The following is a 66885-nucleotide window of genomic DNA, read 5'->3' as shown; positions in this document are numbered from 1 at the left end:
AATGGGATTAGTTTAAGTAATTTTAGAATTAAAACAAGAAATTAACCAATTGGAATTATTACTTTGATTTTGCATCATAGACTACATGCGATGTTTGGACTTAATCGCATTTTCAATTCTCAATCAAAATTTTAAAATAATACTACTACTAATGAAAAATGAGTGAACAATTTCTGGATGTACAAACATTGCAAATTGGCTTTTGGAATTTATTCTGATTCGCATTGTACCAAAGCATTAACAATAAAATAAATAAATAAGTAAACATTAATTAACTTTTGAAAAATAAGTCTCGAAATGATTTGGGCCGACTGGACTTAAGTTAAGCTCACAAACTCACTTGCTTTTTTCTGTCACACTCCGACCCTTCCGATGAAGTATAGATTTATAATAAGCAAAATATAAATTAAAATAGAGAAATTACATATTAATTATTTCACCATCCAAAATACTATAATTACAAAATCCATCATTACAAGACTTATTTACAAATACTCTAAATTCGTACATATAAATGACATCAAATATCATAAACATTTCAGATCTATATGCATATGTCTCCTTGTTCAAGTTATAATTTTATGATAAATCAGGCCCGGGGTTTCCATTGTATACAACCCAATGATCCCTTTTGATTATTTGACATTTTCATGAAAGTCTCACTTTGATTTGACAGTTTGAAATAACATTCTAGTCATTTGACTCAGGATGTTTATAGCTTGTAAATCCTTGATATATGACGTGTTAGAAATATTGGGATGAAATTCCCAAGTCATATACAGACGGTACTCTAACTATTACAATCGAAAGGAAAATGATACAATAAGTGGAATGAATTACAACGAAAATAATAAAACAAACCAAACTATAAGTCGAGTCGAGGAAACACTCTTTTCGCAAGATAAATTACGCCCCGGCTAGTGCTTGCGGAATGTCGTATTGTCCTCAAAGATAAAACGACTTCCTCCTAATGTGTAGAAGCACCTCAAACCCGCTAGACACCAACGAACTTGATGGAGTTCCGAAATTCAAGCTAGACAATGCTCATATAATGCATACTAGATGTAGAGAGCTAGAGAAGAATGTTTTTCGTTGTGTTGTTGGTGATTTTCATTCCTCTCCAAATCCATCCTTTTATAGGCACAAAAGGTGTACATGAAAGATCATGGCATTAAGACACCATAACCTATAACATTAAATTGGTGGTTACAAAAGATGAAAAGCCAAAATGCTCCCATTATCCCACACGTTTTCAACATGATGTGTATTGCTTGTAACTTGTATTATGATTACAACTTGTATCGCAGCTAGGCATGCACGCGGTTCAAAAGTTCATTAAACCTGAACCGACCTGCCAAGGTTCTAGGCGGTTCTGGTTCAAAAAACCAGCGGTTCATAGGGTGGTTCAAAACAGCCAATTTTTGGCAAAAACCATCGGTTCTAGGCCGGTTCGGTGGTTCAATTTTTTTTCTCGTTTTAGTGTTTATTTCAACGAGACTGCAAGTCAAAACTTATAAGTTACAATTTAGACTTAATGTTGGACTTGAGTTGAAAGATAGTGTATGATTCTCTTTTATAACTACATGTTCTTGGATGTGTTGCTCTTTCTTTCAATGTGGGATAAATGTCATTATTTATAACTACATTATAGATTTCCATCATCTTTATTTATATTATATATCTTGACTATCTTCTATTACTATAATTTAACAACAAATATTAGTATTACATAAAGTATTATTCTTTAATTCTTTATCATTATTGATTCATTTGTGTAGAAGTTTATGTATATGTTAACTAATAAATACCATTATACACATTTAGAGAATAATTATTACAAATTGTATTAATCTAGCGATAACTATTATATAATTATTTAGCTATATACAAATCATATTACTCAATAATTATTTAGTCTTCAAGAAGCTCTTCTCCCGACGTAGTTATCAAACCATCCGTTCTGCGCCTCTGATATCTCACGGCTACGACGACAAGGGAATCCCAACTTTTGTGAATTGGCGGAAGAAAGGTGTCGTCAACCTAGTAAAATATCAGGAGGGTTACAGTATCATACATTCAATTTCTTATGGATTATATTCTTTACCATTAATGTTATGTTTTATTCTTAATTTTGTTCTATATTGAATGTCAAACATGGTTGTGAAACTTCATGTTGGGCCTTCGCAATAGTTAGTGCTGTTGAATCAGATTATGATAGGTTGTCTCTTGAACATGTCCGTTTAGGAGCTTCTGGATTGCAACAGACTCCCAAGTTGCGCGTATGATGGAGGAGGAACAATGTATCATGCCTTGGTGTATATTACCAAGAGCGGAATTCACACAGAGGAGGATAATCCGTATCGGGTGTGTTCCGGGAATTGCATGATAAACAAGGTAAATTTGGTTTGAACTCTTTTTTCTTTCCTTCTCTTTTCTAATATATATATGTATATGTATTTTGATTTTGTAAAAAGCTAAAAGGACGCAAAGTTGTTAAAATTGGTGGCTTTCAAGGGCTACCCCTCACTAACGGATGCATCGATGAGATAGAGCTACAACGGGCTGTTGCGAAACAACCTATTTGTTGCATTCCGTCTGCAACATACTTGGAACACTATTAGGTTAGTGCTCAAAGTGTTTTCTTTTTCAATTATCTTTTTCAGTCTAATAATCTTTTATTCTAATATCTTTCACCTAATATCTTTCACTCACTTTGTATGATGGTTTATTCTATTGCCCTCAGTCAAGTGATGTAACATTCCAAAAATGGGCTTAAACGGAATTTTCTATTTCGATTAGAAAATTTGTGAATTAGAAATTTTTGACAAATAATTTGATCGAAGTTGATAATAGTTATAGTTATATATATCTTAAACTATTTTATAGGCAATAAGTGATTGAATGGAGATATGAATTAAGATGATGAGAATGTACTAGGGTTAGGTCAATACGGTATATTGTACCGAAAATATTGATAAGAAAAAATTTCATATCGTTACCGTATCAAAAGTTTTGGTATACCGAAATTTCGGTATGGATAATATCTATACCGTTATTGTATCAAAATTTCGGTATATCGTACCGAAAAATTTCGTTGTACCATTAATTTCGAACTGAACACCGTTAATTTTGGTTTTCGGTTAACCGATAACCGACCAATTTCAGTTCGGTTCTCGGTTAACCGAATAACCGTTTACCCACCCCTATAAATATGGTGTTATCTTGTGAAATTAGTTATATGATAGAATAATATGCCTATGTGAAGTCTCTTGGTATATGGGTTATATCATAAAATAAGCAAGAAATTGATTTTTTTTTAATTACAGAATTATGGCATTCTCTATTCGGTTTGTCATCAGCCGAGTAAGGGTGTTACAAGTGAACTGAATCATATGGTATTAATTGTGGGGTACGATACGTCTGAAGATGAATATGACTATTGGATCGTAAAGAATTCGTGGGGTCTGAAGATGGATATGACTATTGAATCGTATAGAACTCGTGGGGAACGAACTGGGGAATCGATGGATATACACATATAATACGGAATTCAGGGATCCCCAAAGGTGTATGTTTGATGAACTTGGAAGCATGCTACCATGTCTTATATTAACCCAATTCCTTCTTTGTCAAATGTCTCCCACCAATTCTCTACTACTTTGTTATATGATATGAGTCTCTAATTAATTCTCTACTACTTTGTTATAATGTGATAGACCATTGGTTTGAATCTTATACGTTGGTGTTTTTAATACTATGATATAAACGCAGTGCAAGAGAGAGTTTAAAAATAATATCAATTGGAAGATTGGATTCACTTACAGATTTGAAATATGATGATATGATTTGTTTTAAATATCTATATGTCAGGATTGGAACTTGTTCTAGGATTTAAAATAGGGATAACTTAGTAAGTAGTAATCTCTCCGTCCCAACTAAGTTGAGTCGTATTCCTTTTTGGAATGTCCCAACTAAGTTGAGTCATTTTCTTTTTTGACTAAAAACAAAACACCCAATCACTTTTACTTTATTTCATCACCTACTTAATTCTCTCTTTATTTTTTCCATTTTATTAATCTCTCCTACTTTTTAACACAATTTCTTAATCTCCATGCCCAAAAATTTTGACTCATCTTAGTTGGGACGGGGGGAGTAGTAAATAATAAAATTAGTCCAGCCCAAATAAAAGTTTAGGGCATTATGATTATACAATTTACTCCTTCTGTCTCCTAAATTTTGTCACAATTTGACCGAGCACGGATTTTAAGAAATGTAATGGACAGTGGGTTGAAAAGGTTGGTAGGATGTGGGTCCTACTTTTAAGGTATTAGTTTTATAATAAAATGTGAGTGAGAATAAGTTAGTGGAATGTGGGGTTTACTACTTAAAAATGGTAAAAAATGAAATGTGACAAATTTTGTGGGACAGACGAAAATGAAAAAATGTGACAAAGTTTCAGGGACGAATGGAGTATTTATGTACTTTAATAAATCTCTATTCAATTGAAAATATGTTGAAATAAAACCTAAGGAGCATAATCAAATAATTCACAATTTTTCTTATAAACCTAACTCACACTTTATTTTAATCATTTTACATGAACGAACACCGATACATTTTTCTCTTGTGGCTATAGATCGATCATGTTTTGAGAATGCTTGATGGACACTAGCTTTAAAACCCATCATGAATGGTAGGCATTTCGTCGACATGTTGCTTGCGGGAAGAAGATGGGCAGGAATTCCCAGCCTTGTACTTGGGAGGTGTTAAAGACCTAAATCCCTAACGATCCGATAAAATAGAAAATAACAAATACAGATAAATCCGGCGCCCGTGAGGGTCGGCGGAGATAAGGATCTGGGCGGCTGTGCACGGGTTCCAACCCGTCGGACAACGACTACAGATCAGATATACGTTTCGGCTGTGCGCGGAGGGATTCCGTCGGGCAGCAGGTAGCGTAGGGAATTATGGATTCAAAGCATAACGCGAGGCATTTGGCCAAAATAATATATTCATTGATTCATTGTTGGATGATTAAATATGATTACAAACTCTCCTATTTATAATACTAGAATACTACCCTAACTTATTGAATAAGAAAACTAAGATATGGAAAAGATATGATGAAACAAAAGATAACTAATTAATTGTGATTTCCCTAAGATATGGATCGTATCAACTCCCTCACGGTTAAAATCTGCCTTGTCCTCAAGGTGGTAACCACGAAGCAACGACGATAGTTGAAAGCAAAAGCTTTGGCGAGGCGTCTCCTCCTGGATCAAACACATACCGAATAGTTGAATGTATCACCTCCATAAAAATTCAACCAAGGAGACCTAATGTGGCCGGCAAAATTCTGTGCAAAAAAGAAAAGCTTGTTCACACCTCCAAGAATGCTCAAACGTGGCGTGTCATTGCGCGGAGGGATCAACCTTGCATCGGTGTCGAGCGATGTTGATCGATGAGTCATACTTGGAACATCACCGACATTCAAACTCATATAAACACAAGCAATTACGGGCAAACCGGTGTAAGCACCATCTTCTTTCTTGCCCCAACAATTTCCAACAACATTTTTGGATGACACTTGAACGTCATTAAATGAGGCGACGACTATCTTCATTTCATCCTTGGAATCAGTGGCGGACGCAGAAAAAATTATTGGCAGGGGTTATACTGTATACTCCCCGTTCCAAGAAAAATGACCCTTTCTTTGGACGGTATGAGATTTTATATGGTTTCATTTTTATTTTATATGTTAGATGGATAGAATAAAAGTATGAGAGAGGGAATAAAGTAGCAGATACATAAATTTTTATTTTTAGTAATAGGTTATCTTTGGTGGGACAAACTAAAAAGTAAAATGGGTCATCTTCGATAGAACGAAATGAGTATAATTTTAGATAATCCGGAGATAATTTTAAGTCTGATTTCCTGTTATCTAAAACCAAATAAAATGTGTTTTACTTTTGATATCTACGTTATTATTTACAACAAAATTACCAATTTTACAAGAAAGAGATAGGTTATAATAAAACATTTAATAACCCATTTAATATAAGAGAATAGCTAAATGAACTCCCCTATAAGGAAATAAATTTTAACTCCTTTACTAAATAACATTAAATTCGTAAATCTATAGGAATATAGGATTAAGAATTACAGATGCAACGTGTGTAACACGCGAGGAAAGCTGCGTGAGAAAAGCTGAAGACTTCACATTAAATAGCGTATTATTATAATATTATTTATCACTTTCTTCTTCTTTACCAAACGTCGTCAGCCTTCTTCCGCTATTGTTGATACTTTCTTCTTCTCTAGTTTCAAATTTCAGCCCCTTCCACCCAATCAAGTTTCAATAATTTAATATTTGAGGACATATATTGGGAAGGGCTGAACAAGAATTCCAAACAATTTCGAAAATTATAGAAGTAGAAAAAATGATAAAAATAATCTTTTGGCAGGGGCTTAAGCCCCTTGTGCCTTCTTACTGTGGCGAAGCCCCTTGTGCCTTCTTACTGTGTTCGCCACTGCGTGGAATTGTCCTCCTCTACATCATCTAACAATGTCACTTCGCGATGTATTGGCTCAATAAGATCACCAATCTTCTCATCATATACCTCGACGAGCACTTGCAGCGGCATATTGTTGGTCTTGACGATCTCTTCCAGGGACTCGTTGATTGGAACATCAACATCAATATTAGCGCCCCCATTGTGAGCGGCGTTGTTGGGAACATCCTCAAGTAGATTTTTGTCATCAATATTCTCCTCAAACCACGCATTCAACTCGGCGAGAAGGGTAGCTTGCTCCAATCTATAAATACGTAATTTTTCGTTGTAATCACTTACTGCAGCTAGTTGGGCTAGGCAATGAGAACAAACCTTGAGACTGGGAATATTGGACAGACCACGCTGTTTCCCCGAATCAATTAACGGCTGGACTGTTGAGGCGGGTGCGTGAAGCCAGACCGTGGCGAGGCAACAATAGGCAATGGAGTTGTGCGGTGACTCAGCGGTCGGTCAGACTGCGTAGGTTGCAAGGTCTGCGAGCAGCGATAGTCGGGCGGATCCGATAAAATAGAAAGCACCAGTTGTTAAAGACCTAAATCCCTAACGATCCGATAAAATAGAAAATAACAAATACAGATAAATCCGGCGCCAGTGAGGGTCGCGGAGATAAAAATCTGGGCGGCTGTGCGTGGTTCCAACCCGTCGGGCAACGGCTACAGATCAGATATACGTTTCAGCTGTGCGCGGAGAGATTCTGTCGAGCAGCAGGTAGCGTAGGGAATTATGGATTCAAAGCATAACGCGAGGCATTTTGCCAAAATAATATATTCATTGATTCATTGTTGGATAATTAAATATGATAACAAATTCTCCTATTTATAATAATAGAATACTATCCTAACTTATTGAATAAGAAATTAAGATATGAAAAAGATACGATGAAAAAAAGATAACTAATTAATTGTGATTTCCTTAAAATATGAATCATATCACGAGCAGATGCATGTTCGTTGGACCCAAACAATAGATTTTTAATAACTATCAACACACCAATTTACACCAACACAACATGTCTATAATTGACGCTTAGCCATTGATTATTTATACCACCAGGTGAGGTTTGATAATATACACTACATGAAGTGCCTCAAATTCACTCTTTGAGTTATGCCCCATTTGCTAAATTTACTTATTTTTTTAATATTGGATAATACCTTTTTAAAATACTCCCAGTAACAATAAAATTTTGAATCATTAAGGTGGTGAATGAATATATGGTTCAAGAATTTTCACATGTTATAATTATGTATACGTCATAAATCTTCATGATCCAATGACCAAAAAAGATTGTCACATTCATAAGAAAGATTGTTATTTGAATTTCTCTTCATATATAGGCGGGTATAATACAAATATTCGTAAGAACATAAAAAATGCAGAGAATAAGAAATATTATAAAAGTGAAATTTATATACTTCGTCATAATAATAATTAAATAATTGAAGCTAGAGCTTTAATCATACAAATTTTCATATCAAGATCTTATGAATCTAAATTAATATTAATTTTAATTAGATTAAGAATTCTATAATATATGTAATTTTGTTAGGGGCCAAATTCCAAATATTAAACAACTACCTAATATTATGCAACTTGGATTCTTGAAATGTGTTCATTATTTCATTTGTACAATTAATAAAAAAATATTTTAATAATAGTACTTAATTATATAAACTGAAAACTACATTAAAAATTCTTAAAAGATTGAAAACTACTCTGCTATTTGACACACTTCTTTTTGCAATTATGTTGAAAAAATGATATTCCATCCGTTCTACGAGATATACATTTTTTAATTTTAAAAATATTTTTTTTTCTTTAATTAAGTGGGTCTCATTCTCTATTAATAATATTTTAATTATTTTTTAAAACTCTCTCTTTTATTTAATAATTGTGCGTTGAGGCCCGCATGATGAATTTTATATAGACTTGAAATAGGTGGCCCATTATTCTGTGTAGAAGCCCAGCTCTGTAAACCGTTTCTCACACAATTGTGGCCAGATCATGTGGATATTTTATACTAATATATAATTTTATAATCTAAGATACTTATAATTTTCAACCTTAACCTTTTAATTGATAGTAACAAAAAAGAATTCACTCAATTAACAATTCTTTATCCCATTTCTATTCCCTACATACTACGGCCACAGGTGATATTTCAGGTAAGCAACGTTTCCTTCATTTTATTTATTTATTATCCAGCAACTTTTGCTTCACTTTAGGATTTTTACAATGGATATCCAATTTTCCAGTCTCCAAGGCAGCAACATTTTATTTTGTTCTTTCCATTGTTTTTCATGAATTACGGGTTTGTTTAATTTTCATGCTGATTTTCTTCAGTTAACAAAAACATGAGGAGAACACTTTTTGTCTTCAAAAAGCTCCTCTCCGGCGGCGGATATCCGATCTGTGACAACACTAATACCTGGCGATGGTGTCATGCCGCTTGCAACCGGTTTGTTGGATAAATGGTGTACCGAGTATGTAGTGTTTCCCATTTCATTTTGAACAAGAGAAATTGGCTTCTTACTCATTCCGTGAATGGATTATTGACACCAACACACTGGTAAATAGTTAGCATTTTCCTTACAATCATGCGATGGTAATTTTCTCAACATCTTATTGTGAATCTATGTTAGTAGAAAGATCTAGCTTGTGATCTAGTGAAATATATTGGCTGTTAGTGACTAATTTCGATTAGTGTGGATGATAATGGTTTGTATGTGTATGTGTCTATGTCATTTTATAGTCTTGACATGAAATGTTTGCTGCTAGGTATTGATCAGTCACTTTATGCCGAAGTTAGGTTAGTGTGGTCATTTCGTTCGACACAATGCATATAAAGTCAATCTTGCGGGGATTTGTGTGTGTTGCTCTGTTTGTTCTGCCTTCTGCCGGGATTGATAATTAGCTTCATTGTATATTCTTCTTCTTGGCACGACCATTGATGATGTCAGTATGCGTGTCTGTTTCTGACTTGTTTCTTATGTTTCTTGAGGTTTTAACATGAAATGTTTATTACAAGGAACTGGTGAATAACTGTAAGTTAGTTCTCAATGTAGTAATGTCTTCTTCATCAACTTGGACACAATGGGCCATAAATAATGTCAGTCTTGGGTGTGTGTATGTTTGTGCTTTGTTGCTTAACTATCTTGTGATCAGGTGGTTGTGGAGTTTGGTGTTTCATGGCTGAAGCCTATTCTGGCCGAGATAGCCGAGAAGACACCCCATGTTATATTCTTGAAGGTGGACGGTGATGAGCTAAGTGTATGTAACTGTACTTCCATTCATGTTGTTAGGTTAATCAAAATTGTATCTCTAACTTTATGCAATGGGTGCAAAGGGTTGCTAAGGAGTACAAAATCAACACGCTGCCCTCCTTTGTGTTCTTCAAAGAGGGGAAGGAGATTGACAGGGTTGTGATTAGGAAGGAAGATCTTGCAGCTAAAATCACCCTACATGGTGGTGTTGCTTCCACTGCTTTTGCTTGATCATCATCATCATCATCATCGCCACCATATATGTAGTTGTGGTGAGTGTGTATACGATTTAACTCTTGTCATCGACGTAATTTGAATCGTTTATGTTATGTAACGGATATTCTAATCTTAGATACTTACTATCTCTCTCTTATATTTCTCTTCTAATTTACGTGCCAATTTGCTATGTTGATTTGTCTAGTGCATGTAGTAATTACTTCCTCTGTCCCAGGCCCAGCATAAGTGAGGTTAATGTTTTGGCACATGAATACTAGTTGTGTTTAGTGAGCTATCATTTGTGGGAGAAAAAAGTAGATAAAAAAAGAGAATAAAATACCCCTTGTGTCTTGCTATTTACAACAAATATATATTCCATTTCTGGTTATCTGAAGCTACTTGCTACATTTCTTTTTTTGCCAAAACCTTATCCTATTTCTTCATATATTTCATCTGACTCTTACTTTATTTTATTCCCTATTTCATATTCTTTTTATTTAATCTTTAAACATCAATTTCTTAAACTTCGTGCTAAAAAATGTGTCAAGGTAGTTTGGACGAAAAGAGTAGTATAAAGTAAAAAAGTGAATAAAGTAAGATATTAAAGAAAATAAAGTAGGAAAAAGAGAGTCAATTATTGCTATAAAATCCAAACCATATGTCTAAAATTTCGAATAAAATTCTCGAATAATTCAAGCTGGTTTGAATATATTATGCCTAAATTCTGTGTGTGGAGAGAGGGACATGCATTTGTGATTTTGGGAAAAATATGTGTACGACTGATCTACAAGGGGTTGATGAACATGATATGTATCACATCATTCATAAAACTAAGTTTATTATAATTCATAATAAAGGTGGAAACAATTAGTACTAGTAGTGGAAGCAAATGCGGAAATAATGGTAGAGAAAGAGATGCTATTAAGTTTATTTAGGCGTAGAGGATAAAAATCAGTCGGTGCAGCAGCGGTACAAGACAAACTTGTCCATGGTCCTGCCACACTCGGAGCAGACGACGTGATCGGGCACGTAGCCAGCGTGGCCTGGCAGGATAAGGCGGTTGCAGTGGTGCTCCGGGTGCGTCCGCCGTATCTCCTCGTCCAGCACCGGCACGAACTTATCCGCGCGGTCCACCTTGTACTCCCACGCCGCATACCCTTCCATAACCGGCAGCACGACGTCGCCCTTCCCCTTGGTGATCTCGTGGTTGCCGCGGCTGAAAACCGCCCAGCCCTCCTCGCTGCTGTCGTATGTGAGGATGTCCATGATCTGCTGCATGATGTGGTCGCTCTCCACGCTCATCCCCACCTGCTTCTTCGAGTTCCACATGCTCCACAGCCGCACCCAGAAGTACCACACGTAGTCGTAGTAGTCCGTCGGGTGGAACACGTGGCTCAGCTTCTCCCTCTCTATCGTCTCATGGCACCTCCGCACCTTCTCCCGCGGGTTCCTCTTCCCCACGTACAGCATCTCCAGCGGCACGTGCATCGCGGCTGCCGCTGCCCTCGCCGCCAAAGTGAACTTCCGGATCCACTCCATGTCCTCCCCGCCGTACAGGCACACCACCCTGTCTCCCCTCATCTACACCGTTTCATTTGTTAGAAGCTCGAAACTGAAGTAGCTAGGTAGTACTAGTATATAGTTACCCATTCTTGAATGCGTGGATCGATGGAGTCAGCTAGGAGCTCGATGTTCCACGTCTTGTCTCTCCACAGCGCCCATTCCTGGTCCTTGGTGAAGGGGAAGGCATCGCTGCCCCAAATCCACATCATGGGCAGAGCATCGGTTTTGGAGGGCTTTCCATGGGGATCCAGAACGATCAGCATCGGCATGTGCACGAACTTGAGCTCCTCTCGGATGTACCTCACCGCCACCGGCTCGATCAGTGCCGGGTGATCCACCGAGTACCAAGGCATGCTGTTGTTGCGGAGGTCGTAGAACACCGTGTTCTCCACTCCAGTCATGGGCGTTGTTGGATTCACTATCGGAAGCCACAGAACCTCGTACTCGTGCCTCCTCGCCTGCTGGTTGTAGATCATGTGGAGCACGTTCAGCTCCTCGTGAGGGATGTCCAGGTCCGAGATCAGCAGCAGCACGTACTTGCTCCTCAACACCTCCAGCCGCTCCTGTAAATAAATACATGCATCTTGTGTACTAACATTGTTTGATTAATGATTAAACCACAAATTGCAGGCAGCACTCACGTTGATCCTCTTGGAGCCATCATAGAGCGGCCTTTGATCGTCTCTTGCGCGGATCATTGCGCGTAAAACTTTCATGTTCTCGATGTGGGTTGATTCGATCAGCTTCTTGAACGCAGTGTACGCGTCTTCGGCCTTCTTTCTCTCTGTCAAATTTACTTACTACATTAGCAATGCTTTTGGATTAATGAATCCAGGAACTAGTACACCACACACCTACTAAGCCCTTGCACACTGCCAGCTGGTCTCGGAGGTGCTCCAGTATGACCGACAGCTTATGAGCCAGGCTCAGTATCTCCCACGATTCAGCAGTTGAGGTAATGTACCTATAACAACAACATAGAGTACATTTTAATTAATACTGTACTACTACATTAAGAGGAGAAATAACTAAAAATCTAAAACATACTCGTGGCCGCTCCCAATGAGGTTGAGGAGAGTGGATGCACAAGCAAGGAGGCTCCTTATGATCCAGTACACAGCAGTTGGGATATGAGCGGTGGCAGCCACGACTTCTGGCGCGTCATGGCTGATGTAAACGGAAGGGAGCTCCTTGAACTCGATGAGGCAGTGGATCACGTTCAACACGGCGTTTAACAGGTCAAGAACTGCTTCAAACTTCTTCTCTAATTTCCCCGCGTGCTCCATCACGTAGGGCAGATCCTTGAGGGTGGCGATGTGCTTGGCGAGCATGTTCCTGGTGTGGTTCTGCTCCACTAGCCAGAACTCCCCGTAGTTGACAGCAAAGGCCGCGAAAATGATCACCACTTTGGCATCCCATGAGTAGTTGGACAGTGATTTGAGGAGGTCCATGGTGACAGAGTGTGCCTCCCCACCAGCAGAGCATTTGCAGATGATCTGTTTTACACACAATGTGAGTTTTGCATCAGGATAAAGAAGCAAGAATGGAGAGAAATGTACCTCACAAGAGATCTTGCTGATTGGAAAGGCCAGCAGTCTAACAATCTCCGAATCGTGTTCGTGATTGTAGAGGACTTTGGCGTCCTGATGGGGTGAGCTCTGTATGGCCTTGCTGCTATCCAAAGTGTCCAAATGTGGTTTAACTTGATTATTCACCTGAAAACAAAGCAAAATGTGTGAATTCGAGATTTAAAGTGCATTATGCTAGGTAGTATTAGCTATGTATGGAGCATGTATACAAGAGAGGTGTGATCAGTCGAGGAGGAAGGTTTGGAAAGACGAAGGATATCCTCAACGATGGAGAGGAGCGGCTTCACATTGAGGTCTTCTATGTCAGGGGCGTGAGTGGCGAGGATCTGCTTGGTGAGGGCAGTGTCGTCTGAGGAGAAGAAGCCGCGGTCACGCTGACGCCCACCTAGAGAAGGAGGGGGAATGGGGTGGCGGACCAGCCTCGAATCTGGCTCATGGCTTGGTCGAAAACTGTGATTGGCGCCTACCATTCCCAAATCATGGGCGGCAGCCGATGGAGGCTTGGCCTTACCGTTGGTCGGTCTGGTGGAAGGCACCGCGTCCCGGCTTGCCATTGCAGGAGGTTGGAGGGAAGGGTGTTGATTTGAGAGGGGAGATGATGTGTTGGTTGTGCATCTTCTGCTCAACTTGTGTAGGCCTTATATAGATACAAGCTCTGCATTCGACAAAAATAAAGATGCGAGGGACAAGAAATGGAATAAAGTATTACTGAATCATGTTCTTTACTTCCTATTGCTCCTAGATTAATTTGGAAGGTTTGGAATTCGTTTCCTATTTGCCCACAAATCCTTTTCTTCACAGTGAAAACATTGCCATTTTGCTTCTTCTTCAACAATATAATGTCCAATATATGAATTTGCATGGAAGCAATAATTCAGCATTATATAACTCATTTCTGAATTTGCAACATACACATGTATGTGATGACTGATGATGAAGATTTCCGAATTATATTTGCAACTCTTTACATTTTTAGGGAATATTTGGAACTAACTTTTTATGACGAAAAACTTTGCGTATTCATGCATGTATAGATCAATCAAACTGAAGAAAACAAAATAGGAGTAAGATTAAATGAGTTAAATTAAAATAAACAAATTCAATGCCTAGAGTTTCCTGTTAAATTGCGAGAATCATGTGAAACTTTACGTTATTCCAACGTCGGACTAAGACAAACCATAGCAAAGCAATTATAACAAGAATATTAGCCAAAGAAGAAAAAAGAGCTTGTCTGTAAGACAAGGACAAAATCCAGATATCGCCTTTATTTTGTATTGTCAGTATTAACGAGACAACAATATATTACCTTGTCAAGTTATGCTTGATTTACTTCCATTTATATCAGCTCTCTCTACTTTATACAACAGCAACTTAATTGATTAGGGGTGTTCGTCATGATTCGCTATGGTTGGTTTAGATGATTTTTATTACTATCTGTTGAAATATATTTTAGTGACCAAACTAAGTCAATAAATTAATTGTTGGATATTAGATGGAGGATGAATTATTTTTGCTTACAGAATGTGAAATTTTGATAGATAGCTTCCTTGTGTTGTGAGTGGCCAAGAGGGAAGGTCAAATAATGGGAGAGAAAATTTTAATGGCAGATCCCACTTTTTCTTTACAATTGCTAAAGTTGTTTATTTATTTTGTTAATTAAGATGACTTAGTATACCTTAAATTCGTAACCAATGGTCCAACTCTAACAAGTAGTACTACTACTTTAATATGGATACTGTGAATCAATGTCGTTCATCCAAATAATTCATTCTTATATTACTATAAATAGGACTTAAGTAAATAACAAGAACCCTCTAAAGCAAGTATCATCTTGTTATTCTTGTTTTAAATACTATATCTATATAAATTTTTAAGAAGTGTATCGAGAACTAAATTATACTCCAACCATCCCAAAAATATTATTATCTTTCTATTTTCATCTTTCTAAAAATTAATTACATACTCATAAAATGAAAAATTACTCTCATTTAATCACTTACTACTTTCTCACTCACACAATAGGAATCACATTTTGATATTTTGATCCGTCCATAATAAAACTCACATTCTATTTTTATCATAAATGATAAATAGGTCTCACATCCCACTAACTCACTTCACCCATTCTACTCATTCAATTATATACTATCAATATAAAAAATTAGACCTCATATTCCACTAACTTTTTCATCTCACTATTCTTTACATTTCGTAAAATTCGTGCCAACACCAAATGTGACTCCTATTATTTGACAGCCTTACTTTTTATCTTTATTTCTTTACTTTATCCACATTTTCTTTTTCCCTCTTTTATTTTCCTCATTTTTTCTCTTTTTCTTACATGCTTTATTAATTTTGCATTAAAACTCAGGCAGTCCTCTAATGAACTACTCCCTTCGGCCCTTAAATTTTATTATACTTTGACCGGGTACGGATTTTAAGAAATGTAACAAAAAGGGAGTTGAAAAAGTTAGTGGAGGGTGAATCCTACTTTTATTTATTAGTTTTATAATTAAAATGTGAGTATGAATGAGTTAGTGGAATGAGTCCGCAATTAAAAATGGTAAAAAGTGAAATGTGTCAAATTTTGTGGGACGGACGGAAATGGAAAAATGCGACAAAATTTAAGAGACGGAGGGAGTAGTATTTGAATGAATTGGGCTATATTTATAGAAATCAAACCCAGCTCAGCCGTTTCAATCGTGGGCCTAGGTCAGATCAGGCCTTAAGCGTGCTAGACGTCCCGACCCAGCCCAGTTGACTAGTCTTGCATCCGAATCCTGTTGAAACCCAAACCCGAAAGAGAAATCACCCGACCCGACACGACTGCCTCCCCTTTCTTCGTCCCCAAGCTCTCACATATACACTTGCACTCCTTTTCCTGAATCTACATAATTTCTAGTTTATTTTTATCCGAAAACGGTCTTAGTGTTGATCATTAGCAATTCGCAATGTCGAGATTCGAGGAATCGGCTCCTGCTAGGGGGGGATTTTCTTTCGATTTGTGCAAGAGAAACGAGATGCTTATGCAAAAGGGTTTGAAGCCATCCTCGTATCTGAAGACCGGAACTACGATTGTTGGGTTGGTTTTTCAGGTACATTTTGATTATGGACCGTCTTTGAATTTCGATTTGGGTATTAACGTTGTGCTTGCTCAATTGGGTTTTCTCTTTTGGCTTATTTTTCATGAATTTGTTTGTTGCCCTTCCCTTTTCCTTCGTGATTACTTGGAACACCGCGATTATGTATTGCTTTGGTTCCATTCAGTTTTTTATTGGAGGGCTTTGTAGTGAATTGAGATGGAAAATGTGGGAATGTGATGTTTTGTTGGAAAAATATGTCATAATGGTATCCTGAGCTTTTTTGTAGTCTAGATGAGATGTTTACCATTTATTCAGTAGACTTTTTCTTGAATACTCGGATTTAAACTTTCTGATCATTTGGGTGAGATGAAGTTGAAGTTTGTTCGACTTTCGAATGACATGATTCGCGGAATTTTATCGGTTGCAATAAAAGGAAATCGGAGTTAAACAGAATTATCACAGTCTTATTGTTTGAGGTAGAGTTGAAGTTCTAATGCTTTAGAACTGTGCTTCATCAAGTACAGGCTCATCGAGCTGAAATAGTCTAGTCAAGCTGACATGGAATTTATAAGATCACCTAGTGGTAATACATTTGTTTCAAATTTTGAGTTGTTTATGAAAATGTGCAAGCCCTACCCTATATTGTAGCCCATGGTATCTGACTTCAGTTAAACTAAGCAAACATCTTCTCAGTGGCCTTATTTACTTCCATGTATCGCGTAGGAGTGTATATGTACTCACTAGCTTATTAAGGTTAATGAATATGTTTGTTATATGCTTGAATATGTTTCCCTTGACAATATTTCTATGCTTTAGGATGGTGTCATTCTTGGAGCTGACACACGAGCCACTGAAGGCCCCATTGTTGCTGATAAGAATTGCGAGAAGATCCACTACATGGCTCCAAATATATATTGTTGTGGAGCTGGTACGGCCGCCGATACAGAAGCTGTTACAGGTATAAATGAATTAGTTCTCATCTCATGTTGTCTTCTTGTTTACTGAACTATCTGACTCTTTATAATGCCTTCTGTATATGGCCAACTTATACTGTCTGTTTGTATTGACCTTCACTAGACATGGTTAGCTCTCAGCTGAAGCTGCACCGGTTTCATACTGGCCGTGAATCCAGGGTTGTGACTGCTCTGACTCTTCTGAAGTCTCATCTTTTTAGGTGCAAACCCCAAAACTCTTTTATAGTGTCATTATCTCGTGTGTAAAATGGGTTACATGGGAAGTTCATTGGTTTATATCTGAATCAGTTATCAAGGACATGTATCAGCTGCCTTGGTGCTTGGTGGAGTGGATGTGACAGGTCCTCACCTGCATACTGTGAGTTACTTTGGCCTGAAGATGTTGCTTTGTTTTCCTTTTCTTTTATCCCTCGGGTCTAACATGTAAGGAGTCTATCCCAGATTTATCCACATGGTTCTACAGATACTCTACCATTTGCTACTATGGGTTCTGGATCACTTGCTGCAATGGCTATTTTTGAATCAAAATACCGTGAAGGGCTCACTGTAAGTTCCTTAGGTCTTTTGTAGAGCATTCAAACACTTATTGTGTGGATTCCTTGAGTTGAGACTGCAAAGCACTTTTGCAGAGGGATGAAGGAGTAAAACTAGTGGCTGAAGCAATTTGCTCTGGTATATTCAATGATCTGGGAAGTGGAAGCAATGTAGATGTCTGTGTCATAACAAAGGTCTGATTTAAAATTTATGATGTTTTCTTCCTATCCACTCATAGGTACTTGTTGCTTGTGATAAACTGGTTTCCATCTTACCCCTTTTGCCTTTTCTTTTAGGGGAAGCGAGAGTACTTGAGAAATTATATGTTGCCGAACCCTCGTACGTATGTGAGTGAGAAGGGATACTCTTTCTCCAAGAAGACTGGTGAGTATCATTAGGAAAATGGAGTATTAGTTTTAACAACTTAAAAATTGCATTATGTGTTTCATGTTACTTGATTGCTTCAGTTTTGATTTTATTTCTACTCATTTTCTTCTCTAATATATCTGCAGAGGTGTTGCTGACAAAGATCACACCATTGAGAGAGCTGGTGGAAGTGATTGAAGGGGGAGATGCTATGGAAGAATGAATGTGATTGAATATGTCATCGTTCTTGGAAACTTCCTGGTCTTCTCATTAACTAGCCTACTGTCTAGCCTCAATGCCTTCACTTTCATTTTCACCAACTTTGTCCATGTTGCAGTTTGTTGGAGATTATAATTTCTACGGTTTACAGTTATCCCCCCTATCTCTCCCTTTCTGTCCCAGTAAACATATGATGGATAAGATCACTATACCTAAATGGTATACAAAATATCATTGTTGCTTTTGCTTCCGAGCTAAGAATAATTAATTCACTGCACCAAACTCCTTCCAGAATTTGGAAAATTTTGAGTATGTGCAGGCTAAATAACCACAGTAGATGAATCAGTAAAATGCAGACAAATTAGGGTTGTGTATAATTGATATAGGTGCGCCTGTGGAGCAACAGTTAATTGTGATTATGTTGTGGAGTCTATGTCTATGTCAAAGCAAACATAAGTGCCATCGTTATGCATCTTAGATTCTGAGATAGCTTCCTATTTTGAACTGACATAACTGCATATTACCCTGAGTTTTCAAGGGTGCCCTAACTAGCCTTCTTGCATGCATAATGCAAGGTTTAGACTTTAGATAGTACTCCTATTATCTTTACGAAAACATATCCCACTATATCTTTTAGTTGATTTATAGTTAAGTTTGCATTCCTTGAATATTACTGTGGCGTGACGCTAAATTTCAACCTATTAATTCGACTTAAATGTAATTACCAATTAAGTTATATTTGATCATGTCACAAGTGAAAGACTTTGTGCGAAGTCCCAATCTGATAAGAGCAATTTTGTAGTTATGGTCCGAGCTAAATATTATTTAAATTAAATTTATAGAAAATTTTCCTCACATTCGTTGATTACTTCGCCATTTGTTTACTTTCAGTTAACTGCATCAGTACAATACAAAATGCGAGTATTACTTCACTTACTTTGGACAAAAAATGCACTTAAAAGTTTAAATTAATTAGATCTACCAACATTTAAAATTACTTTTAGACCATTTCATATCATTAGGGACCAAATAAAACCAAACTTGAAATGTAAACCAAAAATTTATTTTGGCTATCGTGTGCGGATTGATTTGAAATTTTACTCTCGAGTATTAAGTAAACAAATCGATTTGAATAAACGACTTTTGGTAATAAAAGTGTGAGTATTTAGTAAATAAATTGATTTGAATATTCGAGTTTTAGTAATAAAAGTGTGAGTATTTAGTAAACAAATTGATTTGAATATTCGAGTTTTAGTAATAAAAGTGTGAGTATTTAATTAACAAATCGATTTGAATATATATATAATATAATCTGAAATACCAACAATCAAAAGCTACAAATATTGTGATAATGAAATTTTGATTTCCTAATTTCTGTACGCCTGTGGACTCCCTCCAGTTGTCGGGTACGATCCCCCAATTCTCAAGTCATCATCTTCTCCAAATTCAGTCTATTTTATTTATCAATTAAGTGATCAATTTAATTTCTCATACAATTGCGCTCGATCGGCAAAACCAATCAAAAACCCCAATCCTTTTTTCTGCCCTATTTTGATTGATCCCATATCCGATTGTTGGATTCTGAGTTGGTTATTTTAGAGGGAGCTGGTGTAGTATTATGGCAACCTCCGGCGACGATGAAAACGACACCGTATTGAGCGATGTGGAGGCCGATGATCCAGTCCCTATTGTAATTCAGAACCCTGACGATGTGTCCGTCGAGAAGTTTAAGGAAATTCTGGCGGAGCTCGATCGTGAGAGAGCTGCCCGTGAGGCGGCTGAGAATGCGAAAAATGATATGCAAGTTTCGTTCAATAGGCTTAAAGCGCTGTGTCACGAGGCGATCAAGAAACGGGATGAGAGTTCGCGGCAGCGGGATGAGGCGTTGCGCGACAAGGAGGAAGCTCTGAAGAACTTGGAGAGGGTCGGTGGGGATTTGAGTGAGGAGGTTAAGTTAAAAGAAGAGATAAGCAGGCAAAAAGATGAGGTTTCGTTGCAGCTGGAGGAGGCGGGCAAGGCGAGGGATTCGATGCGGGTGGAAATGGAGAAAGGATCATCGATGCTGGTCAGTGGGATTGAGAAGATATCCAGGAAAGTGAGTAGCTACAAGGACTTTGGAGCAAACGGTTTGCCAAAGTCTAATAAGTACTCGGGATTGCCAGCAGTTGCCTATGGTGTGATTAAAAGGACCAATGAGATTGTGGAGGAGCTTCTGAGACAGGTTGAGTCGAGTATCAAGGGGAGGAATGAGGCCCGGGAGTTGGTTGAACAGAGGAATTATGAGATTGCCATTGAGGTTTCTCAACTTGAGGCAGCTATTAGTGGGTTAAGGGAAGATGTGGCAAAGAAAAGTGAGGAGATCGAGACTCTGAAAAAGTCCCTACTTGAGAAGGATGGAAAAGTTGCAGAATTAGAGAGAGAGTCTGCGGAAAAACAGGAAGAGATGGAAGGTGAACTTTCAAGGTTGAGGCTATTAATTTCTGACTATGAGTCGAAGATGGAGATGCAAAGGCCTTTGCTGATTGATCAACTGAATTATGTAACAAGACTGCATGAAGAAATGTGCAAAGCTATGGAGATTGTTGATGCTAACAAATCCTCAGAATTGTCAGAGTCCTTGTTCCTTGCTCAAGAAACAAATCTGGAGGAAAATATAAGGGCATCTTTAGAGGGGATGGAATCTGTGTATGAGTTGAGTAAAATTGTTGTTGAGAAAACCAAGGACCAGGTGGAGGAGAGAACTTGTGAGGTGAAAAAACTAAATGAAACTGTTTCACAGCTGATAAATGAGAAAGAGCATATTGGGTCTCTATTGAGAAGTACTTTGACTCAGAGGATGTCGGTGGATATGTCCTCCAAAACCAACAAATTATTTAAAGTAGCAGAAAATGGTTTAAAAGAGGCTGGGATCGACTATAAGTTCAGCAAATTTGATGCATCCAAAGGTAAAGCGGGTCCTGATGACACAGACGACAATGAAGTTTATGCTCTGGTATGCGAATTTTCTAGCATTAATTTCTGTGTGATTTACTAGCTTTGATCTATGCTTTATCAGCTCTCACTTGCATTATTCAGTTCAAACACTAGTTTCTGATGTCAACTCTGATTTTGCTCCTGGTGGTGACCACTACTCTTGATTGCAGGCCAGTGCACTGGAGAACATAATCAAGCAGTCTCAGATTGAGATCATAGAGCTAAAACATTCAGTGGAGGAACTGAGGTACTTGTTCTGCTATGAAATCATTAAAAAATCATAAGAGGATCCTCTACAATAGTTTTTTTTATTACTGATTGATCTAATGAAGTTACATGGCGCTAATGTTCCTGAGTACAAAGCGTTTGAAACATCATCATACATGCTTGGTTATAATATGCACCCCATTGTGTGTTATTTTCTGGTTCCTAGTGACCTTAATGGGCTTAAGTGCTTGAGGTTGCATAGGAGTTCCCTGTGCTACAGGGAACATTGAAGTTAATTTCGTTTGTTGGTTTGATGCTGGATCAAATCCTTCAACCAAACGCAATCCTAATGTTTAAAATTCTTTAGTCGAAGTGAGCATCATATAATCGTTGAACAATAACTTACATAACAGTTCTTTCTAGTTTTAATAGTCTAATATGGAGTGGCAAGAGTCCAGTTTGAACAACTGTTGTTGCTCACATCCAAGGCCCTCTCTTGGTTCAGTTTGGTGTTGTTTTATGTAAAACTAAGAAGTTATTCTTAAAATATATCATACTTTAAAAGCGTTAATCCACATATATATATTTGTCTCTTTGTCATTAGAGCTTTATTTTACTCTTTGGAGTGTGAGAAGAAGCATGTGATTGTGTGTCTTACTTCAATATACTGCTTCTCTTCTTTGCTAAAGGAAAATCATGTACCCAGCTGTAAAGACAAGCAAAATGAAATAAGTTTTTTAGAAGAAATCATTAAATTCAGTCTTTTTGGTTTTTGGAACAATGTAGCTGCTTCAGATCATGCATCAATGAAAAAGACTACATATCTGAAAATTGATTTCTTATATTCCATTAATGCATAACATCACGTAATTTTACTATTATAGCAATGAAAATTTTTCTTTACTGTCTTGGCTTATATTCAATGTTGCCAAAATGAAGGGCAGAGTCAAATTCATATAAGGAGTGTGTTGATGCCCAAGCTAAGGAACTGATTCAGTGGAAGCAACGTGTAGAAGAGCTTGAAGAGAAAGAAAGAGTGGCTAATGAAAATGTAGGTCGAGGTTTTTTTTAATTGGCTATACCAACCATCTAAAACTTCCAACTTTTTAGTTATCACTCTTCTCATGATGGCTGGGTCCACACATTTGTAATTTTCAATTTTCCATAAACAAGTCTTATTTGATCTGACACTTTATTTTTCTTCACAAGGTTGAGGGGCTTATGATGGATATTGCTGGAGCTGAAGAAGAAATCATGAGATGGAAGGTAGCAGCACAACAAGAAGCGGATGCAGGAAAAGCAGTTGAACAAGAGTATATATCACAAGTAAGTAAAATTTGAGAAGCCAAACAATTTTTTTCACTTATCATTTTCGTCTTCATTGATTGACTGGTTTTCCCGTCTGATGCCTTTTATTCTATGTATGCATCACAATGAAAATTTTACTAGAGCAAATGAAACGTATATAGATGAATCTAGGACCTTTATATGTTGTTTAGGCTTTATCTTTGTTCGGGAAGTAATATCATTGGAACTTTGTTTCTCTTTCGCAGATTTTTTTTTTTGCTCGTTAAACCACCGATAGATTGTTTGGCATTTATATAGTAGCTCTTATACCAGTAGATTGTTTGCCTGAAGAACTGTGCCATCTGTCCATGTCATAGGAGGTTTGCATATGAATTGACTATAGGGAAACGCTCTATTCGAACCACATGCTTCGTCATGGAGTTTGGCATTGTATGTTGCAACTAACTAAATTCCATTTCTCATTGTGGACATTTAAGTGTGTTTCCTTGAGACATATTGAATCGACCTTGTCTAGGGATGTCATTTTGCTGCTTCATCATTCTATTCCCTATTTTCCCTGCTGATGAATCTTGATGTTTATGTAAATAACCTGCCAGTGGAAAACTTCTGGTACTCTCGTTTTTCTCGTCTGCCAGTGTAAATAACCTACTCTTAGTTATTGTTTTTTTTGTCTTCCTACTCTTAGTTATTGTTTTTTTGTCTTTTTTCCCCCTTTCTAAAGCATTCTGAAGATTAATTCCTAAGATGATTACTTTAATAATGGCCAGTAGAATTAGTCCTCTATGGTTAACATTTGAGTTTATTGAATTTCAATTCTGTGATTCTGCAGCTGGCATCGGTGCACCAGGAACTTGAAGAAGCTAGGCAAGCTGTAATAGAGTCAAAGAAAAAGCTTAAATTTAAAGAAGAAACTGCAGAAGCCGCAATGGCAGCAAGAGATGCTGCTGAAAAGTCATTGAGATTGGCAGATACAAGGGCGTCCAGGCTGAGAGATCGTGTGGAAGAGCTCACTCGTCAACTTGATGAACTTGATACGCGGGAAGCCTCAAGAACCACCAGTCTGAATAGGCCGAGATATGTTTGCTGGCCATGGCAATGGCTTGGCTTGGATTACGTAGGATCCCATCGGTCTGAACCGCCGGAACAAACTGCCAACGAAATGGAACTTTCTGAACCTCTTATTTGATTGTTTTTTGCTTGCGACCTTTCTTGTTTACTTCTTTGTTATTATCGAGTATTGAACGACGGAAAATATATACTCCACTGTTAGTTGATAGCAAAACTTAATCTGGCAAAGTTGTTTGAAATCAGATGTACATTATGCTTACTATTCTTTCTTAGTATTTAATTGTTGAAGGATAAGCTTAACCAATTGATGGTTGTGTAAACATTTGTGTGTGCTATTCTGCCTTTTTGCAATTGCAACTTTTTTTTTTTTTGCAATTGCATTTCATTGGTGAAGGATTGTTACTTAAAGAGTAGAGTTTATAAATTTTAAATTTATAGTATCTTGATATTTGTCAAATGAAAATTGATGTGGCCTATGATGATAGTTTGGAAGTAAATTTAACGGTATTTCATATCAGTTTATTGTAGAATAGAGATACAGTGGAGAAGGATGGAAAGTAGAAAAGAATGAATCGATCAAAACTCACATTTAAATATTCAAGACTAAAACAATGGATAAATAAACCAGAAATGACAAGAAAAATAAGTGTGAAGGCAAGACATTCAAAATGGCCGCACTTGTTCACCTCTTAGTAACACACTTTTTCCTGAGCAAAACTCCGGTGGGAGGGCCGGTGACGACGAGTTGGCAATGCGCATACATCCAATAGGAGTAGTGGAAAATGCCTCCTAATTTAGACCTAGCTCTAAACAATCCTTTAATCTCAAGGTTCACTCTTCCTTCTTCTATCTGTTTCTGCAGCTGCATGCTATGCTTACTCGACAGCTTCACCTGGCTACCCACCATGTGCACGTCGGCAAACCTCGACTCGCCCCTCATCACTGCAAACGGCTTGATGTAACTCGTGGTGAGGTAGTTGTTGTCATAGTAGAGATCCAAGATCACGTAGCTGAAATCCACCTTCACCTTGCTGTTGGGGTTGCTGAAGTTGGCCAGCACCGTCACGTCCGCATTCAGCAGGTAGCCCATGTCTAGGTACGCCGCGTTGATGGTGGCAGTTGAGATGTCAAACCAAGGGCTGCGCGGCCGGAACACCAAGTACACGATGAGGACAATCAGGCCTCCCACAATCACCAATATCCAGAAGAGCATACAGAATGCTGCCACCAGCCAGGTTAACGGCCTGGTCCGTTGGGATGTTGGGGGGTGGATGAAACCAGGGTGGCGGCCGCCTCTTCCGTGCTGAGGACGCGTATGAGAATCAGAATGGGGTCTGGATTCTTGGTGCGGTACCTCAGCGACAAAGGGTGCCACGGGCTTAACATGGGCCGGATGGTGGGGCGATGTTCCGCCATGAGATGGTGGAGGGTGGCCATGAGGCGGTGGAGCACCGTGCGTAGGGGGGACATGAGGTGCAGTGTGCTGTGTAGGGTGGCCATGAGGCGGTGGAGCAACTTGCGTAGGGGGAGAACGAGGTGTGGGGTGGACATGAGGCGGCGCTTCAACCACAACCGGAGCATGGCCACGGTGGCGTGACGGCGGCCTGGAGCGAGGTGGTGGCGTGCGTGAGGGAAACTCGATGATCGAATCGCGTTGACGGGGGAGAAAGTGTGGATTTGTCTCATTGTGGTGGGACATTGTGGTGGCTGAGGATTGGTGCGAAAGTGAAGTGAAGAAGAAAATATGGTAGCTTACCAATCAAAGGCGGAGAAAAAGAATCAGACATAAGTTGAGGAAGCAAGGCAAGTAAACAAACTGATTCTAAGTGCAAAAGCAGAGTATCCTCCTGTTCACCTCAAAATACAAAAGAAACCCACATATAATAATACTCGATGCTGCCGGTTCCATTTCCACCCATTTTCGGTTCCAGTTCCGGTTCGGCCTAGAACTATGACCAACAGTTCCAAACTAATGGTCCACGGGTCAATTCCGGGCCAATATAGTAAAAAATTGACATCACTACTTCTCATGGCTTTTTGAGAATCTTTACGAAAATTAAAACGGCAAATGAAATTATTTAGTTGAACTAGTAGTTGAACATGGGTATACATCTCCAGTTCTATTGTATAAATCCATATTCATAAACTAAGAGAACAAGAATTCCTAGTTGGTAGCAAAAATGAAGCTTTTGACTCATTTAATCATAGCATGTTTGGCAACAAAATCAACATGCTAACACTATCATATACCTATATTACAACGTTAAGCATGAGCATTCTTACAGCTACACTATCAAACCTAATCCCCCACCCCCTCCCTCTCTTTTCTATTTAGGTTTGTCTAAACTTTCTATTGAGTAGTTATGCTTGAAGCTAAAATGAAAGGCATGGAACTCAGTATCGGCTGCTAGGAGCTAAAACATAAGACATGATTTACGTATCTGCCAATTGTGCAAATTATTTGCTCACCATATCTTCAGCAAGCTTCTCTTACATACGATTCATCCTCAACATTTTACCACATCAATGCTGGGACTATCACCTGAGCAGCAAACAAGCAAAAGAGATTATGATCCTTAACTGGAGGAAGAAGGACCAACATTATGTTCTCAATAAATCAGTATCTTAATATAAAACGTATCATACTTTTTGCCAGTAATTTTCTTTTTTCATTCCCCACCGAGGCTTTCCATGACTCCAGATAATGATGTTGGATGGAGATTCTTCAAGTTTGAACAATGTAACAAAATTCTACCCTCTATTAGAAACAGAGAGCTTGCCCCACATTAGCTAGAGATAATGCCCTCAGAAAAGATCCTGCAATTGCACAAACTTTCCATCAGTAGCAGACACAGGATATAGTAAGTTTGAGTGGAAAGGAGACATTGTTGAGAAACAAGGGTAATTGAGAATTAGGAACTTAACAAGATGAGCAGATATTGAGTAAATAACATTTACATGAATTGCATGCTCCAAATCAGTTGCTTCTAGGAACGTGATAGAGTAAATAACAAAGAAAGAAATAAAAAACAAGCATTTTTTGGTTCAGATGTAATTTGAATTATTACAAGGAGAATGCTTAAAAGTACAAGCTTAAAAGTACAAAGGATTCTGTTGAACTTGATAAAATGGCGACAAGTGGTTTTGCACAGGAGCAGCAAGGATCAATAGTGACATATTAGCATTCGAATGATAGAGGAACATTATTGACTTAAGCTATTTGTTTTGAATGCTAATAGATACCAATAAAAGATGGAGTACGACATAATACTTTTGTTGATGAACCATAGGCAGGCATTCTCCATTAATTTTAGAATTGTAAAAAATATGGCAACGCAATGCCCTAGAAAGCAAAAGGGGAGTATAAGAATGAGCATAAAATTATTAAATGCCTGAATCAGTTCACCTTAATTCAGAACATGGATGCAGATAGATTGTCCCCAACATCAGAACACAGCAGAATCTGTCCATACCCATCTCAGCAGTATCTAAGCAAGTACCAAGAGCCCTTAACGATCCAAAAGACCAGAACTTATGGTACCATTCCCTACTCAGCATAAATGAGTCAACTTGTACCCGCACTCAACACTGACCAATGGAAGCATTAAATCTGGAAACACATACATTCAAAAGAAAGCATTTGGCACCAGTCAGAAGGACAATTGTGATTTCACCAATGGATTCCCGGTATAATGTTTAGGAACATAATTTACAAACTCTTATATTTCTTTTGAGTTGATAGCACCTATTAGAGTCTCTGACAAATAACTATCAAGAGTAAAACCATTCTTCATCATATCATCCCAAACTTCACAAGCCAAAGAAATTTTCTTGTCCTTTATAAGGCCTCGAATGATCAGCTTGTAAGTCACTTCATCTGGATAGGCCCCCCTAGTTTGCATCTCCTTAAATAGACATAGGGCTTCGCTAACTTGATAGGTCTTGCAGTATCCACCAATAAGTGCATTGTAGGATATGACATCAGGCACAATTCTATGTTTTACCATATCATGAAAAATACCATGAGCCATGCTAACTCTACCAGTTTTGCATAGATGGTCAATAATTGTTGTATATAATGCAAGACTTGGAAATAGACCCATGTTTGTCATTTCATCAAGAAGGGCCTTAGCTACAACAGAGTTTCTTTCTTTCAGAAAAGAATCAATGAGAATTGTGAATGTCACCACATCAGGAGCAATTCCTTTCCTTCCCATCTCCTCAAAGAGCTTATAAGCCTTTCTCGTAACACCGGATTTGCAAAGAGCAGTAATAATTGTGTTATATGATACAACATCTGCATATCCCTTGACCTCCATCTTGGTAACTAACAAGACATATGCCTTATCTATTCTATTGGCTTTGCAGAAACCCTTTAAAAGCTCGTTATAGCTGTAACTATCGGGTTCCATCCCACTCCTCTGCATTTTCTCCAGCAATTTCTCTGCCTCATCCAACAATAGTGCATTACAACAATGATTCAACAACACATTGTGTGTAATTAAATCGGGCTCACAACCATTCTTCTTCATAAAATTCTTGAGTGTGAGTGCTTTATCAATCCTACCAACTCGGCAAAAACCACAAATAAGCACATTATAAATCACAGCATCGAAGCAGATCTTTCCCCTCATGTCCCCTACCGTGAGCTCATAAGCCAAATCAACTTTCCCAATGTCGCATAGCCCGAGCATAAGTGCCCTGCACGCCTTATTATCTGGTTTAACATCTCTCTTGATCATGATTTTCCACATGTCAACTGCTTCATCATGTCGTTTGACTCTACAAAACCCACTGATAACAATAGTATAGCTGACTACGTCTGGCTCGGGCCCTCTTTCTCTCATTAATCTCAGCAATATCAATGCATCATCAACTAAACTCTCACCACACAAAAGATTTAAATAAATATTAAACGCCCAAATGTCGGGCACAATCCCGAGCCTATCCATATCCTCAAAAAGCCTAGAAAGAAGGTAAAAATTTCTAACTTGACACAGCCCAGAAATAAATCTAGAGTAAGTAAACGAGCTCAAAGAAAACCCTTTGGAATTCAATGAATCATAATAGTATTCAGACAGCTCAAAACGCTGGTTCTTGATTAAAACACCAAGAAACCTGTTGTAGTCAACCGAAAAAATCCTGCAGTCTGATTGAGACATTTCGTCGAACACCTTGATCGCGTTATCAATGAGGCCGGATTTGACGTAGCTGGCTATGAGAGAACGATATATGAGTCGTTGCTTGCCAAGAGCCTTATACATTTATCAAAATCGCTTCCGCAGAAGCGTATGCATTTGAGCTCCAATTCCGACAAGGAAAAAAAATCTTGGGTGCAAGCAATGGGATAAAAGAAAAGTTATACAAAGTGGTTAAAAACAAGGGGTGAATGTCAGTGGCTCTACACTGTGTATGTGAGTGTTGGAAATCAGAATCAGCTGATTTCGGCGGAAGCGGTGGTGGCGCAAAACCAACTCCACAGACCACACTCTCCACCTTCAGACGAGTAAATTTTTGAGCTATGTATAATTGGGCTTTTCTTTTGGGCCTCACTCTTACTGTTATTTAATCTTTGAAATAATGTTTAACTTTGTTTGACTATATATGACAAGTAAGGAAATTATGAAGATTTTGGTGACACTTATGCTTCATTTATGATTACATTTCTCATACATTGCAATAATGCTCATTTTTATGATTCATACATAGATCCATAATACAGACGATTTCTAGTTAATTCAGTTGATTAAATTGTTTGTACCTCAACTTATATAGTATACATATATATATTCATCGAGAAATTTATGTACATAAGCATTATCGGTAAACACTATTATCAGTTAGTCCGTATTAATTATATATTTATTTTTATTAGGATTATTCAAAAATTCCTGTTGATATAATAATTAATTTTGCAAATTATATAAAAATCAAAGCTCGATTTGTCTAATTTTTTATAATTTGAAATAAATAAATAAAAGAAACTAATTGGGCGTTGATTTTTATTTAGTTCGTAATTTTGCAAATGTATAAAACTCGAAGCTTGATTTGTCTATTTTCTTTATAACTTCAAATAAATAAATAAAAGAACTTTTGAGCTTTAATTTTTTATTTAATTTGTAAAATGAATAATGTCAACAACAAATTTACAGGTATTAAACTCAAACTAAATATATAAATAAAACAGATACTAATGTGGACTAAATATGAAAGGTTGATGGGTTTGTTTACTTTCGGGTAGTTAGTTTGGATGTACGAAACAAATACAGGTTAATTTACCAGATACTTTACCAGGAAAAGGGAACCAAGTACGCAAATGAGTGAGATCCCCTTGGCACCTCAACTATCTAACAAGTTGAACTAGCTTAAGCTTCCTGCATAATTAAGTTATCAAACCAATGGCGATTTACACGGATTGACAAGGACGCACACACTGCCATCATTCTATCAAAAACCTAGCAATCGAGTTTCATTTAGTTTCGGTCTCACATGTATCCCTCTTCGACCTCAGCAAAGCCATCGTTTGACCAAGTCCGCTTCCTCTCAGAGCTTTATACGACCATGATTTACTGCCTATATTCTGCTTTCCCCAACTATTGTCCTGCAACATCTGTGGTTTCTTGTCCAAGTTACTTCCAGGTGATGCTTGCACCTTTTTCTCATTCTTCCCCCGACTATTCTCCTGAGAGACCACCACCTTCTTGGGGGTACTGTCCCAACCATTTACCTTGGATAGTTGCTCCTTTTTGGCTTTTAGAGCCTCGCTCAATTGGTCCCAGATGCCCCCGCCAATTTCTACAACAACGTTACCATTATTGAGTCGTTCGAATGTATCAAAATCAAAACTATATAATGCACTTACCTTCACTAGGCTGCTGTGTCTCTTTACCCTGGTCAGATTCTTGAGTATCTGCAGATGGTGGGTTATTTAGGAAGGAGATAACTTATTTGGGCTTTTTACTAGGAATTATAAGTTTGGTTCTTTGTGCTTCTCTGAATTGCAGTGAACATCATACCTGGGCTGGGTTCGGCTGTTGGTTTACCACTGGTGACAGGCAACGCTTTCTTCAGAGCATTTACATCCTTTGTAGATGCTTCATTCACACATGTCACAGCTTTGTTTCCTGGTTTTGATCCCCCACTGGTGAGGACACGGACGTCAACGAGTGCTGAAAAATCAATCTGCACGAGATGGATCACAGTGAAAACAGTAAGAAGCAAGGCAGCTTTTGTAAATAGTGAAAACAGTCAGGACACAAGGGAGACTTAGTAACCAAAAGTGAATCATGGTCTGCTGGCATACATCTCTGTGAAAGAAGATGATAAATAGGCTTACTTTACATGCCTACACTGCTTACCTCCAAAGAACCATCTTCTTTATAAAGCGAAGTATCAAGTTGTGCGGCTTCATCCTCATCGTCTTCCTCATAAACGATCGGATATTCTGGTACTGGCAGTAACATTGTTTGGTTGGATTCCGCATTGTACCAAGCCACGTTTCCAACCTATATAAAGAAGATGTCTCACAATCTTTCATTGTGGTCACATAAATAGGGAAAAGAAAAAACACTTCAACTATAGTTGAACTATACTCGATGGGCAGAAAGCTCAGGGGTCCATGTTGATGATAATTCCAGAACTCGATATGCAATGAGATCCCCTTCCTGCAAAAAATGAAAGGACAAATGATTGAAGTTTCTTCCTTGAAGAATATTGCGAGACTCAAATCGTACTCCCTGGAATCATTACTGTTAATGATGTAAGAAGAAATCAAGGAACAACCTTTGGCGAGCCAGGAAGAGGTGGAAGCTTATCAAAGTCGATTCGCTCATTTGGTTGTTTCTTTTTCTCTTTAGTCGGTGTTTCGAAATCCTCTTTGTTTGTTCTGTAGTCATTTATAGAAGTGAATCTACGGTTTTCCTTCCCCCACTGTTGGCCTTTCTTCTTGCTAGTAATTCCATTCCAATTAAAGATTTCCTAATGAAGAACCAGCATATTCATCATGAAGAAATATGTCAGCAGTTTGAACGAGAAAGAAACACCGACGGAAAGAACAAAACTAAGAATAATTGGTTTGCAAGAACAAACATCCATCGACAACTCAATAAAACCTTGAGCTGAACTTTTTCTTCCATACTATTATTAGAAGCTCATTACGTATTGTAAAATTGTTCTATGTTGACATCAGCAGAAATAAAAGGTCAGTTTCATTACATCTCCTTATCTCAAACCTGATGGATCACATATTGGTTGGCATTTGGCAAAAATAGCAAGTTCCCAAAAAAGTAGGCAGCTTAATTAAGAAAGTTAATATCCATGTTGACTAACATCCTATGCCTTGCATAGTGATAAGTCTGCCAGATGTGTCACGGGTTGCAGCCTATGCTTTGCATAGATGAGTCTGACCCATGTTCCACGGACTCACGGGTTGCATCCCTTGAGTCCAGGCCACCCCTAAAGGAACCCAAGGCGGATATATTAATTGCACAATCTCCTAAGTAGCATTTGCTCTGAAGTAATATCGTTTCATGAAAATGGTCCTAAAACTCAGGTACAGAGTTAAAATGATGAAAATATTGTTCAACTAACATCCAATGCATAACAAAAATTACCAGAGGTGCATGGTCTTGCTGCATAGCTTCTTCTGCATCAACAAAAATAATTTCATATGTGAGAAGTACGAAATAGTTCACTGTGTATCATATATATCCAAGTGCAGAATAGAAGATTTCGTTCCCAACTGTGAGGACAGGACATGGAATGATGGAGGGAGAAATTGTTGGAAATCAATTTATGAACAGTGGGATCAGCAAAATAACTTAATATTGCTTTAAATAGCATATTTCACAGATTAATGAATTTGATGATACACAATATAGGAGGTAATCAATTCTAGGCACAAAGCAAATTGGGCTTCTCAGACTGAGAAGTATTGAACTTAGTTCACTGTGTTTTTTTCGACAATAAGAACTGGTGACGAGAGAAGAAAACTAATGAATGCTAGTCCTATTAGGAACAAAAACTAGAAGGCTGAAAAATACGTTGTTGATAACATGATTAACATTATTGAGCAATAAGTCACCCGTTCACCTAGTTAGAAGGACCAAGTTAAATAACGTCATCACAACCATAATCCAAATAAATTGACCAAAGACAGAAAGCAGTACCTTCTTCCAAAGGTTCAAAGCGGATATGTCCTGGCCTTATTTCAATGGGAACAACTTCATCCTCCTCGATACTTTTGTGATTTGATTGCTTTGATGCATCACGTTTTTTATTTGTACATTCTTGTACAGATGGACTAATCTGACCTGATTGCTCATGCAAACTGTGGCTCGGCGGCTCTAATGTGTCACTCATTTGGGCCAGCTGATCATGTTTATCGTTGTTTTGATTTTGCAGCTTTTGTACATCACCATTTTGATTTTTCTGCTTGCATACATCGCCATTTTGTTTTGGAAGTTCAAGAAAGTCATTGTTGTGTTGGTAATGCTTTTTTCCCTTAACAACCCCTTTGCTTGGGGAAGATAGCTTGCACTGTAGCTGGACAGACAACTTAGGTCAATATCAAATGACAATCAGAGGCATCCAGAATAGGCACTAACTTTTTAAGCAAATGAGATAACTCACTAGTCCTTTCGGCTGACCATCTGATTTGTTCCTTTCAGCATCAGCTTGGTATTTTTTCCACTTCTGCTGTAAAACTGAGGTATTCAGTTTTTCAAATTAATCGCAGGAATAAGAAATTAAAACACTAACCTGTCCATTCCATTGGTCATCCGTCTTTTTTCTGTCAGCTTTAGCTTGATCCTCTTTCCAGTTTCGCTGCAAAATTAAGTGACTCAGACTTCAGATTACTGGCACTGGAGGAGTCTTAATAGTCAATACATATATATCTAATAACTCACAAGACCCTCTGATTCACAGGTTGCATTTTTCTTCTGAATGTTTGCCATTTCACGCAACCAACGTCTTTTTTTAGTCTTCCGCCGAGCACTTCTACTTGGAGCCTGCAAATAATCAGAGACATTACCAAATCCAGGATGACTACCAGGGAGAGCGAGAAAGGAGCATTTAGTACAGTCACGGAAAATAGCTTACAAAATTGATTGAATCATATAATTCGAAAAGGTAACCATATATCAAAATTGATATCGCGCATCCACAACAGACCAACTCAGAGTTTGACATCAACCAAGGGATACCAGTATCATATAGTGCCAAAAGTGTAATTTCATGAAACAGCACAATATTGAAATGCTACACATATCCACAGCTTGCAAGATCAATACAATCCATTAAAATGATAGAAAAGACACCTTTTTTGTTTCCTTGGGGGAAATTTTGGCATCATCAGTCTCATTGTCGTTCTCTTGAACATCAACAGTTCTGCATGTGTAGCAACAGTTAGTTAGAATGAATGGATGTGTGATCATTCGAAAAGTTAACAGAAACACATAAGTAAAATATATTCATTGAATGTCTAAAAAGAAAGGAGAAAAACAAAGAAAAGCAAATAAAACTGTATGTGCTACTTACTAGTCTAAGACCGAAGAGTGAAGGATTTTCTTTTTAGTGGCATTAATAGAGATTAAGGTCTTATTTGTTAGTTTCCAGACCTTTAATATACTTGCATGGGTAACTCAAGCCCTTTTGTATATGTTTAGCAACCTTCTACATTAATAAAAAAAAAATTCACATCAAGAAAAGATGTAGTGGCCACTGGCACTGGACCAGTTATATATCTTTGAGATTTTTTAATATCCCAACCTGAAAGACACTATATACCGAGCTAATAAATATTTTAACACATCCCCTGTTCACTTCTTTTCAGCAAAGAAATTGCACAGCAAAAGGAAGGCAGTGGAAATTATACTCCTCATCTACAAACTTGCTTGCCATATCTGCATCCATGATCGGAACTGTATCTTTTTTAATAATAGTAATATTTTTCTCTGCCTGTATTACGAGTATACAGCAACTTACCTCTAGCTCCATACAGCCATGTTAGTTGTTCAAAGATACACTAGCTTTCTCATCACTATCTTGGCAACAATTATGGAGCCTTAAATTATTTGTCTATAATCATTTTAGAGATATACTAAACTAATTAGCACTCCCTAGGCTCAATCATCTGCGGGTAGAAGTTCTACTTGATTGACCAAACTATTATTCACTTAGCAAAAGCTTAAAAGGAATGTCATATTATTCCAAATACTTATAAAATAGACTGGTCAGGCCAGTAGGAAATTTGTAGCTTTATATCCTGTAATTTGTTTGATTGAAGATTATTGACTTCAAATTAGGTTTTCCGGATACAATATACTTTTGGACTTTGTACTTTGATTAGAAGAAAAACAATTCACAGTCAGTGAAAGTAAAATATCCAGAAATAGATCATTTCTAGTACGCATACCTCTCCTCACCAGGCTCCGCCACATCATTATTTTTATCACTACGCTTAGCAGGCCCATCTTTGTTTTCCACGTTATCTCCAGCCACAGAAGCATCTTTTTTCTCTTTACAAACATCACTAGAAGCATTTCCCGTAACCACAGAACACTGTTTCTTCTCCCTAAGAAATAGAGGATTAAGAGCAGAGCGTGTAAGCATGAAAATAGGTAGATTTGAGTAGATCAAGCAAGGAAGTAGCAGGGCACAACATACTTATTGCCTTCTAGCCTCTCCACTGATTTTCTTTTACAGTTTTTCTTTCTTGAATTTCGACATGCAGAATCTTCTACAATTTCCAATGGGACTTCATCATCTTCAGATTCCGCAACTTTTCTTTTGCGGTTTTTCTTTTTTGACTTACAACCTGAAGAATTTTCAACCACATCCAACAGGAATTTATCATCATCTTCAGATACTTTTTTTGATTCATCACTTTCATAACCACCTTTTTCTTTCTCAAACTCCTCATTTGCTAAAAGCAAGACACCACCATCTACAGGTTGCTTCTCCTGAGGTTTCAATTTCTGAACATCATTAGCAGCATCGTTTCCTTCTATTGACAAAATGTGTTTCCTTTTCTTCACACTTCACTCACAAAGCAAAAGTTAAAATGCTAATATATCATTTCCACATACATGCCAGAAAGACAAGCCCCATATGTTGTTTTCAGAATTAATAATCTTTTTTACTAACCTGATAATCTCATTATCTTTTAAAATGCTGGTAGATATAAACGGCGGTAAGGCAAAGCCAGATATCTGCCGGAAAGATTCCGAAACAATACAAAATTAAGCATTTGTAGCACGGGATAGAATGCCAAAACAATGATTCCTAATTTTCATATCTCATCAGCAAATCAATTAAAACAATAACAAAACTAAAGCATGAGTGAATTCGTTTGCTTTCTTTTCTGATCCTCCAAAGTAGCAAGGGCAGCAATTCCTAAAAGTCTAAAACCCTACCCAACTTTTGCACAGAACAAGTTAGCAATAAGCTTCAACTCTTTCCAATGTTTTCTAAAAGATAATCATAGACTCACAAAAATGAGAAGACAGCCAACCAAGAAGCTACAAAAACATAAATTATGAAACATAGAAAATGAAAAATGAGGATCATAATTCATTAAAAATCGAGAGCAGAGTAATTGTACAGTGTGCAATGTGCATGAGCTTTTAGGATCAAGAGATAAATTAGTCTTCTCAGAAGAAGAATTTGCTTCTATCTAGACAAGACAGAAGGGCGGGCAAAAGTGAGAAGCGCATGGATTGATGAAAAGCAATAGAGTTTTGAAGAGGAATAGGTAGGTTGGGAGGTCCATACGGAGAGGAGGAGGCCGTTGGGGCAGGATTGGTGGAGACGGAAAGCGTGGAGCAGATGGGAGGCGAGGTCGGAAACGGCGTGGAGGCGGCGGGGTTGGAGCAGAATCCAGCTGCGGGTCAAGCCCTCCAATTTCTGGGTATCGCTCAAAATGTCGTCATCTTTGAATACCACTCGGATTCTCTTGCACGAGTCCATCACTCATGCAAGCTTCCCCTAATTCTCGCTCGCTGTGAAGGTGTGGACTGTGGAGGGAGAGAGCAGGGCAGGCTGTCACTCTCTATGCTCAAATTATATAGCCTTCCATTTCCAAAGGCCCAAATATGAATTTCACTTAAATTTTTGTAATTGCTTTTTAGTTATTACAAATGATGGCCGTTTATTCCACATATTCTTTTCTTAAGTGATTGATTTCTTTTGACGATTGTATATTTATTTAAGTTAAATGAAAAAGAATAAACAAGAAAGAGAGGTAAATAGAATATAAAGTGAAAGAGTTAATAAGTTATATTTTGCTAAAAAATTGAAATTGATTACTTATAATTATACAGCCAAAAATGAAATATATAAATCTTAATGATATTCAAATATCACACAACAACGTAAGATACATTGTTTATTCGATAAAAATATATAGTTTCCATGGAAAACATGAGTTGTAGGAGAAATTCTCTATGGTACTAGTACTATTTTTTTTTAAAAAGTTTTCTGGATCACTTAAAAAAAATGTTTCTCGTGCACATACATGCACGCGACAACATGTTTACCCTGTGTGCTCAACTTTGTTCTTCAGCATTTTAAGCAGATCATCTCATGCTCAACGACGGTGTTGCAGTTGTCATAAGTATATAGGACGAAATTCACATGAAGCTAATTGCCGCACAACATATGTCGATTTGTACCACTTAGTTGTTGTACGAAAATGCACAAAGAATATGAAATTCATATTCACACAAGATCCGTTTGGTACCATGGACGTGGAATTGTATTGAATAGAAATTATATGGAACAAAATTTAAAGATATGATACTGATATAGATTTCAAATTATTTGTTTGATAAAATTATGTATCTCTGAATTGTTTTTCAATATATCTGAGTTGTTTGGTGTGTATGTATATTGTGTAGTTTGTGCATATGTGAAATATGTCTAATTTCACAACCAACTGAAATTCCAAATATTTACTTGCGGGATTGAAAGAATTTTAAATTGAACATGAATTCATAATGCAAAATTCCACAAGGTCTAGTAGTGTAATTTGTAACATTACCAACTACGTCAAAATTTAACACCCTGTTCCCTCTTTCGGATTCCACAAAAGATGCTGAGAGATTCGTGGTCTATGTTCATTCAACTGGATAAAAGAAATGGCAGTTAACGTAAAACATTCCCCTCTACAAATTCCAGTAAATTTTAAGGTCCACCAGATAATTTGCATACATCAAAATATTTGGCATTGGAAGACTGATTTATTGGTGGGAGTTTTGCCATCAAGAGTTGAGGTCCTGCCCCCCAGGCAATGTACACAAAAAATTACCTCAAGAAACCACTGGAAATTCAACTACCTATAAGTGGCAGATGTAAATGGTTTCCACATAACCCCTTCAAGCTAATCTTATAGACCCCTGCAGAAAGAAAAACAATGACATGTCAGTTTCGAAACTAAATTTTTCTAGGTTGAGAACACAAACTAAATTTCAACAACATCTAATAATTCAAGTGACAGATGGAGCAGACTATAAAATATAAGCATTACACTACTCAATGAAGCATTCTTGTTTTCTTAACTACTATTGCTGATACTAGGAAGCATAAACAGTTCAATTTTGTACACTTTTTCCAACTCCAGATCAATCGAGTATGATGTAACCCAGCTTTCAAACAAGAAAAAAAAAGGAAGGAAATGGTATATTCATACACAAGATATGAAAAATATATGGTTGACTGTAGCCCCCCCTAGTTGCTTAACAGGGGAGATTGTTCATCATCCAACAGTTTTAGGACACTAATCATTCACAAATAATCTCCTCAGTATTTGTGTTCATCCATAATGTCCAGTGACCCTTCTCTGTTACAAAATCTAAAACAAAGCTATTACCTTTTCCTACTTGGAATCAAATTCCCTGAAGACGGGACAGTCACAAGCAACTCAAACGACTCGAGCCGCATGTTTCCAGTAATCAAATAACTTAACACAGGGTTCTTTTTAATTAGTAGTAGTAGTACAAAGTAACAGAGCCACATAAACAGACATACAGAATTAGAATCCCTCTAATATGTGATCATTTCATTTAACTCCACAGCAACAAAAATATCAGTAACAGTTTACTCAACATATCATACCCTACCATTTCAACCTTCAGTATCAGTCTTAAATACAAGTTGTAGTCAAAAGCTATAATTTTCCCGTATACTGATAATTCTAAGATGAATAGTAGTTTGCAGCAAAATCAAATCAATATACTTATTTCAAATCAGACACTGCAAAGAACCCGAACCCTTACACTTACCAAAAAATCAACAAAATATGCATTTCACATAGATCAAAATGAACTTTACCTGACTTTCTGAACGAGAATCGTCTTGAGCTTGCGGGCGAGATCCTGTGCACGAATCTTGCGCTCCAAATTCTTCTTGGCCAAAACGCGCTTCTCGGAATTTTTAACATGGGTGAGCTGTTCCTGCTTTATCATTCGCTCGATGCCGCTGGACTGCATCTTCCGCTGCATTAAGCTCAGAGCCTGATCTAAATTGCTGTTTATAACCTTGACTCGGATGCCCCTGCATTGCTGAAGCTGAGAACTCAAGGAAAAGAAGGAGCTCCGCCGCATCGCCGCCGCCTGAATCATTATATCGGTTGTAATTTGGGAATCAAATGAGGGTTCTAGGCTAGCGGTGTCGTTTGGGATAAATATCACTGGACCTCAATATTGGGCCTGGGCCTCTTGAATTAAAAATGAAAGGCCCATAACAACTGAGAAATTTGAACATTGGAAGCCCTAAAAGCAATCTGTATCACTTCTTCACTCAGTTTGCAGTAGTAGCCTCCACGCCAATCGCCATAGACACGACTCCACCCAGACGGCCTGACGCCGCATTCTCTCTTTCCCAAACACTCTCTGTGTTTCCGCTAAATAGTGTGCCGACGCCACCATTTCCGATTAGGTGAGTTTCTGTTGTTAGATTGCTGTCTTTACGTCAATCATTTAAACTTATTTTTCCTAATCTTCTACAGATTTCTCTTCAATAGCATATTACTTCTTCTGTTTTCCGTGGTGCTGACTATATTGTTCTTCTTGTTAACACATGTATTGCTTGGTTTGTTTTTCATTTCTTGCCAAAACTTCATTTTGTATCGCTAAACCAAATTAGATTGAGCTGTAGATTTTAGCTGCTACCTCATTCACATAAGATGAGAATTCTCCATGTAACCTAATCCTATTACATGTAGGCGACCATCATGACTACAAAGCCAGATAGTGACTTGCCAAATGCTTCTTCATCACAAGAGGAATCAAAGCCCCCAATTGAGACTATACGTTTGCCTACAATGGAGGAAATTCAAGGCCAGGATATATGGAATAATTGTGCTGTGCGCAGTGTTATGAGTGGAGTTATGGGTTTGTTTCTATAATCCCATTTCTATCATGTTTTCAGATGTAAATGGACCAGTTAATTTATGTTTACTAGTCTGCAGGAGGTGGATTGGGATTGGCAATGGGATTGTTTCTTGGATCCTTTGATACTCCACTCTTGCAAGATCAAATGACTGGTAGACAGCAACTGGTCTATCAAGCAAAGCAGATGGGTCAGAGGAGCTGGAGTAACTGCAAGTCATTTGCCCTTATGGGTTTTGTCTTCTCTCTTTCTGAATGCATCGTTGAGAAGGCGAGCCATCTAACTTAAAGCTGAATCATATTGTTGTTGTTTGACCATTTTAGGGGAAAGCTTATAAAACTGTGATTCTAACCATTGGTAATTTATGAAGGCCCGGGCCAAGCATGACATTACAAATACAGTAGTAGCAGGCTGTGTAACCGGAGGTACTATATCTGCTAGAGGTATGTTTCAGTGCTTTTGGTGTGCTTAGGAAGTCCAACTAAAAGAAACCTAATGCTCCAATTTAGCTTGAGCATAACCCTTAGCACAAAAGCTTAGGAATCCAAACTTGAGTTTAGTATGTTATCAGAATTTAAACGATGGATGTGGACACATGATATCGAGCTTTATGTAGAGGAAAGTTAAATATTAAAAGTGAAGTATAGGCTACTCAGTGAGCTGGGGAACTCCTTATTCATTTGATGATCCCTACATCCCTGATTTCAACAATATTTCCTTACCATGATCAGGTGGGCCAAAAGCAGCATGTGTTGGCTGTGCTGGTTTTGCTGCATTCTCGGTTGCTATAGAGAAGGTTTTAGAAAGGTATACTTGAAGAGCCAATGGGTCACTCGGTTCGATCTGCTACACTTGATGTGAAGATGGTAATGTCAGTATACTCATATTTAACTCTAGCTCGCATATAACGCTTTTATCTGGGATTAAATGGTCCCATGATCATCCAGGGATTCCCCCCATTCGCTGGCTCTAATAAACATAGATTATTTTTTGATCATGCTTTGTTTATGAAATTATTCTAGTGTCAGCTGTGATTTTTGTCAATGTAGTTTTATTTATTTTCTCAGATGTATGCGCCTTATTTCTCGTATTTTTCTAAGTATAGTAATAAATAAATTTTTATACATGAGTTTTGCAATGAATTTCATCATATAATTATGAACCATTTGTTCATCAATTTCTCAAAAATTATATGTATCGCCTTAATGAATGAGGAATAGCCATATATTTTATGTAGGGGTGGCAAATCGTGTGTGTTGTGTCGTTATCATGTCGACACGATAATGACACGACACGATAACAACAAACACGAACACGACCCGTTACGAAAACTCCAAACACGACCCGCTATCCTCAGACACGAACACGACACGAACATGACACGACACGATAACAACAAACACGAATACGACCCGTTATGAAAACTCCAAACACGACCTGCTATCCTCAAACACGAACACGACACGAACCACTTCAGGTTAACACGACACGATAACAATACATATACGACACAACACGATTACAACACTATAATAATAATATTATAATATATTAATATTATTTCTAATATGAAAATTTCAATTTAATTTTAAAATTTTAAAATAAATAAAAATAAATAAAAATAAAATTAATATTATATATACTTAACGTGTAACACGAACACGATATGAAATAATATTATAGTATATTTAACGTGTAACACGAACACGACACGAAATTTTAGTGTCATTATCGTGTCGACACGATAAGGACACGAACCCAATAAGTTTTGACACATACCCATTAATTTCGTTTCGTGCCAAAAATTGTCGGCCCTAATTTTATGGGAATAAATATTGTCGAGTGATAATGGAAAAAAAAAATTCCAGCTAATTTAAAGTTACCGGAGCAACCAATGTTTAACTAAAGTTTGTGATTTTTTGTATTTAGCCCTAAAATTATTTGTGGATATTTGCCTTGACAACAACTACGATGATGAATTGCATGTATGTTCAAAATTTCTTTGATAATACACCAGTTGTTTAATTGTCGTTATTTTATCAGAAATTGAAATTACCAAATTTTAAGATGACATGTATATATTTTATATGACTCAAATAATATTTCACGTGATAGAAACAATCAAATTATGGATGTTTACATTATTACAGTACATAGTAGTTATCAAATTATGGATGTATACTATTTTATATGACTCAAATCATATTTAATTTTGTTTGTAAAATAATAATTTTACTTTAAACCATTAGTAAATTATTAAAATTGAACAATAGTGTAATAATAGTGTGGTTTTATCCTCTAAACGATTTTGTGAGAAAAAAAAAAGTAGTAGTCATATCTTAGTACTCAAAACAAACACCGATCACACCTTCCAACTTAAACAATTCACAACAAACAAATATTGACATACCACTCACTACTTTATCAGAGAAAATTTTAAATATTAATATTTTCAAATTTACTACTAGCACACATCAAAGGTTTTACTTTATATTTATAAAATCATATTTAATGGAAAGATGATTAGTTAAATTAATACAGAGATCATCGCGATACATGTATGGATGCAATATTTTTATCAAACAACTTTGCCTCAAATTAATGCATCAATAATATTATTTCAACTTTTTAAACAATACTATATTCTTGTTTAATGAAATTAATACATATGTTTTCTTGTATAACTGCTGTGTATAATTTTACAATCCCCTTGTATGTATTCTAGTAGGAGTATATTTTTTTAAACAACAATACTTTTTCCTCTTATTGCATTCTTGGTTAAATTTTTAACAATAGACACTTTGTGCCAACAACCAAAACTTATGCATTTTAAATTCTTGTGTGCATAATGTATTTCTTGAACAACACAAAAAGTTAAGTCTTAACTAAATGCATTCTTGTTTAAAAAATTTAAACAATAGAAACTTTGTGAAAACAACCGTAAGTTAATATATTCTGATTAAAAAATTACTTAAATGAAGAAAAATGACTTATCAAATTTTAAAGCTTTAACTTTGTATAACCATTTTTCACGGGGAAGGATCCCCTGCCTGCTTTGCACAGCAGTGCTTCAAAACACAACACTTTGCTTCTATTTATCATTTTTCTTTTTTGCTTTTAAAAAAAAATTTAATTGTGTGTGTAGGAAATGATATAGTCCCCCACTGTGCACAACAGGGGATCCATTTTCATTTTCACACCTTTAATATATTGAATATATCAATGTCTCAATGTATGAAAAAGCATTAATTTTAAAGAGATTTTATTGTTTTTGTTTAGTTGTCTAATTTTATCTGTATATGGAATGAAGGTAATTTCACAATCTATAGTAGTAATGTTTTTAGCTCTTAGGTTTCACAAATAAGAATATGGCACGTGCGACTTTTTAAAAATATATACAGTACCTATTAATTACTTCATCCGTCCCACATAATTTTATCCATTTCACTTTTACCATTTATGATAGTGGACCTCATATTCCACTAACTCATTTCTACTCACATTTTATTATAAAACTAATACTTTAAAAGTAGGACCCACATCCCACCAACTATTTCAACTCACTTTCCATTACATTTCTTAAAACCCGTGCCGGGTCAAAGTGTGTAAAATTATGTGGGACAGAGGGAGTAATATATATCCCATCTTTTTTCCCATGTTATTATTATTATTATTTGGCGTAGCACGTTGCGACAACTTAAAAAATTAATCTTAGTAACTGGACCATGAATAGAATCAGACATGTGAATTTGGATGAGCAAGCATATGATTGTCTTTATAGTAGGTACATGATGCCATTTTATCCTTTCCCCTTCCCATCATCTGCTCTGCACTGCTCCTCCTTTTCCCTAATGAATACTTTATCCACTTTTCTTCTAGTATTTCTGTTCTCATTAAGCTTAGCATGTGGTGCAACTCCTTGTGATTTTCCGGCCATATTCAACTTCGGCGACTCCAATTCCGACACAGGCGGCCTCTCCGCAGCTTTCGGCCAGGCTGGCCCGCCCGCCGGGGAGTCCTTCTTCCATGGCCCCGCCGGCCGCTATTGTGATGGCAGACTTGTCATAGATTTTATAGGTAATGCACTACTCACCTCATACTTATGTGTTAGAAGATGTCATATATATTTATGTGTTCTTTCATTCTATGTTGTTGAAGGATTTAAAGGCTTAATAAAATGGAGTATCAGTCTATATTGGAACAAGGAATCTAAGCATGAGATCTGATTCATGTTTCACATTATTTTTGAGTCTATAATAGTTGTAGTGAACTAACTAACATCTAGTCATGCAGCTGAGAGCTTTGGACTGCCATATCTGAGTGCATTTCTAGATTCCGTGGGCTCTAACTTCAGCCATGGAGCCAACTTTGCCACAGCTGGATCCACTATAAGACCTCAAAACACAACTCTACATCAGAGTGGTTTCAGCCCCATATCTCTAAACGTGCAGTTTTACGAGTTCAATGATTTCAAGCACAGATCTCAGCTCGTCCGGAAAAAGGGTTGGCTATATCATCCTAGATTGATCCTATATACAAAAACCAAGAATTTTGATGACTGTTTTTGTCTAACGTCTTGCAGGGGGAGTTTTCAAAAGACTGTTGCCTAAGGCACGAGTATTTTCTCAAGCCTTGTACACTTTCGACATTGGACAGAATGATTTAACCGCGGGTTACTTCCTCAACATGACTACTGATGAAGTTAAAGCATATATACCTGATGTGTTAGGCCAATTCAAAACCTATGTTAAGGTAGCAGAGGTCTAAACTTGAGTGTATTTGATGACACAAACTTCTTTCAAGATTTTTTCCTGCATTATTGTTTCCTAGACACAAAAGGAGGTTTAATTTGAATGAGAAATGGTGTTTTGTGTGATACAGGATATACACCATCTTGGGGGTAGGTCATTCTGGATACACAACACAGGGCCAGTAGGTTGCTTGGCATATGTCCTGGACCGGGTTCCAGTCGAGCCCGGACAAATAGATAAGGCCGGATGTGCAGATCCATTCAACCAAGTTGCCAAATATTTCAACCGCAAATTGAATGAAACTGTTGTGCAGCTGAGGAAGGAACTTCCCTCAGCAGCCTTAACCTATGTCGATGTCTACTCAGTCAAGTATGAGCTTTTCACCCAAGCTAGGAAACATGGTACATCTTGCTCTTTTTTCTAATCATAGTTCAGTAGTGTGTGTAGATGGCATGAGACAAAAAAAGCTCATAATGTTCATTGCAAGCGCAGGCTTTGCCAATCCTCTGCGTTCTTGCTGTGGGCATGGAGGAAAGCACAACTACGACTTGCATGTGGGATGTGGGGCAAAGATCAAAGTGAGAGGAAAAGAAATATTGGTGGGAAAACCGTGCAAAGATCCGTCAGTTGCAGTTGTTTGGGACGGAGTGCATTATACTCAGGCTGCTAATAAATGGATCTTTGATCAGATTGTGAGTGGTGCTTATTCAGATCCTCCAATTTCTTTGAAAGAGGCTTGCCACAGGCATTAAGGGGGCGTTGCTTCCAAGCTCAATCTCAAAATACAGTTGTCAGTTCACTAATGATGTGTTATAGAATTCATCTCAATCATGTAGGCAACAAACAAGTGAGCTCAAGGTAAAAACTAGTTGAATTTGAAAGCAAAACAACTGTTGCTGTGAACATATGTTTAGAAGAAAATGGATGCTAAGCAACAAATGTTAGCATTGTGATCTAGGTTAGCATCTATTGGTAGGGCCTTCACTATCCGTTATAACTACTCAAATCAACGATCATCACTGTAATATCATCCAAACTACCTCTAGCCACCGCAAGATTGACAAGCTCCTTGCAGGCACCAAGGAGCCCAGGATTACTCGATTTATCACCCGAAACATCGTTCTCATTGTTTAGAAACTGAGTCTTTGATGACATTCTTGGAGTACTTGATGCAGGACTTTCGCGTTCACAGCATTTTTCATCTTGTGTTTCTCTGTAGTGAGAGATCCTTTTCGATTTGTGAGATGGAAGTCGCGGTGATAGTGATGAAGGACTCACACTTGCGCAGTGATATAGGCATCCATTCTTTGCTGGAGAGAACCCTTTGAGTTTCTTGCTGCTTGAACATGACTGCATAACAATGTCCACAGCTTCTTGATTGCTAACCTGCGAGTTTTGAATCAGTATCTAAGTTGATAAAAAACATGAGTTAAAAAATTCGGAAAGTTTGTTTACCTCATCCCAGAGGCCATCAGAAGCTAGAACAAGGTATTGCATATCAGGTGTCAAATGTATAAGCTGGGTATCAGGCTCTGCCATCACCCAATCTTTTAAATGAGAGTCTCCTATGCTTCTGGAGACGGCTAGTGTCCCTTGCACTCTCCAAGCTCCGCGATGAATCTCCAAGAACCCACCCTGCATCACGAATGGTACATGATGAAACAAGCACAATCTTGATTCTGCTTATTAACAAGCTTAATGAGTAGTAGTAAATACATTATCCTCTATTCTTCTCCGCTCATCCTCTCGCTCTGGTTTATGATCGGTTGTGATGGCTTCAGCAACCCCGTCTCTGCACAGGACCGCTCTGCAATCACCTAAGTTTGACACTGCCATTTCTTTTCCTTGGATCAACGCAGTCACACAGCAAACACCACTACCCAACCCCTGCAAGTAGCCATTATTAGCCTCAGTCATAAGCATTGAACTATTCTTGAAGTAAAACAACCATACTTGGAATAAGTACATCTAAGCATTGAACTATTCTTCAAGTAACAAGTAGCCATTAGTCACACCATATTTTGTAAAATAATTCCTTGAAAGTCTTAAACAAAAACTAAGTGAACAACAAATGTAAAGCTCAAAACACACATAATTTCAGAAACTTGACAGATAATATAAGATGGATACCTGTTTCAAGAAGTCTTTATCAGTTCTTAAATAAGCTTCTCGGAAAGCCTTTTCCTTTTCATTTCCACAATTATTTTCCAACATCTCAAAAATATTGAGATGCAGATTCTCTGCCACAAACTCTGCAGCTTTGCTCCCTCCATGCCCATCATACACCCCAAAAAAGTCCTGCATTTCCTAAAAAACACTTAAAAATTCCCCAAATTTTGAGGTAACAAAAAAAAGATACTAGTACTATAGATCTGCAGGTAGCAGTACCTTAGTAGCACTGGAAGAATGGAAGATTTTGTGGGAGTCTTCCATGAACTTTTTCTTGCCCTTGGCAGCAAAAACAGCAACCGAAGAAGAAGAGAAACCGTGATTAACAGCACAAGCAGCTTGGGCATTGAAAATATCAGCAGGAATTTCACGTAGAACAATTGGGATATCGATCTTGGGCGGTCTCTTCCTCTTCAAAGAAGCATGATGGAATGTTGACCTCGAAACGGCAGCGTCGATCACTACAACAGCAGTGTCATTTGCCATAGAAAGGATGGAAACTAAGTTGGGATGTGGTCAAAGTGATAGAGAGAAAAGAAGCAAAATCTGGTTTGGTAGTTAAAGTTGTTTGTTGTGGTCAAATGTCAAATGTCAAAGGATTGGTTTGTATGTAAATGTAATGTGGGGAGTTGGAATTTTGAATATTTGTGTCCGCGCCGTTGGGGAAATTCAAGTCAACAACTTTGAATGCCTGCTAGGGCCTGCACCTATGCCTTTCTCTTTTCTTCTTTTTCATTCATATTAATATTATTACCAAAACTATAAGTTGTTTCAATTATTTTTGCAACTTAGATTCACCAAATACACCCATCTTAATTAGTAATTTTGGTGCAAACATATAATATGACTACATGTGTAATTTGAATAATTGTTCTCTTTCAAATTTTTAGGGTCAAATACTGTAAAACTTTTCATTTTACCTTTGTTTTCAATACAAATTTCTTATCTTTATTTTTTATGCATTAGTTGAGGATAGAAAGAGCAAAAGTGTCAACTTTCTTGGTTAACGAATTTTGACGACTAAAGATATAAATCTATGTAAATTGGATTGCAAAAAGTCGTCCCATTCACGGTATGCTAAAAAACATAACATGGGTTTCAATATACTTCCTTTGTCCCACTAAAAATACAACATTTTCCTTTTTTGGTTGTCCCATCAAAAATGAAACGTTTTCTTAAATGGAAACAACTCTATTTCTATTTTTTCATCTCTCTTACTTTACTCTCTCTTCATTAACGCACAAAACAATACTACATAAAATCTCGTGCCGATTCCCAAATGTTTCATTTTAAGTGGGACGGAGGGAGTATTATTCACTTAGTCCTACACTTTTTTATCTGAATCCTAAACTTAACTAATGATTCTAATGGTTAAAATATCTTGTTTTATTTTCTTCAGACAATAAGTTTATCAATTACTACGTCTAAATCACGATATCTATTTATGTAACTATTTTAATAAATGCTTGTTGCCATCCAAATTATGTCGATCTCCACTAATCTAGATTTTGTACATCTCTTCTTAGAAGTTTGGTTTAAATTAGTTCAATATTTATGACAAATTTGCAGTCAAAGCTCTAATATTTTTAACCAATCAAGAATTATGCGCCTACAATCTTATTCCAAAGAGGGTGTCGGAAGAAAACAACTATATATAATTATATGTTTCAAAATACAAAACTTAGAATATGTATGGATGGAGACTTGAAATTTAGAAGAATTTTCTAAAAAAATTCAAGTGAACTGACTCAATTTAATGGATACAAAATTCGGCCGTTCAAAATTTCTTGTCTGTATTTTAGGGTGCATTGATAAAGAAATTTTAGAAAAAAATAACAAGTTCAGGATACTACTACTATTTGAGAATCCTTTTTCTTTTTGTTGAACTTTAGTTGTTACTATTTAACAGCAAATTAGAATAAGAAAATTTAGTTTATGTATACTTTATAAACACGTAGGAACTTATTATGAACATTAATACTTATTCTTTACTTGTTGTATGGAACTATAAATAATTGAATAATTTTTTAGTAAAATTTTATGCATGTGTGGTGTATGTAATATGTATATGTAACACACTGTGTATAGTTTGTGTGGGTTGTTGTTATGAACTTATGATGGTGTCTGCGACTTTAATGCTATTGATTTTAAATGAATGAATTTAAAATGATTAGGTTTCCGTTGGATTTTAAATTTATTCAAATTGAATTGAATGAATGAATTTAAAATGATTAGGTTGCGATGGATTTAAATTTTACTCCAATTGGGTTTTTTTTCAACGAGAGAATTGACTCTTCATCACTAGGCGAATATATATACATGTATGTATAATTATTGGCATATCATTTTTTCTTCAATTCAAATTTCATGACTTCATCATCCTCAAAAATATCTCTTACTACTTCATATTTTTGTCGTTTTATACCTTTTTATTTGGCTTTTAACAATAATTTCTGTTTCCCTTCAAGAAAAAATTACTCGTATGTCTTATGCTGAATGTTTTTATTTTATAAAATCCACGTATGCATCCGGAGATAGTAGCCGAATTATTTAAATTGTTAACGTTGATAGCTGGCATTCAAATTCGTGGAACAATTAATATTTAATGATAAGAATATTTGTTTATAATATGTTATTCTTTATGTAGAAAACAAAAAAAAATAGTAGTAATAAATAAATTTTAAAGTACCATATTACGGGAGAAGATCTTGGTGCATGTAATATAGTGTGGAATTACATTGCACGAAACTATGGTTGATACGATAAAGCTATTCTTTGGGCCCTTTAAAAAGAGTACTAGTACTCTAAAGAAGTTGGGCTTAAAACATCTTTTCTACTCCAAATTATATAACTTGGGTCAGGCTCGTGATTATATAACTAGGCTGGTGATCCATTGTTAACTCACTCTAAAATTTGCCACGTGTAATTTGCTAAGTTGTGATCCATTGCCACGTGTAATTCTTGTTTTTATTAATTAAATCGAAAAAGATAAAAAAAAAACTATTAGCACTAAAAAATTGAAATTTATTTTTAAAAATTTCAAATTTTGACATCGGAACATATGCGAGCGAGATCTCGTTATAATCCTTATGAAATTATCTTTAAGTTGATATATGTTGTGCGAAAAAATAATTTGAATCGAGAAAGTTATATAAATTTTAAAGTTATGGGATATTTTTCAAAAGTTAGTTACAACTAATTTTTTCGTAAATTGACCTTTATATCCTTATTGACGTTTTTTATTGATTGATTGTATTGACATTCCGGGGCTGATGATCTAGGCCCCTTTATTTGAATATCAAATGGGTATTATTTAATTGTAGTTAGCAATTAAGTATTGAGTTACCAATATAACACTCCCCACTTGAGACATATATAAATTTTTACATCAAATAATTGTGAACTTTAACGGCTTGTTAACAAAGGTAATTTTTTTTTACACAAAGTTTAAGAATAGTGTGTTAAATGGATGGTGGAAAAAGTAAGAGAGATTAAGAGAGAATAAAGTAAAATGGGGAATTGCATTTTGCCAAAAATATTAATGACTCAATTAACTTGAAGCTTCCCAAATAAAAAAATGACTCTATTAACATGGAATTAATAGAGTATAAAATTTTCATAGCATTATTCCGGAGCATAATTAATTGGACTATAGTCACTATATAAATAAGAGTAATGATATGCTACCTACCTGATGTAATAGCGAAAAATGCAAAGTGGTAGTGATTCAAGAAAAATGTGATCATATGGATCATGAAATTGGAAACTATTTCGTGAGGGGTCCTGAGATCTAAATAAAATCTACGGATGCATTCATATTCAATAGCTATACAATTTGGGGACAAAAATGATCTACATCACTCAAGATTTGAGATTTGTTCGTGAATGATGTACCCACAAAATCCACAATGCAGTCGGAATATTATCTATTGAATTGTTATTGTAATTGAGCCAACATGAACAATTTTCAATATTACATACTATAAACAAATTATGCATATTATTTAAATCTTGTACTGGGTTGGTTTGTACTAGGGACGAGGAAAAATATTGAAATATTAATCTTATTGTACAAAAAAAATATATTAAAATATCGGTCTTATCATACCGAAAAATACCAAAAATTTAAATACAGTTTATCAAGGTAACAATATGAATTATCCTATATCGCGACATACAAAAATTTGGTATATACCATAAATTAAGAAACACGGTGTATACCAATTTTGCAGCATATACACTAAAACATTAATATAATTATAAATAAATTATTATAATATATTTTTAAATTATAAATTTTATTGTGAAATATAAATATAATAACCGAAATTTAGTATCATACTTTTGTGGTATAACGGACGTTCAACATCAATGAAAATTAGAATATTAGGGTTTTCAGAATATTATTTAATTTTTAAAATTTTAGAAATATAAAGTATGATATACTTAATTTCAGTATAACATACTAAAAATAAGTTAAGATATTGGTATTGAAATTTGCCATATCGTAAATGAAGCAAACCAAATACTAGTAAAGTAAATGTATGTTTTTTCTCATATTGAATTTTAGGTAAGATATAAAATATGATGGTTTCGTTACGGTAAATCGTACCAATTCCCCTTAGTTTGTACATCTAAGAAGTAATTAATAGTCAATTTTAAGTGAGAGAGACTATTTTTTGGAGAGGCATTCCATATTCAATGTAATGTGAAATTCCCACCGACATCTCCATCTCCATCTCCATCTCCATCTCTATTAGTGTAATTTACATACGTATGATAACAACTACGAATATTCAAAAATATCAATTGATTAGTCTAAAAAAATTTTAAGTAGCCCTAAAGTGTTAGTTTTTTATTTTTAACTTTTAACTAATCTTAAATATGTACTCCATTTTTATCATTATAGTTGAATCACAATCAAAATTAAATTTAGCTACAAGTTTTAGAGAAAGAGAGAAAGAGGATTTGACATGAAGTGATTGAAAAGTGAAATAAAAAATATAATTTCCGCTACTCAAACTATAAGAAAAATCATATCCAATATTCCAAAGAGAGATAAAGAAAATATCTAGTACCTAGATATGAAAGTCCAAAAATGCCCTCCATGCATTGGGGGCATTTTTCGTGTGTGATAAATAGTGAAAAAGTACTATAAATATGATTACACCTTAGTTTCAATAACTAAGAATTACCCATGATATTTTTAAAGTCCGGGTACTATTTGGGTGCAAAACGCATAATTCAGAGACTATTTGTGTAGTTCACTCAATTTTAAAAAGTTATTGTAGTGTACTATTTTATATCAATAGCATATAAATGAACTACTAGTAACATTTTTCAAAGATGCACAACATCTGGATACATTTAACAAGAAAATTTTAAATATAACAATATGAACTGTTTTAGTGTTGACGTTTTTAGTCAAGTCATCTTCTTCCTCCGTACATCTCGATAGCCATTGTTCTATTCTATCCCATGCAATTTTTTTATTTCTTGAACACTGATTGTTCAGCCCCTTCTTACCATACATTTTATGATGATTTAGTCTTACACAACATTAGTGTTTAGTAAGTAAGAGCTGGATATAAAGTTTCGGAATTTTTAAAAATTTAGTAACAGAAAAAACTAAAAAGCAAAAGTTGGGTAGGGCCGTATGGGCTTAAGCCCTCCCCTTCTTGAACATGTTTCCGTCATGCATATATTTAATATTCAACTTTAAATAATTTTTAGAATGATAATTTTATTTGATAAATGACTGTTATATTCAATAATATCCTAATTAGATTTTATAGAATTTTTTAGTATTTAAAAATATAAATATGTGAAGAAAGATATTAAAATAATAGTAAAGGAAGAATTGATTTTATGCGTTTTGTATCCATAGTATCGCGTTAGTATATATTCCCTCTGTCCCAAAATATTATCTAAAATGGAAACAACTCTATTTCTACGTTTTCATCTCTTGTACTTTATTTTATCTTCATTAACTTACAAAACAACATTACATAAAATTTCGTGTTGATTTTCAAACATTTCATATTTAATGGGACAGGAGAGTATACTATATTGTGATGTGTTTTAAAACAGATTCATCCCCTAATTTTTTTTCATGATTATTTTATTTATATGTACAACCTGATTGGTTGACCCGCAACCTGACTAAACTAGTGTGGCTAACCCGACAGTCCAAATGGGCTAGCCAGGTTTTATATTCAGGACTCGTTCGCTTCGTTTGTTAGCGAATATGCAGAAATAAAACTGCTTCGGAATTAACATGGCATGGCCCACCTTCTCCATATTTGATAATGGTGTTCACTTTTTAAGATAAGGGCCCAGATTTAGAAATTATTGGAGATTATTTTAAGCCACACGTAATTGAGCTGCCTCGCTTCATGAGCAAATTGCCAAAATTACCCCTGTACGCATTTCAAATTTTCATCTCCCCGCGCAGTAGCAAAAATACGCATTCAAAAATACACAACAGAGTTTCACACCAGTTGAAATAGAGGTAGCAAAAAGTGAAGGACATCTCTACCGTTTCGCTCTCAGGCTGCACTACGAGGTAATTTGAATTATTTTCGAACGAGCTTGACACATATAGGTTTCGAACAACGACGGGCTGAAAATTTTCGAGTTATGCAAGCCCAAATGTGATGAACATGTTTATTTGGGTCCCTACTTTGATGTTATACATTTTGGCAGAGGGGTAGAAAATCTTATATTTTATGAATTGTTTTTTCTGTGCGATGATTATGTGGCTGTGTGCTGGAATTTATGTATTATTGCCGATTCGTTTTCTGATTGGATGTGATACAAGTGCTTGATTGAATTCTGTTTCATAATTGTGTTCTTCATTTGTGTTTGCTCAAAATTGTTACCTGAATATAACAATGACTTCTTCGATTTGTGTTTAATTCTGCCTTGGTTAAATTTGTGGCTTTTGAAGTAGGTATCATGGATGATCCTACATGCCGTGGTGGAGTTCGTTCGACAGGAATACCATCCCATGGTTTGTCACTCAATTAGGCTACTCTTCCCCCAATGGTGGGGTATTGTATCCATTAGTTTGACATTGTTCTCCAATTTATGTTCTTGGACAGCAAACACAGACGCTCCTCCGCGGAAATTTCGAAAAGGTGATCGAACCCGGAGGATATGGAGTGTACGAGAAGAGGAAATATTGGCTGCATCAATGCTTGAGCTCCTTGCTAGAGGATGGAAATCTGACAACGGATTTCGTACTGGGTATTTGGGCAAGATTGAGGACAGTCTGCGCAAGGAGTTTCCAAATACCGACCTCAAAGGCACGCCCCATATCACCTCCAAGATAAGCGCGTGGAAGAAGAGCTACACGAGCCTGTCAAAAATACTAGCACGGAGTGGCGTGGGATTCAATTCGGATGGGCAATATATGATTGAATGCGATGACGATCAATGGGAGGCAATCGTCCAGGTATTCAATATATTTCTTGGGTAATTAGATCTCTCAGTTTTCGAACTATAGATCACTACAAAAATCACAAAGTGATGTATTTGTTGATTGTATTCTGATGTTATTGTGTGACTCTGTAGGCTGATAAGGATGCGAAGTTCATGCGTGGTAAGTCATGGCCGTTATGGGAAACATGGAAGGCCATTTTCGGAAAGGATCGTGCTAACGGTGCAGGGGCAGAACAGGTTGATGATGCGGCGAATCGTCTGCGTGCCAATGTCGCAAGTGGTAGCGAGGTCAATGAAAATGATTACCCAAGCTTCGAGGACCAAGAGTCCGACAACGTGGTTCGTCTGTCACAGGCGTCGGAAAATGAAGGCTACAGCTCCGGTACCAATGACAAACAAGCTTCCATCAACAAGTCCAGAGGGAGTAAGAAGCGCAAACACGATGGAGCTGATGCAACCCTCATGGAGTTCCTCTCAAATCTGCATGCTGAGACGAATGCTCGCCTCGAGGCGATTTCCTCGAGGATCGGCTATGAATTCGATCTTGGAAAGGCTAAGCAAGATGTTTTCGACAAGCTGGAAACTGTGGAAGGCCTCACGCTTGATCAAAGGTACGAACTATGCAACATCTTAAGTGACAAACCGCAGCGCCTTGAGGTATTCATGGGAATGAGAGCTGGCGCTCGTCTTGGATACCTGTTGAAGCTTATACAGGAGAATCAGAAAGTAATGTGAAAGGAGATTGATGATGAATTAGGTGCCTTTTGTTGCTACTTGTTTTTGTTGCGCCAAACTAAGCAAAAAGATTGTTAGTATTACACGCATATTTTGTATGGAGCTAGCGTGTATTAGGATATGAACTTTCCTGCCTATGTTATCTATTTCCAGCCGTTTGTACAGTTGCGATCACGCAGCCCTGCTCCTTTTGTATAACTTGATGCATTTGCTATAAATTTGTGCTTCTACACTCTATAACTCTCTTTTTGAATGCATATTGATCCACACCAGCCCAACGGCCATCCATGTCTGATGGCACAAAAAAGAAATGAATAGAATGCAACACCCTGCCTGCAAAAACCACCCTCCAAATTACATAATAATGTCACCTAATATGCATATATTAGTTATAAACAAAATACATACAATCAAGGTTCCAAGTCCATATATTACAACCAAACATCCCAGCTACCCATACATTAAAACCATTAACGGAGCTAAACCTATTACACCATGAGAGAGTGTTCAATATAAGCCAAAAAGTAGGTCCCATACGATGAGTAAAAATGCTATGGCATTAGTAAATATGCTAGCATAGCAAAGATGAAGACCTACTTATCCCTCAATACTTTAGTTAAAAATTCGGGCGCTTGTGAATGTGCGGCCACCAATGGATCGGCGAGTTAGACGCGCACAAGCTGGCATTGGGTGAACGAGTTGAGGGACCAGCTTCGTCTTTCTTCTGGGTGGGTGGTTTGAGCAATGCTCTGCCTTTCTCAAACCTTGTACGCAGCTGCCCATCTTCGGCCAAGTCAATGAAATAGATGCCAATGTCATTTGTTGACTCCCGATCGGTTGGCGGCTCCACATCGTCTGCAAACAATTTACGACAAGCCTTGGATGGAGGGAGCATGAACGGGGAGTTCACCTCCCCTTCAATACCACCCACTTCGTAACAACTTGGTTCATCATCACAGATCTTCTCCGTGCGGTCGGAGATGACTACAACATCCACTTCTCCTTCCTTGTTGACATCTTCCAATTCGTACAAGCATGCAATCTTCGAGAAGTGTGGGTCATCTCAGTGGTAATACGCAGCCGCGAACGGAGTTTTCTACACAGATAAAATATAGCATTATGAACAACATATACATAGGTTACCAAAACACCACTTTACCTTCATTATCTTCTCCCACAACTCATCCTTGGCCCTCACAAACTCTGATTGTTGGATCCAAGTAAAGCCCTTGTTACCCACCACCGCCTTGAAAGTGTTGTACCGAAGTTTCATGAAGTCGAGGCGTTGTTTTAGCTCCGGTTCGGAGAACAGAATGTTGGTTTTTGAGTGCACTTCACGCTGCACCGTCAACAGAAACCAACTAGGATACTCATCTAGCATCAAGTGAGTCTCCCGCTTTAGCTTGATGATCATGTCTAGAACGAGCTCATCGATCTCGCGAGTCCAATTGCCGAAATAAAGGTACACGGCTTGTGGAGGAATAATCATCTTTCTGCTTAAGGAATGATAGAAAGGTAGTGGTGAGAAGAAACGGAGTGCAAATCACATTTTAAATACAGTTTTATCCATTTATTAAATTGAATGACAGTTATCTACCTCCCTTAATCATTTCGCTGCCACTAAGTTCAATTAATCCCTCTCTATTCCCCTGCGGATGGAACGTGTATTTAACACACTACACCGCCACATTCGGCAATTCCAAAATAGAGTATCCCCTCCCATTTATGAGTAAACGCGTATGTGGAATTGTTTCCCCTGCAATTTTTTAGACTATCATTAGCGATTCTTTAAAATTTGGCATTTCCACATTTCACCGTAACGGGTATTAACATCCGTGCTATGCATGAACATAAGAGTTTCAAATATTGAATAAAAAATATAATAAAGAGGGAACATCGGATGAAAATACTCTCTATACTTAGAACGATAATATTTTTAATAAACTATCATATACTCATATTTTTAAATATTTTTATATTATCTCAAAACAAATTATTTAAATCTTCGTAGTGTTATCTAACAATAAGTAATTTAAATCTTTGCAGTATTATTTAAATTATTGTTTTACAATCGGAAAATTAATATGCATTTGTAGTGCTCTTATTATTTTAGAATTTATTGAATGATTATTTTTAAACATTTATTTTTAATGCTTAATTGCAACAATAATTTATAATTTGTTAGATACCGATTTTTGTACATGAATCAAGTTGAAATTTATTTTGACTTAAATTGAATTGAATTGTAGTTTATTTTGTTTAAATGACTTTATTTAAATTATTATTGCAATCAAGCAATAAACTATAAATAAATCCTTTAAAAATAAACCATTCAATATATTTTAAATAATACTGCATATACATATTAAATTTTTTATTATAATGCAATAATTTTAATAATACTAGAAAGATTTATATAATTTATTTTTAGATAACACTACAAAGATTTAAATAATTTGTATAAAGAGAATATCAAAGAATTAACGTGAATAAAGTAGAGAGAATAAAATAAGAGAGAGTAAAGTAAGAAAGAGAAAAAAGTTACTCTTACATATGGAAATAACTCAACTACGAGGGAACGATGGGAGTATTTTTTTAATAAATAACTTCACTATATATTTTTCAAAAAAAGATGAATTGAACTTCAATATTATAACTTAATACTTGTGACAAAAAAAATTCCTTCTACAAATTTGGTATAATTCAATATTATAACTTAATATTCCGTCAATCCGTCTCCAATCCTAATTCTAACCCAAATTCATGTTGCTAATTAATATATTTTAATAGCTTAATTAAATCATAATTATTGATATTGCACTGTTTAAGAAAGCAATTATTTAATTATTTTGGTTTGAAAATATATTGGAAGACTCAAAACAAACTAGAGAAATGAAAGACACCCCCATTGTCTCATTTGTCTCTCCATTGAGATAAATGTATCCTTTTATACCCATCGGAATCATCTACTGATGATATTACATACAACAACAAAATGCCATCAGTCAAAATGTATCAGTAGAAAGTATCATATATACTGGTATAATTAACAAAAAGTGCACGCCGGTGCTGACTAACAGACAATTTACAGAAGCCTGCCTATAATTATTCCTACTACTACCAACAAGTCGGCCATGAACCCAAGCTGCATTAGGGTCTTCAAATCGTGCGAGTCTGAAGCTCGGCAGCAATGGCCACATCCTTTATATCCAACCGCACTGTAGTTGGCATCAAAACTCTGTTCTTCAGCAAGAAGTGTTTTTCCCTGGCCTTCTAAGCCACATTTCCAGTATGTCGTCGCCCATGAGAAGCTGTTAATACATTAGATTGGAAAAATTCAACATGGAGACCAATCGGACTTTGAATATGCTCATGCCAACACATAACTAGAACAAAATGCAGTGCTATTTAAATTGTTCAAGTACAAAGTTGTTAACAAATTAAACTGTGGATCTAATAACATGATAGCAACAAAGTCTATCTATTGTTTCACATGGTCATTGCAATGGAGTCTCTGAATTGAGTCCATTCTGGAGTTGGGTCTACATAGTTTATGTATTCGTGCTGGATATAATCTTGATCAGGGGTGTTTGTTGAGCTCTCTCCATCAACCGCTGCTTCTAAGGGGTCATTGCTCATATCGCGGCGAATAAAATTATGGAGAAGGAAACACGCCATGATTAACCTGATTTGTGTTTGAATTGGGTAAAAAGACGCACTACGTAATATCCCCCAACGCAGCAAAGGCTCTCTCAGTTACATTTCTAGCCTTGCTATGCCTCATGTTGAACAATTCCTTCGGATTTTGTGGCTGTGCATTCCCTATGCCCCATTCCTTGAGGTGGTATCGAACCCCTTTGTACGGCGTCAAAAAACCGTTGCTATTGGCATAGCCGTTGTCACATAAATAGTAACAGCCTGAAACAGTCCATAGATGAATGAAAATGCTACATTAGTTCAACACAGTACATGAAAACCCTTAAAATAACATCCAATGTCCTCACAAAAAAGGATAGAGCAGGCTTTATACCCTGTGGAAATCTTAGGCCGTTGGGTCGCGCCACAGCATCCCTGAGTACGCGAGAGTCGCCGGCGGACCCCTCCCAACCAGGTAGGAAATAAACGAACTGCATATTGCGATCGTAAACAGCCAAGGTGTTCGTTGCAATAGACCCCTTTCGCGTGCGATAACGAGGTCTGTCACTGTTGCTAACCAGTACGTTGATGTGTGTACCATCGAGTGCACCGAGACAGCCCTACAAGAACAACAACCGTTTACAAACATTTACAGAAACCGAGCTTAAAATAAATTCATGTTGTCGGGGGAAACATTACATACCTTGAACCATTTCCATCTATGGTCAATGCAATCATCGGGCACGGGCGTAGGTTTCGACAATAACACACTGTGGAGACTCAAAACAGCCCCTAAAACCTTGTTCACGTAATGGGACACTGTCGACCCAGACCTAAAAAAACTGAAACGAACAACGCGGTTTTTATTGTGATGCGCTAAGACGCCCACAAAAATTGCCACCTGTTCTTCGATACCTAAGCATTTCCCTGTTCTCAAACCTCCCCACTCAGTGAGGATTCGACACAACTTCCCAAACGTGTTGCGATCCATTCTTAAGTTAGCTATGCAGTCCACATCAGTGACATGAATGAGTCGTTCCAAGTGTATCAATTGCTGAAGGACCTTACTTATCATGTTGTACTGCCTCGCATGTTCAATGATCCCACGCCTAGCACGTTTTGTGCGGGCTCTGATGTAACGATGTACGAGAATTGTGCTCTCTACCCGGTATAATAGCATGATGTCTTCGAGCATCATCAGTAATTGAGCAGAATTAATTGGAGTTCTCATCGCGGCTATGGCTTAATGGTAGTAGAATGTTTGGTGGGCTGATCACCAAATACGTTCCTTACTTATCATTCAATATCATACATATGCACACATTCAAAAAAAAATACAGCAAAATGGAAGAACAATAGGGAATGGTGGAATTAAATTCAAAATTAGATGTAACTCAAAGACTCATATTAGCATACCAAAGCACACAGATATAATTACAAATTCAAGCTCAATTTCCACCGAATATGCTCACCACGAAAGGGCAATATGTACCTTTGTAAGTGCTCCGTTTTTTGTTACGCCGTAGGTGTAGCTATGTTATCTATTTCTAGCGGCCTGAAAAAAAAAAAAAAAACAAATTCACTTGTCACCTGATAGGAAGAAAAATCTCGACGTTGCAATCGTGGGGTACCTGAAATTGGTACCCGATTCAACCCAAACACAAAATCAAAGCTTGGAAACGGGATGAGAGCTTCCGATCACCTTGTTTTGACGGCGTGAATAAAGATTGGAAACGGGAGGGGAGCTTCGACACCACCGCTGGCTAGGGTTAGGGATTTCAAAAATTCTGGTGTGTTCAAATGTGTGCCGAGAAAGGGGGGAACACATAAATGAGAGGGGTAATTTGGGAATGGCACTTCTCATTTTTTGGTAAAATTTTTGTTCCCAAAAAAATACCAATATAATTTATTTCTCTCATTTATGCGACACGCAGTGCTGGCTTCATCAATTATGTGGGCCCATATGAAATAAACCACATACACCGAACAACTGAAATGCGCATAAATAAAGCCATTTCTTGTGCTATATGACACACCGAACGCGTCCTCAGAGTGTAAATTTACAACTCTGACTCTATAATTTTATTAGATTGTTTGGGCTAGTCCACCAATTTTACAATGTAGATGATATCCCTATTTCTAGTTAGCCTGCAAACACAATAGGACAATAAACATCCCAATATACAAGAACAAGACTCTTCAAATCGAAACCCACTAAAAATTTGGAAGTATCAAAAATTGGCTTAGTATAAAATAATGGTATTGAAATGTTATGTTCGATATATGTCATTGACATGGACAAGAATGTGGCTACTTTGAGCGTCTTCGATGGCGTCCTTCCCATTAGAATTTCCACTAGGACTTTCCACAAAAACTTCCTGCCACGTCATCACTAGCCCTTCCCATTTTACTACCACATCACTAGGACTTCCCATGCACTAGGACTTCCCACTAGGAATTCTACTAGGACTTCCCGCAATTATTCAATTTAAGGACTTAAAATTTACGGAATTAAAATGTCAACACGGAATACGGGAAAATTCGAATACTTCATTAAAAAAATTACATAATACTTAAAAAAAATTACATAATTAAATAAAAATTACATAAGCATAAAAAGTCGAGAAATAAAACCCTCGGCTCTCACTCCTCCTCGTCCTCGTCCCCGTCGCCCGTGCCGCTGCCGCCTCCGACGTCCCCGCCCCCAATCTCGACGCCATAATCATCAATGGGTGACATTCCTAAATCGCGCCGACATGCATCGACCACATCCTTGCACAACCTTTTGTACACAGGATCGTGCGTGTTAAACCACTTACTCGTGCTCTGCATCAGGGTCTTCATTAGCTGCGCGCGGGCGAGACGGTCGTTACCTGGGCCTTCTGGGGCCTTCGATTCGACCTCGTAGGACCCGCTGCCGCTGCCGCTTCCCCTCGCCATCCGCTGCGCAGCCTTTTGCCCCATCGGGCGACGACGACGGCGAGAGTTTGATCGTGGTAGCGGGGCCACTTCCTCGGCTTCGGGGAGCTCGTGCGAACCAGCACTGCTGCTGTACTCACCGGAAGAGTTGATCTTCGTCCGCTTCCAGCCCGAGTCGACACCCACAACAAACTTTTGCGAATCCCTGACCACGAGAAAGGCCTCCCATTGGTCAAAATCTTTGAACTTCAATTCTTTGTCGGGGTACTGGACCAAATTTTGTTTCTTCACATCATCCTCAGACATGCCGCTGGTTGCCATGCGCATGTTGTTTTGGTAGAGGGCGGCAAAACGACTGAGCTTAGGCCTCAACCGAAGCCACTGTTTCCGGCATCGCTCGGAAGTGCGAGGCTTCGCCCCAGACGGTTTGCATATGAGGTAGGGCTCACTAATGCGAAGCCACAATCGGTCAACATACTGGTTCGGCCCGACATAGAGATCCTCTACTACACCGATCCAGGTCTTCGCAAGCGCGGCATTTTCCCACACGGTTCAGATCGTCCTCCTCTCCGGCTCATCCTCACCCTCCTCCTCCTCTGCCCTCGTGTGCGAGGAAGAGCTCGAGACTTTGCCCTTTCCCCTATCCCCGCCCCTGGCCTTGCCCTTGCCTTTGCTCCTTCCCCTTGCAGCAGGCTCCGCCTCATCGGGAGTCTCACGGATCGGCGATAGCCCCAACTCCGCTCCCAGCTCCTCAAAAGAGAAAGTCTCGATGCCGGCGTACTGAGTCTCCGGAACAGTACTAGGGGAATCATCGGCCAACAAATCTATATATGGGCGATAGACAGATTCCCTAGGCGTCCTCGGGCTCCTGTGCTGCATCGACCCACCCACCGCCATATTTGGCGGCGTACCGCCCATCCCCACTGCCCCGGGCATCATCCCACCCACCCCCGCCATATTTGGCGGCATACCGCCCATCCCCGCTGCCCCGGGCATCATCCCACCCATCTGACTCATCCAAGTGTACATATTGTAAAACATTTGGGGAGTCATCCCCGCCATCCCCGCCATTTGGGGATTCATCCCCGCATAGTTTCCCTCCGTTCCGGTGGGAATCGTGGGTGTGTTTCCTCCGCTCGTGGTGGGGGAGTTCCTATTGTACTCCATTGTAGTAGAAATGAAATTTGTAGATTTAGAGAGAAAAACTTGTCAACACAAGTGGTGTGAATGAAATGAAGTTCAACGAGCCCTGTTTATAGAGTTTTAAAAAAAAAATTAAAAATCGGACGTCCGACCGTCGCCACAGTGGCGAACGTTCGGTCGGATGTGGGGTTGACGGGCGAGGCCATCCGACGGACATATGGGACAGGCGTGGGCGCCCTTCCCCTTCACTACGGCGGACATCCGATCGGACATCGGCGACGTCCTACCGCGACGTCCGCCATGATGAGAGACGCTCTTACATATAAGAGATTTTTTGATCATGCAAAAATCGTTAAGAGCAAACATTTGCTTACAGAAATACATGTCTGAGTTGTTCCTTGATTAAGTTACCATGTGCATTTATTATTCTTTTGTAGAATATATATTTATCTAAAAATCAAACATAGGTAAACATGACATGATATTTAACACCATCTTCTTGTGTTGAAGTTTTTTAAAGGTGTAGTAATGTCACATGCGGTGTTGCAAGGAATATAATATTATCGTTCCAAAAAATATAGTTTCATCTTTTGCATTTTAATCCGCCTAACAAAATTAATGTCATACTGAAAATGAAAAGTTACTTTTAATTTATTATCCACTTTTTATATTAAATCTCTACTATTTTACATACATTTTCTATTGCCCTCGTATTTTCCCAATTTTTTCTTTCTCTTTAATACTTTATCAATTTTACATTAAAATTCGTATCATATCCCATAAAATTAACTTTAGTGAACGGAGGGAGTAGTAAATAGATAATAGATAAATATAATAAATCAAGGGGTCATCTTAAGTTATACTACTACCAGTAGTAGTAGTATAATATAATAGCAAAATCAAAATTTGTAAATAATGAGGAAGATATATGTGCAAAATTAAATTTGAGTTATAACTGGATATGTTATCTGATTATATTGTACTACTACAAGATAAATTTAACGTGAAACGTAAAGTTATTTTAAGAATTTCAAAAGGTGCGGGATGAGACGATACAAATTACAATAAACTTAACACGTCATTAAGCAAGACTTGCTTAAGTGGACAAATCCCATTAACCAAAAACAATCAAATAGCCTAATTAGGATTAGACACATCATTAATATTTCGTCAGTTTTCCGTTAGCCACCACTTGAAACCAATAAAAGCAGCTACAAAAAAAAACTCAAGATTCAAACCACATATTTATACACTTTTCAACCCACCATTACAAACCAACATAAATAATTAATGTGCTTAACTCGTGAAAAGTAGGTTTAATTGCAATATATTCGTTTTAAATTAGGTGTAATAGCAATTAACTGTATATCATAACTAACGATTCAAGTAGAAATCCTCTAAACTCTTTACTGAAAATCCCATGATGTTTCGTATCAAGAAAATCCACGATGTTTTAAATTGCAATATATTCGTTTTAAATTAGGTGTAATAGCAATTAACTGTATATCATAACTAACGATTCAAGTAGAAATCCTCTAAACTCTTTACTGAAAATCCCATGATGTTTCGTATCAAGAAAATCCACGATGTTTTAATAAAATTATAAAAAGTCAATATACTGAAAATATACAAAATCATCCGGTATCATTTAATTTTTCTACTATTTTTAAGATGAAAGTCTAATATTTGTCTACTACATTTTCTTAAAAAAAATTTTGGTCCTACACATTAAATGTATTAGCATTTGATCACAAAAAATACTATTGTACTATTTTTTAACCCATATTTAACAGTTCTTCAAAAATAAATGGACTAAATTCCAAGTTAGAAAAATTAGGTCGATACATTTTTAGTAGAGTTTAAAATTTGGTGTGACCAAATCACCAAAATGTTAAAGCTTGGGATATTTTAAAAATAAATGTGTAATATTGATTCTCATTAAATTAGTAGTGATGTAAAAAGGCTTCATAAAATCGATTTCTGCGTTACTTTCCTTCTTCTCCAATAGAGCCCTTTCCTCCTTTTTTTTTCTCTCCGAAGTCACAACATTTCTGCTCATAATCACGATTTTTATTAGCGGAGGAGTTCCACTTCGTGCTTCAGTTTCAGCTATTTATGCTCAACTTTTCATGCATTTACTGAGTGATTAAGAGTTTTAAAGCTTGCGCGTTTCTTCACTCTGTTAAATACACCCGTCCCCGCCTGATTTTTTCTTTTTTTTCTCTCAACATTACTGTTTTTTGGGTTTCCTCCTTCCGAATTCAGGTATGTATCTGTGCATGAATTTCTTTAGCTTTTGTCGAATGCTTCTCTGATGACTTTACACACACATATGTATTGTTGATCAAACTGATGATTCATCTCTTTATGCATATCTTGCTCAAATAATTCTCTTCAATTTTTTTTAAAATTTTTGTTTATATATCGTTATGTCTTTTGAAGTTATCGAAGAATTTAAACATACTGCAATGAATTAAGCCTGATGCTTTTTTACTTTCTTTCTGTATGAGTTAAACGCCAAATCCTTGAGATGATTTTTACAGGGGCTTTATCTATGGTAAAATCGGTTGAATAAATGGTGGTTGGTCAAAAATCGGTAACTTTTCAATCAGCGGCTTGCTCCATGAAATTGAATGCCGTTATGATCAAAAGCTGTGATCCTTTTGTCTTTGCAATTGCCAAAGGATTTCACATGGTTGTCTACTTTGTTTAGAAATGCCATCATTTTTTTTCTTTTACCTAAACAGTGAAGGAGTAGAAGCTTGGGCCGTTCTGAGTTTTATGTGTAAGGTATTTTAGTGGTTTGGATCATAAGTGATGTCTTGATATATAACAATGTTTATTGAGATTAACAGATTCCCTTCGGTTTTCGTACTTAATCCTTGAAGGAATATTGTGAGTGATGTTGAATGTAGGCATTCCTACTAGAGGAATTGTAATTTGGTAGTCTTATTGGCTGTATATTTTCTGTGTTTTTGTTGAAGTTAGTTATAATGGGATTTCCTATATGCATCAGGTTTTGCCCCTCTCTGCAATTTCTTTGACAGAGTGGATGCTTCAAGCTTGTTCTTAATGATCAGTTTTGTAGAACTATGAAAATGGAATTTGATACTGGGTGCAGTAAGGGGAATTTTGGACGCAGGTAAGTGTATTTTGATTGCTTAATGCAAACGCAGAATGCTGCCAGTGTTGCACTTGAGACGACACTTACATATTGCATATTTTCATTCTTTCAGCACATTACCTAAAAAGCCAAATGAGATTATGAGGGTGCTTGTTACCATCGCTGTTGGGATGATGTTTGGCTTCTTTGTAGGAGTGTCATTTCCATCACTCTCTTTAACGAAGGTACAAGGATTCTATCCTTTTACTTTGAATGCAAATAAGTTTGTCACATGCCTTAATTGCTCGTTTCGATTTTTCCAGCTAAATATCACTACCGCCCTTATTCATGACTTTGTAATAATTGAGGATAAAAGTACAGCTAACTCTACACAAGATACTGCAAGTACGAGCAGCTCTTCCAGTAATCAAGTCACGACAGATGTCTCAAAGGTTTGTATTTTCTTGCTAACATGATGAACCTGGTTTCATTCTTTTTTTGGTAGAAGCCTTTTGTAAAGTCCATCCGAATACCTTTAATCTTGCTGAAAATGATGCATGCTTGGAGCTTCCCTCATCTCTCGTTTTCTATGTGTGTACATCCTTGTAAGGCACTTCAAAACTTATACTCCTATGGAATAATTATGTTTAATCTGCCCTCTA

General features: G+C 37.1%; 12 protein-coding genes across 21 annotated transcripts in view; 5 read left to right on the top strand and 7 right to left on the bottom strand.

The window, feature by feature from the left end:
* Nucleotides 1-10869: 10869 nt before the first annotated feature.
* On the bottom strand, nucleotides 10870-13802 carry LOC125208067 (protein SIEVE ELEMENT OCCLUSION B-like). Its single transcript, XM_048107615.1, has 7 exons — nucleotides 13413-13802; nucleotides 13174-13329; nucleotides 12662-13110; nucleotides 12469-12578; nucleotides 12256-12398; nucleotides 11698-12177; nucleotides 10870-11632 (listed from the first exon to the last, which is right to left on the bottom strand). The coding sequence occupies exons 1-7, from the start codon at nucleotides 13755-13757 to the stop codon at nucleotides 11003-11005; spliced, it is 2313 nt and encodes a 770-aa protein (XP_047963572.1). The 5' UTR covers nucleotides 13758-13802; the 3' UTR covers nucleotides 10870-11002.
* Nucleotides 13803-16068: 2266 nt separating this feature from the next.
* On the top strand, nucleotides 16069-18629 carry LOC125203724 (proteasome subunit beta type-7-A-like). Its single transcript, XM_048102141.1, has 8 exons — nucleotides 16069-16298; nucleotides 17103-17244; nucleotides 17364-17460; nucleotides 17549-17618; nucleotides 17702-17806; nucleotides 17890-17988; nucleotides 18091-18178; nucleotides 18307-18629. Exons 1-8 carry the CDS (start codon nucleotides 16155-16157, stop codon nucleotides 18381-18383), a joined length of 822 nt encoding a protein of 273 aa, XP_047958098.1. The 5' UTR covers nucleotides 16069-16154; the 3' UTR covers nucleotides 18384-18629.
* Nucleotides 18630-19766: 1137 nt separating this feature from the next.
* LOC125206052 (paramyosin) lies at nucleotides 19767-24239 on the top strand. Its single transcript, XM_048105335.1, has 5 exons — nucleotides 19767-21371; nucleotides 21523-21599; nucleotides 22499-22610; nucleotides 22769-22885; nucleotides 23697-24239. The coding sequence occupies exons 1-5, from the start codon at nucleotides 19998-20000 to the stop codon at nucleotides 24051-24053; spliced, it is 2037 nt and encodes a 678-aa protein (XP_047961292.1). The 5' UTR covers nucleotides 19767-19997; the 3' UTR covers nucleotides 24054-24239.
* A 254-nt stretch (nucleotides 24240-24493) lies between these two features.
* On the bottom strand, nucleotides 24494-25975 carry LOC125208250. The gene has a single exon (XM_048107832.1). It carries the CDS (start codon nucleotides 25632-25634, stop codon nucleotides 24618-24620), a length of 1017 nt encoding a protein of 338 aa, XP_047963789.1. The 5' UTR covers nucleotides 25635-25975; the 3' UTR covers nucleotides 24494-24617.
* Nucleotides 25976-26103: 128 nt separating this feature from the next.
* LOC125208249 (pentatricopeptide repeat-containing protein At1g13040, mitochondrial) lies at nucleotides 26104-29435 on the bottom strand. 2 transcript variants are annotated; one of them, XM_048107831.1, is made up of 4 exons: nucleotides 27560-29435; nucleotides 27342-27482; nucleotides 26582-26752; nucleotides 26104-26477 (listed from the first exon to the last, which is right to left on the bottom strand). In XM_048107831.1, the coding sequence occupies exon 1, from the start codon at nucleotides 29197-29199 to the stop codon at nucleotides 27655-27657; it is 1545 nt and encodes a 514-aa protein (XP_047963788.1). In that variant the 5' UTR covers nucleotides 29200-29435; the 3' UTR covers nucleotides 26104-26477; nucleotides 26582-26752; nucleotides 27342-27482; nucleotides 27560-27654. The 2 variants fall into 2 exon arrangements, with proteins under 2 accessions (XP_047963788.1, XP_047963787.1); XM_048107830.1 differs by having other exon boundaries at nucleotides 27342-27545; nucleotides 27681-29435.
* Nucleotides 29436-30136: 701 nt separating this feature from the next.
* LOC125205928 (coilin) lies at nucleotides 30137-36984 on the bottom strand. Of its 5 annotated transcripts, XM_048105144.1 has the most exons (17): nucleotides 36710-36984; nucleotides 36083-36147; nucleotides 35835-35974; nucleotides 35603-35753; nucleotides 35352-35510; nucleotides 34255-34324; nucleotides 33844-33945; nucleotides 33695-33760; nucleotides 33566-33631; nucleotides 33103-33478; nucleotides 32548-32579; nucleotides 31718-31912; nucleotides 31528-31599; nucleotides 31294-31440; nucleotides 30952-31117; nucleotides 30798-30845; nucleotides 30137-30730 (listed from the first exon to the last, which is right to left on the bottom strand). In XM_048105144.1, exons 1-17 carry the CDS (start codon nucleotides 36902-36904, stop codon nucleotides 30405-30407), a joined length of 2376 nt encoding a protein of 791 aa, XP_047961101.1. In that variant the 5' UTR covers nucleotides 36905-36984; the 3' UTR covers nucleotides 30137-30404. The 5 variants fall into 5 exon arrangements, with proteins under 5 accessions (XP_047961101.1, XP_047961097.1, XP_047961099.1 ...); XM_048105140.1 differs by having other exon boundaries at nucleotides 35603-35974; XM_048105142.1 differs by having other exon boundaries at nucleotides 33103-33472; nucleotides 35603-35974.
* A 1096-nt stretch (nucleotides 36985-38080) lies between these two features.
* Nucleotides 38081-39582, bottom strand: LOC125207789. Its single transcript, XM_048107272.1, has 2 exons — nucleotides 39266-39582; nucleotides 38081-38331 (listed from the first exon to the last, which is right to left on the bottom strand). Exons 1-2 carry the CDS (start codon nucleotides 39553-39555, stop codon nucleotides 38322-38324), a joined length of 300 nt encoding a protein of 99 aa, XP_047963229.1. The 5' UTR covers nucleotides 39556-39582; the 3' UTR covers nucleotides 38081-38321.
* A 130-nt stretch (nucleotides 39583-39712) lies between these two features.
* Nucleotides 39713-41448, top strand: LOC125207788 (mitochondrial import inner membrane translocase subunit TIM22-4). Its single transcript, XM_048107270.1, has 5 exons — nucleotides 39713-39871; nucleotides 40158-40326; nucleotides 40404-40594; nucleotides 40695-40767; nucleotides 41056-41448. Exons 2-5 carry the CDS (start codon nucleotides 40167-40169, stop codon nucleotides 41139-41141), a joined length of 510 nt encoding a protein of 169 aa, XP_047963227.1. The 5' UTR covers nucleotides 39713-39871; nucleotides 40158-40166; the 3' UTR covers nucleotides 41142-41448.
* A 2695-nt stretch (nucleotides 41449-44143) lies between these two features.
* On the top strand, nucleotides 44144-45962 carry LOC125203118 (alpha-L-fucosidase 3-like). The gene is made up of 5 exons (XM_048101405.1): nucleotides 44144-44401; nucleotides 44618-44827; nucleotides 44907-45076; nucleotides 45206-45476; nucleotides 45568-45962. Exons 1-5 carry the CDS (start codon nucleotides 44176-44178, stop codon nucleotides 45825-45827), a joined length of 1137 nt encoding a protein of 378 aa, XP_047957362.1. The 5' UTR covers nucleotides 44144-44175; the 3' UTR covers nucleotides 45828-45962.
* LOC125203117 (probable protein phosphatase 2C 14) lies at nucleotides 45924-47807 on the bottom strand. Of its 2 annotated transcripts, none has more exons than XM_048101403.1 (5): nucleotides 47464-47807; nucleotides 47206-47382; nucleotides 46792-46962; nucleotides 46531-46710; nucleotides 45924-46461 (listed from the first exon to the last, which is right to left on the bottom strand). In XM_048101403.1, exons 1-5 carry the CDS (start codon nucleotides 47728-47730, stop codon nucleotides 46060-46062), a joined length of 1197 nt encoding a protein of 398 aa, XP_047957360.1. In that variant the 5' UTR covers nucleotides 47731-47807; the 3' UTR covers nucleotides 45924-46059. The 2 variants fall into 2 exon arrangements, with proteins under 2 accessions (XP_047957360.1, XP_047957361.1); XM_048101404.1 differs by having other exon boundaries at nucleotides 47206-47373.
* A 10668-nt stretch (nucleotides 47808-58475) lies between these two features.
* Nucleotides 58476-60825, bottom strand: LOC125203197. Of its 2 annotated transcripts, XM_048101505.1 has the most exons (6): nucleotides 60761-60825; nucleotides 60551-60613; nucleotides 59762-60327; nucleotides 59453-59678; nucleotides 59108-59340; nucleotides 58476-58733 (listed from the first exon to the last, which is right to left on the bottom strand). In XM_048101505.1, exons 3-5 carry the CDS (start codon nucleotides 60287-60289, stop codon nucleotides 59141-59143), a joined length of 954 nt encoding a protein of 317 aa, XP_047957462.1. In that variant the 5' UTR covers nucleotides 60290-60327; nucleotides 60551-60613; nucleotides 60761-60825; the 3' UTR covers nucleotides 58476-58733; nucleotides 59108-59140. The 2 variants fall into 2 exon arrangements, with proteins under 2 accessions (XP_047957462.1, XP_047957461.1); XM_048101504.1 differs by lacking the exon at nucleotides 58476-58733 and having other exon boundaries at nucleotides 58810-59340.
* Nucleotides 60826-65135: 4310 nt separating this feature from the next.
* Nucleotides 65136-66885, top strand: part of LOC125207594 — a 4352-nt gene continuing 2602 nt past the window's right edge. The window contains exons 1-6 of one of the 3 annotated variants that reach the window (XM_048106997.1): nucleotides 65136-65385; nucleotides 65664-65716; nucleotides 65868-65910; nucleotides 66137-66262; nucleotides 66357-66468; nucleotides 66547-66675. In XM_048106997.1, coding sequence (XP_047962954.1) covers nucleotides 66213-66262; nucleotides 66357-66468; nucleotides 66547-66675 — 291 coding nt within the window. In that variant the 5' untranslated portion in view covers nucleotides 65136-65385; nucleotides 65664-65716; nucleotides 65868-65910; nucleotides 66137-66212. The remainder of the gene's footprint in view (nucleotides 65386-65663; nucleotides 65717-65867; nucleotides 65911-66136; nucleotides 66263-66356; nucleotides 66469-66546; nucleotides 66676-66885) is intronic. The other 2 variants (XM_048106998.1, XM_048106996.1) reach the window with 2 other exon arrangements.

This window comes from Salvia hispanica, chromosome 2, assembly GCF_023119035.1.
Source record: "Salvia hispanica cultivar TCC Black 2014 chromosome 2, UniMelb_Shisp_WGS_1.0, whole genome shotgun sequence".
Classification (NCBI taxonomy): domain Eukaryota; kingdom Viridiplantae; phylum Streptophyta; class Magnoliopsida; order Lamiales; family Lamiaceae; genus Salvia; species Salvia hispanica.
This window is presented reverse-complemented; position numbering and strand designations above follow the sequence as displayed.

What these genes read in the sequence shown, in the direction of transcription:
- LOC125205928 (XM_048105140.1), bottom strand. Translation starts at nt 36,904, where the DNA reads ATGGACTCGTGCAAGAGAATCCGAGTGGTATTCAAAGATGACGACATT. An exon ending in CTGAGCTTTCTGCCCATCGA is followed by an intron (nt 31,441 to 31,527) that starts GTATAGTTCAAC and finishes TTCTTTATATAG; the next exon opens with GTTGGAAACGTGGCTTGGTA. An exon ending in GACACAGCAGCCTAGTGAAG is followed by an intron (nt 30,731 to 30,797) that starts GTAAGTGCATTA and finishes ACGTTGTTGTAG; the next exon opens with AAATTGGCGGGGGCATCTGG.
- LOC125208249 (XM_048107830.1), bottom strand. Translation starts at nt 29,199, where the DNA reads ATGTATAAGGCTCTTGGCAAGCAACGACTCATATATCGTTCTCTCATA. An exon ending in TTTGTCAGAGACTCTAATAG is followed by an intron (nt 27,546 to 27,680) that starts GTGCTATCAACT and finishes ATGTGTTTCCAG; the next exon opens with ATTTAATGCTTCCATTGGTC.
- LOC125203197 (XM_048101505.1), bottom strand. Translation starts at nt 60,289, where the DNA reads ATGAGAACTCCAATTAATTCTGCTCAATTACTGATGATGCTCGAAGAC. An exon ending in ATAGATGGAAATGGTTCAAG is followed by an intron (nt 59,679 to 59,761) that starts GTATGTAATGTT and finishes TTGTTCTTGTAG; the next exon opens with GGCTGTCTCGGTGCACTCGA. An exon ending in CGGCCTAAGATTTCCACAGG is followed by an intron (nt 59,341 to 59,452) that starts GTATAAAGCCTG and finishes GGACTGTTTCAG; the next exon opens with GCTGTTACTATTTATGTGAC.
- LOC125208067 (XM_048107615.1), bottom strand. Translation starts at nt 13,757, where the DNA reads ATGGCAAGCCGGGACGCGGTGCCTTCCACCAGACCGACCAACGGTAAG. An exon ending in CGACTGATCACACCTCTCTT is followed by an intron (nt 13,330 to 13,412) that starts GTATACATGCTC and finishes CTTTGTTTTCAG; the next exon opens with GTGAATAATCAAGTTAAACC. An exon ending in AGTGTGCAAGGGCTTAGTAG is followed by an intron (nt 12,399 to 12,468) that starts GTGTGTGGTGTA and finishes TAAATTTGACAG; the next exon opens with AGAGAAAGAAGGCCGAAGAC.
- LOC125203117 (XM_048101403.1), bottom strand. Translation starts at nt 47,730, where the DNA reads ATGGCAAATGACACTGCTGTTGTAGTGATCGACGCTGCCGTTTCGAGG. An exon ending in ATTCTTCCAGTGCTACTAAG is followed by an intron (nt 47,383 to 47,463) that starts GTACTGCTACCT and finishes AGTGTTTTTTAG; the next exon opens with GAAATGCAGGACTTTTTTGG. An exon ending in CTGATGGCCTCTGGGATGAG is followed by an intron (nt 46,462 to 46,530) that starts GTAAACAAACTT and finishes CAAAACTCGCAG; the next exon opens with GTTAGCAATCAAGAAGCTGT.
- LOC125208250 (XM_048107832.1), bottom strand. Translation starts at nt 25,634, where the DNA reads ATGTCCCACCACAATGAGACAAATCCACACTTTCTCCCCCGTCAACGC.
- LOC125207789 (XM_048107272.1), bottom strand. Translation starts at nt 39,555, where the DNA reads ATGATTCAGGCGGCGGCGATGCGGCGGAGCTCCTTCTTTTCCTTGAGT.
- LOC125203118 (XM_048101405.1), top strand. Translation starts at nt 44,176, where the DNA reads ATGAATACTTTATCCACTTTTCTTCTAGTATTTCTGTTCTCATTAAGC. An exon ending in AATTCAAAACCTATGTTAAG is followed by an intron (nt 45,077 to 45,205) that starts GTAGCAGAGGTC and finishes TGTGTGATACAG; the next exon opens with GATATACACCATCTTGGGGG. An exon ending in CACCCAAGCTAGGAAACATG is followed by an intron (nt 45,477 to 45,567) that starts GTACATCTTGCT and finishes TTGCAAGCGCAG; the next exon opens with GCTTTGCCAATCCTCTGCGT.
- LOC125206052 (XM_048105335.1), top strand. Translation starts at nt 19,998, where the DNA reads ATGGCAACCTCCGGCGACGATGAAAACGACACCGTATTGAGCGATGTG. An exon ending in ACAATGAAGTTTATGCTCTG is followed by an intron (nt 21,372 to 21,522) that starts GTATGCGAATTT and finishes TCTTGATTGCAG; the next exon opens with GCCAGTGCACTGGAGAACAT. An exon ending in AACAAGAGTATATATCACAA is followed by an intron (nt 22,886 to 23,696) that starts GTAAGTAAAATT and finishes GTGATTCTGCAG; the next exon opens with CTGGCATCGGTGCACCAGGA.
- LOC125203724 (XM_048102141.1), top strand. Translation starts at nt 16,155, where the DNA reads ATGTCGAGATTCGAGGAATCGGCTCCTGCTAGGGGGGGATTTTCTTTC. An exon ending in CGATACAGAAGCTGTTACAG is followed by an intron (nt 17,245 to 17,363) that starts GTATAAATGAAT and finishes GACCTTCACTAG; the next exon opens with ACATGGTTAGCTCTCAGCTG. An exon ending in CAGGTCCTCACCTGCATACT is followed by an intron (nt 17,619 to 17,701) that starts GTGAGTTACTTT and finishes AGTCTATCCCAG; the next exon opens with ATTTATCCACATGGTTCTAC.
- LOC125207788 (XM_048107270.1), top strand. Translation starts at nt 40,167, where the DNA reads ATGACTACAAAGCCAGATAGTGACTTGCCAAATGCTTCTTCATCACAA. An exon ending in CTGAATGCATCGTTGAGAAG is followed by an intron (nt 40,595 to 40,694) that starts GCGAGCCATCTA and finishes TAATTTATGAAG; the next exon opens with GCCCGGGCCAAGCATGACAT. An exon ending in AGGTACTATATCTGCTAGAG is followed by an intron (nt 40,768 to 41,055) that starts GTATGTTTCAGT and finishes TACCATGATCAG; the next exon opens with GTGGGCCAAAAGCAGCATGT.